This window comes from Mesoplodon bidens (assembly GCF_964165515.1).
Source record: "Mesoplodon bidens genome assembly, chromosome: 1".
Lineage (NCBI taxonomy): Eukaryota > Metazoa > Chordata > Mammalia > Artiodactyla > Ziphiidae > Mesoplodon > Mesoplodon bidens.
In genome coordinates, this window is record NC_138176.1 from 106,805,028 (window position 1) to 106,876,099 (window position 71,072).

The window sequence follows — 71,072 nt, forward strand, 5'->3', positions numbered from 1 at the left end:
GAGGCCCCAGGCCCCGCCCGGTGTCCCGCTGACCCCTGTGTGCCCTACCGGCAGCGGGTCGGTGGGGGCGGTGCTGCCCGCGGGGGAGGGGCGAGCTATGCGCAGGTGCCCGGAGAGCGAGGGGGCCGCGCCCGCAGTGTGGCCAGCCTCCCGAAGGGTCCGCGCCTGGAATAGCAGAGCAGGCGGTGGAGACCCTGCCTGTCTGTGCCCACGTCAGAGAACGTTTCACGACAGGATCTCCGCTCTCCCCCCGCCCCACGCCCCCCCACCCCGGAGAGCGGGGGTCCAGCCGGCATCGGGTTCTCAGGGCAGAAACCTTCACCCAGTCGCTTGGGGGTGGCTTTTCGGGGGTGTGCTTGATGGCGTCGCATTGGAGGCCGCTGGAAAGCGCGCTGATAAAATCAGGAGTTTCCTGGCCAAGTTCGGAGGCGGTCTCTGGCGAGGACCCCCTTCCTCTCCCGCAGCCCCGCCCCGCTCACCGTCCTCCTTGCGCCCCCAGCTCCGGAGACGCCGCTGGACTGCGAGGTGTCGCTGTGGTCGTCCTGGGGGCTGTGCGCAGGCCCGTGCGGGCGGCCCGGGGCCAAGAGCAGGACGCGCTACGTCCATGCGCGGCCCGCCAACCACGGGGAGCCCTGCCCGACGCTGGAGGAGGAGGCCCCGTGCGTCCCCGACAACTGCGTCTGACGCCGGGGCCTCCGAGTCCCCTGAGCCCGGCCGCCGGCGACCTCCGCGCAGAGACTGGCCCCGGCCCTGCGGCCGCGCTGCACGAGAGCCACACCCCGGCCGTGAAATACCTCAGACCTGGTCGCCAGGCAGCCGCCCGGGGCCGCTGGGTCACCGGCGCGAGACCAACACCTGCCTCGTCGCGTTCCCATCCCAGCTCTTGAATAAAGACCAGCGTCTCCTGACACCCGGTGCTGTTGTCTGTGTGTCCTGGGCGGGCGCCGGGTGAAGGCGGGGCCGGCAGATGGGCCACCAGACTTCCCTGAGGAGCAGGTGTCACCCAGCGGGGAGGAGCCGGTGGACCACCGCGCACACACACACACAGCACACACACACGGCGCACACGGCACATGGGGAACTCAGGATCATTAGTACCGCCCCCCCAGACCTCTGATCATCGAGGCCCCTGGCCTCGCAGGGGGGCCCTGAGGCCTCACTCCTGACCTGCCCTAACCCTTGTCTGAGGTCGGAGTTCACGACCTCGTCCTGCTGGCGTGGATCCCGGCTGGTCCCTCAGGGGACTGCCTGCTCCCTTGACGCCCCCAGACCGCTCTTTCTCCGGCTTGGCCTCCTTAGACGCAGAGCCCACGGCCGCCCACCGCCCAGCGCCACGCCCTCTGCCCGCCTCAGCCTGCTCCGGCCAATTCTCGATTCTCGGCTCTCGGGCCCTTTCTCTCCCACGTGGAGACCCACTCGCCCACCCTCTCCATTCCCTTAGGGTCACCTGTCCCCCTGAAGGTTGCTCTGGGCGGCCCCCTGGGCTCCCCACGGCCTCCGTCCTCGCTCGAGTCAGCACAGGTGACCCTCCCTCCGTGTCCTGTCCAAGCAGCTTGCTCAGGCCCTCCCCCAGCTCCACGCACCTGCCGCGAGGTCTCCGTCACCAGTCTCCCCTCTGTGCCCCCTGTCTCTCTGCCCCAGCAGACGTGCTCCCCCTTCCACCGGAGGCCACGGTTCTCTTGGGCCCGCCCCCGCCGGCTTGCAGACATGCCTGGAAAGGGCTCTCACGTTTCCCACCAGCGCCTACCCGTCCTCGCAGCTGCCCCACTCTCCCTGCTGTCCAGGGCCCTGTCTGCCCGTCCCTGAACATGGAAGCCCGTGACTTTGCTCCTGTTCCTTGCCCCGCATGTGCCCTTGACCCCCAGGCCCCCGCCCCAACCCCCCACTGGCCTCTCTGTCTCCTCTGATGGCGCCCCTCCCCTCCCTGACAGCCCTCCCCACGAGCTCGACCTCGGATCCCCCCCAACCCATCCTCTCCACAACAGATTTCTATCCCCCACGGTCACCTTGACCCTTGACCTCAGGGAGGAAGGAGTGAAAGCAGCCACCCCCAGTCAGGGGTTGGAAGCCCAGTGGAAGCCCTGCTCGACAGACGGCATGTGTGCTAGGAGGGAATTCGTGTGCCCGAGGTTCCCAGCAGACGTGCTCCGTGGACTTATGGGCACAGGGTCTTCGGGCACAGCACTCACCAATGGGGGTGCCAGCCCGCACTCCACCAGGCGCCACACCCGCATCCCGCATACCTGGCTCCCTGCATGTCACTGGAGCGCCACCCGGGCCAGATTCCTGGGAGTCCAGGGGCACAGATGTTCCTGCCCCCGGGCAGCAGCTGCCCCGCAGGCACCCAGCAAGTGGCCCTGGGGTGCAGGGCAGGGGCAGGGTGACTTTGAGTGATTGAGAAGCTTGATTTGCTTCATCTATTTGGCAGGAGTCCTGACACTGAGTACCAGACAGAGGAGTTGGCCTTGTTTTGCAGAGGGCGGCCACTGGTGAGCAGTGGTGCAGGAGCCAGACTCCACCCTGAACAGCCCCTCTGACCTCTGAACCCTCTGCCTGGTGTCTGAGGCGCTTGCAGCGGCAGCCCCAGCATGGGAGCCAGCACACAGCCGGCCCTGCGAGAGCACAGCCTCCGGCACAGGGCTCTGCACAGAGAACACGATTCCCAAGCGCACCCCGCCGCTCGCCGGGGCTTGCGGCCTGAGACCACAGCAAAGGTCTGAAAACCCCAATTAACATCCTGAGGCACTGAGAAGAAATAAGCATAGGTGCTCCCTGCAGACCCCACTGTGGACTCCGGACTCAAAATCACTACCTTGACATGAACTCAAATCAAACCCACCGAACACGGAAAAATGACACCTCTAAATTGGAGGAGACCTCAAGCTCCAAAATCAGACCACAAAGTCATTGACATTGGGATGATCACGTGTGAGATGCAGTGAAGCAGGTCGACTGTGTCATCCACACCTGAGCTCAAAACTCAAGTGTACCACTGAACAGAGCATGTAACACAATTACAGATTTAAACCTGAATCAACGGGCTAAACGCTCTAGTCAAATGAGAGACTGTAGGCTGGACTCACAAACCATGTGCCATTTATAGGACAGGGGACATCCTGTGAGAACACTGAAAGGCTGGGGAAAGATAGTGGGGGGCACCCCTGGGACACCCATGTCCACCTCCCCCTCCTTCTGGAGCACAGGCTTGGGTGGGGCCTTGGGAGGAGGGTGAGTGTCATCTTTGGGGCCAGAACATCTACTGCCCATGTGGGAGCACAAGTCAACATGGAGGTGCCTTTGCAGAAGCCTCCCGGGCCAGCACCCGGAGGGCAGTGCCCTGGAGAGTGCCCAGGACTTAGAGCGGATTCAGAAACGAGTTTGGTTTGTTCAGGAACGAGGTTTGAAGGAAGCACATGATGAAAGTAAACCTGTAAAGGAATCCTGCACTAGGTGATGCTCAGGCTCTGACGAAGAGGGGCTGGGACGCTGCTGCTGCTGGTGCTAGTGATGTGCGTGTGGGTGTGGTGGTGCTGGTAGTGGTGCTGATGCTGTTTGTGTTGGTGCTGATGGTGCTGGTGGTGCTGGTGGTGCTGGTGTTAGTGGTGGTGCTGGCGCTGATGCTGGTGGTGCTAGCGCTGATGCTGGTGGTGCTGGCGCTGATGCTGCTGGTGCTGCTTGTGTTGGTGGTGGTGCTGGCGCTGATGCTGCATGTGTTGGTGGTAGTGCTGGTGGTGTTAATGGTGGTGGTGATGGTGTTGGTACTGGTGGTGGTGGCGGAGGTGATGCTGATGGTACAAGATGCTCTTTCAGGAAGGTGGTTGGGGACGCCCTCCTGACAAGCCCCTCCAAGCAGAGCTCTGAAGGAGGGAGGGAAAGCCTTGCAGAGATATGGCAATGAGTGTCTGGGCAGAGGAACAGCGAGAGGCAGAGGACACAGCCAGGGGGCCTGTGTGGCCCGCACAGAGAGCGGGCGTGGCTCGGTAGGAGGCCAGGGCAGACGGGCTGTGAGCTTCTGCTCCTGGTGAGGTGAAGAGTGGATGGGACGTCACAGGAGGACTTTGAGTAGAGAAATCACTCATCAGTGCATGTTATAAATGGTCATCTGGTCATTTTGAGAGCAGAGTGTAGGGGGGCAAAGGCAGAAAAAGAGAGAGTTAGGGGCCACTGCACTAACCCAGAGAAGAGGGAGGTTTGGGCCGCAAGGATATGGTGGAAGTGGTTGGAAGTTAATGAATTCCAGGCTTACTTTGATGTAAAGGCAATAAAGGTACTCACAGACTGGAGGCTAACAGTACGTCCCCCAGTCGGCTACGTCGGCCCATCCTACCTCAGAGCACTAAGTTCAGGAAGGTCTTGGCCTGGCTGGGTCGGCCCGGGGATGGGGGGGACCAGTGCGGACAGGCTCCCTCCTGAGGCTCCTATGGGTTCTGCAATGCATCACATGTCAAATAGATGAGGGACACTGGGCCAAGCAAAGTGATCCTAGCATCTATGCTAATGCCTGAAGGCCCTTCACACGGGCTAGAATGCGTCTGCTGGGATTTCAGGGGGCTGCTGGTGGGGCCAGACACAGCCAGCAGCCCTCTGTGTGGGTGGCTGGACACAGAGCCAGCCCATTGCAAAGGAGGCAGAAGTGGTCAGAATGTCCACTGCTGGAGAAGGAAGGGGAGATCATGAGAAAGCAAGCAGGTAACGGGGATGGGGTGAGCAGTTGGTGGCACTGGGGGGAGGAAGGCAGAGGGTAGGACATTGAGAAGTGACAGAAGGGGTCTTCCTGGCAGAGATGGTGGGCTGAAAACTCACATCTAACTCTATTCCCACCCAAACCCCACTGTTTGGATGGCATAACCCAGATGCCTGCCTTGGGTGCTAGGTCTGCTCATACACCCTGAGGAGACTTCTTCCACCACCACTGTACAACTAGACCCCACACTCTGGATGGAAACACCACTTGAGACACTGCCCTTTTCATAAGAAGTAGGAGAGAACTGTTACCTCCTCGTCCACTTTTACAAATAAGCAAACAAAAAACTGAATGGGGCCTGGAGCAAAGAGAAGCTGGGGTTAAGCCACATTAAGTAAGCACATGAGCGGCGGGGTGAGGGCTCCCTGAGGGCTGTGGCTGAGCTTAGGTCAGCGGCAGGATGGGGGAGACAACAAGTCTCCTGCACCAAGTTCAGCCCTCAAGGTCAGCAGCAGCCCCTTGAATAAGGGAAGAGCAGAAATTAATCTCTCTGTAGAAAGCATTCCCAACTCCCACCAATCAAAACCAAGCAGTGAGTGCAACACAAAAATCACCAATTAAACAAGAAAACAAGTCACTAAAATTGAAGGTCAGCAGAAAAAGACCCAAGATCACAGGTAATGAAATTGTCAGAAATAAAATATAGAACAATGACAACAAAAAATGGCCAATCAACACGGGATAATTAGAAACAAACGTAAATCTGGAAAGGAAAAACTGTGCAGAATGACAAGTCCTTAGTGGGTTGAAGAGCTGAGCTAGGCATAGCTGGAGAAAGAATTAGTGAACTGGAAGATATATCACCCAGAATGCAGCACATAGAGACAAAGAGATGGAAATATTCAAAAAGATATGGGATATAAAGTTATAAAATGTTTTAAGTTAAACACTCTGAAGGATATAATAGGGATAATGGAGAAGAGATAATATTTAAAGAAAAAACAGTACAAAAGTTACAGAACTGGCTAAAATAAAAAACACCTTTTAGACCACATGCTTTCGTATTTAAGAACCAGTGCTATTCTGTCCAATGGACACAGGAACCAAGAGACGGGGAAGATGGCAGAGTAGGAGGCACCTGTGAGGTGAGACTCCATCTCCCACCCAGACAACAACTGCAGGGGCAGAACCCTCTGATGTAACCATCTGGGAACTGTGGAGTCTGCTGATGGCTTCCAGGGGAAGCCTTGGATGGTAAACTGCAGTTAATTTTGGTCAATTTCAGCTCTTAGCACTGTAGAAGCTACCCACCCCCCCTCCCCCAGACAGAAGGCCCGAGGCCAGGAGGCCATGCACCTGTTTCTGGAGCAGGCTGCTCACAGCCTGTAGGAACTGGTGGGGCAAAAAAGACCCTGTACAGATACTGGGGGCCTCTGCTCTGATCACTGATTGCTGCTTCTGATCACAGACGTGCAGATGAACAGGCCGGCAGCCATTGTTGTTGCACCTCCCCCATTGCAAGACCCTCCCCCTCGAGCTGAAGTGACTTCCAGAGGACTTAAAGGGTTGGCAACCTTCCCCACCCCTTCATTTTTTACTTTTTCTCCCTTTTGGGAACCAAACATTAAAGACAAGGGCATTAAAAAACAACTGCAAATGCAGGGAAAATTATTGATAGAAACTGACCATGCATGCCCAGAAATGACCTAAGAAGACCTTAGGTTTACACCTTAGGCTGATCCTCAGCACAGAGACAGACTACAACTACAAACAACAACAATAACACCAAACAGCAAACTCTGGGGAAGGGGGATAATCTGATTTCCAGAATTACTACATTATTAGATCCAACTGTCCAGTGTTCAACAAAAAAGAATAATCACAAGGCATACAAATAAATAGGAAAAGTATGGCCTACACAAAGGAAAAAAATAAATCAACAGAAACTGTTCCTGAAAAAAGATCTAATGGCAAACACACTGGATAAAGACTTTAAAACAACTGTCTTAAAGATGTTCAAAGAAGTAAAGGAAGATATGGAGAAAATCAAGAAAACAATGTGTAAACAAAATGGAAATACCAATAAAGAGATGGAAAACCCATAAAGAAACCAAAAAAGAAATTCTGGAGCTGAAAAGCGTAATAACTAAAATTTAAAATCCACCAGAGGGATTCAAAGGCAGATTTTAGCAGGTAGAAGAATCAGTAAACTTAAAGCTAAGACAATGGAAATTATCAAGTTTGAAAAACAGAATGAAAAAGATGAAAGAAGAGTGAACAGAGCCTAAGGGCTGTGCAGGACACCATCAAGCAGAGCAATATACACACTTGGAAGTCCCAGAAGGAGAAGAGAAAGGAAAGGGCAGAGAGAATGTCTGAACAAATAATGGCGGAAAACCTCTGAAATTTGATAAAAGACATCAATACAAAAATCCAAAAAGCTCAATGAATTCCAAGTAAAATGAACTCAAAGAGACCCCCACTAATACATATTATAATCAAACTTTCAAAAGACAAAGAATCTTGAGAGCAGCAAGAGAAGCAAATGGCCACATACAAGGGATCCTTAATAAGACTGTCACCGGACTTGCCCTCAGTGACTTTGGGGGCCAGAAGACCAATGTATTAAAAGTGCCAAAAGAAAAAAAAGAGCTATCGGGCTTCCCTGGTGGCGCAGCGGTTAAGAGTCCGCCTGCCGATGCAGGGGACACAGGTTCGTGCCCCGGTTCGGGAAGATCCCACATTCCGCGGAGTGGCTGGGCCCGTGAGCCACGGCCGCTGAGCCTGCACGTCCAGAGCCTGTGCTCCGCAACGGGAGAGGCCACAACAGTGAGAGGCCCGCGTAACTGCAAAAAAAAAAAAAAAAAATGCTATCAACCAAGAGTCCAGTATCTGGCAAAACTGTCCTTCAAAAGTGAGGGAGAAATTAAGACATTCCCAGAAAAACAAAAGCTGAGGGGGTTCATGACTACTAGACCTGCCCTGCAAGAAATATATCCTTCAGGTGAAATGAAAGGACATCAAAGCTGTATGGAGAAATAAAGATCCCAGTAAAGGTAAATACATGAGCAATTATAAAAGCTAGTATCATTATAACAATGGTTTGCAACTGCAATTTCGTTTTCTACATGATTTAAGAGACTAATACATTTAAAGAAAAAAATTATTAGTGTAAAATCTAGTAATACTATAACTTTGGTCTGTAACAACAAATCTTGTTTTCTACATAATAGAAATAAGAAACTAATGCATTTAAAATAATTATGAGTTTATGTTTTGGGGCATACAATGCATAAAAGTGTAATTTTGAGGGACTTCCCTGGCAGTCCAGTGGTTAAGACTCTGTGCTTCCACTGTAGGGGGCACAGGTTTGATCTCTGGTCAGGGAACTTAGATCCTGCATGCTGCATGGCATGGCCAAAAATAATAATATTAAAAATAAAATTTCAGGGGCTTCCCTGGTGGCGCAGTGGTTGAGAGTCCGCCTGCCGATGCAGGGGACACGGGTTCGTGCCCCGGTCTGGGAAGATCCCACATGCCGCGGAGCAGCTGGGCCCGTGAGCCATGGCCGCTGAGCCTGCGTGTCCGGAGCCTGTGCTCTGCAACGGGAGAGGCCACAGCAGTGAGAGGCCCGTGTACCGCAAAAAAATAAAATAAAATAAAATTTCAAAATGTAATTTTGTGACATCAAAAACTGAAAGGGATGGGAAGAGTGCTGTAAAGGAGCAGAGTTTTTGTATGTTTTTGAAGTTAAGCTGGTATAAATTCAAATTAAGAGTGTTATAACTTTAGGATTTAAATGTAATCCCTGTGATAACCACAAAGAAAATAGATATAAAATACACACAAAAAGAAATGAGAAAGGAATGTAAACATTCCTCTACAGAAAAATCAACTAAACACACAAAAAAGACAGTAATGTAGGAAATCAGGGCCAAAAAAACCCTCTAAGGCTTATAGAAAACAAACAGCAAAATGACAGTAGTCCCTCCCTATCAGTAATTACTTTACATTTAAATGAATTAATTTTTCTCATCGAAAGATGCAGATTGGCAGAATGGATAAAAACACATGATCCAACTTTATGCTGCCTGCAAGAGACCCACTTTAAATCCAAAGACACAAATAGAGTGAAACTGAAAGGATGGAAAAAGACATTCCTTGCAGAAGACATTCCTTCCTGATTTTCTGCATTACTGTCTTTTCTGTGTGTTTAGTTGATTTTTCTGTTGAGGAGTGTTTACATTCCTTTCTCATTTCTTTTTTTGTGTACTTTAAATCTATCTTCTTTGTGGTTATCACAGGGATTACATTTAAATCCTAAAGAGAGCAGGGGTGGCTATACTAATATATAAAGCAAATTTTAAATCAAAAATAGTTGTAAGAAACTAAGAAGGACATTATATATTAATAAAAATTTCAATACAACAAGAAAATATAGGGACTTCCCTGGTGGTCCAGTGGTTAAGACTCTGTGCTTCCACTGAAGGGGGAGTGGGTTCAATCACTGGTCAGGGAACTTAGATCCCGCATGCCACGCAGTGCAGCCAAAAAATCTTTTTTAAAAAAAAGAATAAAAAAAGGAAAATATAACAATTATAAACATCTACACACCTAATGACAGAATATCAAAATATATGAAGAAAAAACTGACAAAATTGAAGGGAGAAATAGACAGTTTTACAATAATAGTTGGAGACTTCAATACCCCACTCACAATAATGGATAGAACAACCAGACAGAAGATAAGTAAGGAAACAGAGGACTTAACCAATACCATAAACCAACTAGATCTAACAGACATGCACAGAACACTCTACCCAATGACAACAGTATACACAATCTTCTCAAGTGCACATAGGACACTTTACAGGATAGATCATATGTTAGGCCACATATTAAGTCTCAATGGATTTTAAAAGGTGATATCATATAAAATATCTTCCCCAACCACAACAGGATGAAGTTAGAAATCAACAGCAGAAGTAAAACTGGAACATTCACAACTTTCTGGAAATTAAACAACACACTCTTAAACCGATGGATTAAAGGGGAAATCACAAGGAAATTAGAAAATACTTAGAAAGGAATGAAAACAAAAACACAACATACCAAAACGTATGGGATGCAGTGAAAATAGTGTTGGGGGGTGGGGGGGTTATAGCTATAAACACATTAAAAAACAGGAAAGATCTCAAGTCATCAATCTACCTTTACAATCTAAGGAACTAGAAGAAGAAAAAAAAACTACACCCAAAGCTAGCAGAAGGAAGGAAATAATAAAGATTAGAGATAAACAAAATACAGAATAGAAAAACAACAGAGAAAAGTCAATGAAACCAAAAGCTTGTTCTTTGAAAATATCAAAAAAAATTGACAAACCTTTATCTATATGGACTAAGAAAAGAAGAGAGAAGACTCAACTTACTAAATCAGAAATGAAAGTAGGAACATTAAAATCAATACTACAGAATAAAAAGGATTACAAGAATACTATGAATAACTGTACACCAATAAATTAGACAATTTAGCTGAAATGGACAAATTCCTGGAAATACAAAACCTACCAGGACTGGATCATGGAGAAATAGAAAATCTGAATAAAACTATAACTAGTAAGGAGATTGAATCAGTTGTAATAATAATAATAATAATAATAAATCTCTTGAGAAAGAAACTGGACCTGATGGCTTCACTGGTGAGTTCTACCAAACATTTAATGAGGAACTAATACCAATCCTTCTCAAACTTTCCAAAAAAATTTAAGAGGAGGGGACACTTCCTAACTCATTCTTTGAGGCCATTATTACCCTGATCCAAAGCCAAACAAAGACACTACAAGAAAACTACAGACAAATATCCTTTATGAACACCGATGCAAAAACCGTCAATAAAATATTTGCAAACCAAATTCAGCAGCATATTAAAAGGATTACACACCACAACAAAGTGGGATTTATTCCTGGAATGCAAGGATGGTTGAACATATGGAAATCAATCTATGTATTGAATATTATGACACATCAATAGAATGAAGGCAAAAAAAAAAACAACACATGATCATCTCAAGTGATACAGAAAAACCATTTGACAAATTTCAAATTGATGCAGAAAAGCATCTGACAAAATTTCATGATAAAAACATTCAAAAAACTGGAAATAGAAGGAAATTACCTCAACATAGTAAAAGTCATTTATGAAAAACTCACCACAAGCATCATACTCAATGGTGAAAGAAAAAAGCATTTCCTCTAAGATCAGGAACAAAGCAAGGATGCCCACTTTCATCACTTCTATTCAACATAGTACTGGAAGTTCCAGCCAGAGCAATTAGATAAGAAAAAGAAATAAAAGGCAACTAAATTGGAAAGGAAGAAGTAAAATTGTCTCTGTTTGCATATGTTCTTAAATGTAGGAAATCCTAAAGATCCCACCAAAAATCTGTCAGACCTAATAAATGAATTCAGCAAAGTACCAGGGCACAAAGTCAACACACAAAAATCAGTTTCATTTCTATTCATGAACAATGAAAAGTCTGAAAAGAAACTTACAAAAACAATTACATTTATAGCAGCCTCAAAAAGAAGAAAATACTCAGGAATCAATTTAACCAAGGAGGTGAAAGACTTGTACAGTGAAAACTATAAAATATTGCCAAAAGAAATTAAAGAAGACATAAATAAATGGAAACACATTCTATGTTCATGGATTGAAAGACTTAAAGTTGTGAGAATGCCAAAACTACCCAAAGCAATCTAAAGATTCAATGCAATCCCTACCAAAATCTCAATGATGTTTTTTCAGAAATAGAAAAACCCATCCTAAAATTCATATGGAATCTCAAGGAGACTCAAATAGTCCAAACAATTTTGAAAAAGAAGACCCAAACTGGAGGACTTAAACTTCGGGATTTCAAAACTTACTACAAAGCTACAGTAATCAAAACAATTTGGTATTGGCATAAAGGCAGGGATATAGACCAATGGAATAGAATAGATGGCCCCAAAATAAACTCTCGCATATATGGTGAAATGATTTTGACAAGGGTGCCAAGACCATTCAATGGGGAAAGGACAGTCTTTTCAATTGGATATCCATATGTAAAAGAATGATGTTGGACCCTTATCTATACCATATACAAAAATTAACTCAAAATGTATCAAGAATCTAAATATAAGACCTGAAATAATAAAACTCTTAGATGAAAACATAGTAGAAAAGCTTCACGACATTGGATTTGGCAATGATCTCTTGAATATGATACCAAAGGCAGAGGCAACAACAACAAAAAATAGACAAATTGAACTTCATGAAAATTAAAAAATTTTATGCATCAAAAGACACTAGCAACAGAATAAAAAACCATATATCTGATAAGGGATTCATATCCTGAATATATAGAGAACTCCTAAAACTCAACAACAACAAAAACAAACAACACGATTCAAAAATGGGTAAATGACTTGAATAGACATTTCTACAAAGAAGATATCAAACGAACAATAAACACATGAAAAGATACTCAACATAACTAATTATTAGGGAAATGCAAATCAAAACTACAATGAGATACCACTTCACACCCAATAGGAGAGCTACTATCAAAAAACAGAAAAAAATGAGTGTTGGCCAGGATGTAGAGAAGTTGGGACCCTTGTGCATTGTTGGTGGGAATGTAAAATGGTACAGCCACTGTGGAAAACAGTATGGCAGTTCCTCGGAATGTTAAAAGTAGAACTACCCTATGATCCAGCAATTCCACTTCTGGGTATATACCCAAAAGAATTCAAAGCAGTCTCAAAGAGATATCTGTACACCCATGTTCATAGCAACATTATTCACAATAGCTAAGATGTGGAAGCAACCCAAGTGTCCATTGATGCAAGAATGGATTAACAAAATGTGCTACATCCATAAAACGGCTTAAGAAGGAAAGAAATTCTGCAGTATGCTACAACATGGATGAACCTCAAGGGCATCATGCTAAGTGAAATAAATCAGTCACAAAAAGACAAACACAGCATGATTCCTCTTATCTGAGCTACTCGTAGCAGTCAGAATCATAGAGACAGAAAGTAGAAGAGTGGTTGCTAGGGGCTGGGCAGAGGGGGGAAAGGAGAGTTACTGTTTAATAGGTTTCAGCTTCATGAGATGAAAAGGATTATGGAGATGCAAAGTGGTGATGGTTTCACAACAGTGTAAATGTATTTAATACCACTGAACTGTACATTTAATATTGGTTAAGAAAGTAAATTTTGTTATGTGTAATTTACCACACACACAATAAAAGGACATAGGAGCCAAACTGAAGGGACTGCCAATGGCCAAATGTGGGGTCATCTGAGCATCCAGAAGAATAACGACTGCAATATATGGGGAAAGCATTAAATATGTAACAACTCATGAGTTCATGATGATACATGACGGAAGCCCCATTGGTCACCACAGGAGGTTACTGAGGCACCGGTGTCTCACTTTGGAAGTTGATAATTACAGGGAAAGAGTCAAGCATGCAGCCTGCCTCTGCTGTGCAGACTGTACTTCAGGGTAACCAACTAGCTGATGAGGGAGCACTAAGGAGCTTGTCCGAGGTCACACAGAGGTACGCGCAGAGGAGGCATTCCAGACGGGCCTACGTCTAGGCTGTGAACACCACCCCATAGCGCTTCTCAAAGGGAAAGCATGGTGGTTGCTATGGTCTAAATGAGTCCCATCAAAATTCGTATGCTGGAACCCTAACACCCAACATGATGGTGTTAGGAGGTCAGCCCTGGGATGTGATTAGGTCACGGATGGGACCAGTGTCTCACAGGAGGCCCCACAGAGCCCCTTTGCCCATTCTGTCACATGAGGACACAGTGTGAGTGTGGCCCTCTGCAGCCCGGAAGCAGGCCCTCACCAGAACCCAACCAACCTCCAGAACTGTGAGAAACAAACATCTATTGTCTGTGCACTGTGCAGTCTGTGGTGTTTGGTTGTAGCAGCCCAAACAGACTACGCCAGTGGACAGGGAGGGACATGGTGTGGAGGACACAGGTCAACAGGAAGGGAAAGGCTGAAGCCCCCGATAGAGCAAGGTCCCTGACGACAAGGAGAAGGAGGGCTCCAGTGCCAGGAGGGCTGGGGGCACGGTCACAGGTGGAGACAGAGGACCTGTGCCTGGTGGCCACTGCCTCCCACGAGGAATGCACCCAGCAGCTCCCCCACCCAGTGCCAGAAAGGCCACCGCGCACATCTTGTACTGAAGGCCTACTGTGTGCCTGGCACAGAGCTAGGACCTCCTACTACCGGCCTCACCTAGGCCCAACCACATTGCTGTGAGGTCAGTGCTACCACTAGCTCCCTGCTTTACAGATGACAACCCTGGGGTCTGCTGGCCTGTCTGTGTTCTCACAGCTAAAAAGCAGGTCAGTGAAACAACTCAGCCATAGGAGCCTAATCTCTTAATCCAAAAGCAATGCTACATTTTCCCTGTTTTTCTACTTGTTTCAAGAGTGTTTATAATTACTTGCTGAAGCATTCTTTTGACAGCACACTCACATTTTAAAAAAATGAGTGTGTGCAAAAGCTGATGAAATCCATGTAAGGTCTGTAGTCTAGTTAACTGCACTCTGCCAATGTCAAAATCCTGGTTTCCTTGATGGCTGTGCAGTCCGTTGGTCATGTAAGATGTTACCCCTGCGGGGATCTGGGTGATGGGTACGATTTCTGCAACTTTTTGTGAGTCTGTAAATACTGCAAAATAAAAGGTTTAAAAAGAAAACATTGTTGCATGCCAGAGCTGAAAGAACATAATAAATCACACTGGGTGACTTTAACTGTTTTTTTTTTTTTAATGAGAAAACGGAGACTCAGAGAGTCGTTTGGGGTGAGGACTCTGTTAGACTCCGGCTCTCACCCCTTCCCAAGCCCGGCGGACTTGCGTTTCTCTCCCCCACGAAGCAGCCTTCACTCCCTCCTCCCCTCACCTCCCACCAAGCAGTGGAAGCGACCAGAGAATGGCCATTTGGGTTCGGTCACTCCCGCACAGCTCAGGCCATCTCTGGGCCTCTGCCGGGTGCGGCACTTCAGGGTGTCCATGGCTTGTCCCTTGGCCTCACTTTGTCTTTCATTCCATTGGAACATTTCAAAATCCTTAAAAGGAACCGATCCAAAGGAATTCTGATGTCATCACGCTTGGCAAGGTCCCAGGGTCCAGGCGTCTTTTATCTTGTTCTCTGGGACCTGCTGCAATCACCTGCCCAAGTGTAGCCACCATATGTCACTTCTCACAAAAATCAATTTACAAAGCTATCCAATGAAATGTAAGCACTCAGTAAGTAAGCAGTATCACCTGCAACTGATCCATTTCAAAAGAAGTAGAACCAGAAGTGGCAAAAGCAACAGAAATGCAAATGTTAACATTTCTTTTGAGTTTTTGTTTTTCACTTTCAGCTGCTTTTTATTTCCACGTGGGGGAAAGAGAGGAGAAATGCATAATAGAAGACATTCCAAGTGACACCTTGATAACAGGTGGGTTAGATGAACTCTGTTGAATGTTGAACTCAAGATGTCATCTTACGGTGGTGTCGTGCTAAGCTCTTTTGTTTCTAACATCTTTATTGGACGTGCTAACCTCTTGACGTGCATACTCTTTGGCAGAGAGCTTCACGCTGTGCGCTTTTCTCTTGAGACACGTTAGCAAATTATGCAGAACTGGCTTGAAAACAGCCTAAAGAGGGAATTGCATAATTCATAAAACAGGAAACCCAAACACAAGACCACAGGATCCAAGCTTGATTTGTTTTTCCAGTTGTCAGGTTACCTTAAGTAAAACAATCTCTGATGCCGTTAATCATGCTAATTGTGGTTGAATTCTCAAAAGACAAGCGAGGTCTCTAGACTCTGGTCCAGTAACACAAGACAAAACAGCAGAAGTCAGTGTGTCTTCTGAACTTCAGCTTCCAGAGGCTGATTTAATCATCAGCCTGCTACTTACATGTGCCAAATACTATAATAGCATACCCTCGATACAATTCTTAAGCATTTCCTTTAAAAGTCCTTTTTATAAGGGCTTCCCTGGTGGCGCAGTGGTTGAGGGTCCGCCTGCCGATGCAGGGGACGCGGGTTTGTGCCCCGGTCCGGGAAGATCCCACATGCCATGGAGCGGCTGGGCCCGTGAGCCATGGCTGCTGAGCCTGTGCGTCTGGAGCCTGTGCTCCGCGGCAGGAGAGGCCGCGACAGTGAGAGGCTCGCATACCGCAAAAAAAAAAAAGTCCTTTTTATAAAAAATGTCATTGCACATTTACTCTCTGCTTTTTGTTCACTGTGTGTTGCAAGCCCCTAAGTCTACAGCCAGGACCTTAGCTCAGCCCATCTGCTCTGAGAGTGAATACATTCCCGACCGCTGTGGGCTCTGCATGCTTAGGCTGCCTGCACCCCAAATAACTCTGTTTCCACTCCTGTCTCACTGAACTATCACTAAACCTTCGCTGCCTGTCAAATCCCTGACTTTAACTTAGTGATGCTTGATCATAAATGCATGTGTCAAACCCTGCCTGGTTAAGAAGTGTCAATCCAGAATATGCTATATTTAATGTTTAGATCACCATTAAAATGGAAAAACAAATGTTAAAATTTCTGTGGATCTGTGGGGACCTGAGACCATGCCTCGTGGCCCAAGTCCAGGAAGAGTACACGGCAGCTATGCCTTTTCTCTTCACATCTCTGAGTTCCTACGAAGTCCGATGAAACACACCATCTCGAACGTCCAAGAGAGATGACCTCAGAGCCAGTCATTTAGTCAAATCTACCTAAAAGCGTGTTTTTGCTCCTCTGGACTAAAAGTAGGCTGCCGCCTTCCCCAGGCGGAGGCCGCGCAGGGCACCGCAGGACAGAGGTGTGCCGGCCATCGCCGTCATCGCCAGCAGCTTGGTGACTTTGAGCTTCGTCCCCTATCCATGAGCTGGAGGCAGCACCTGCCTGGAGCACCTGGCAGCCCCGACCAGCTGCAGGTGTGCGTCCCACTTTCTCCCAGTCTCTTGGACTCTGTTTCCAACCTGTCAACTTGGCCTCCCAGGGTCTGTCCGAAGGTACCAGAGAAGCAGGTGTGGCCCTGATTCTGGCTCCAACCCCTCCCTGAAAGGAAGGAAATTCCTGAGAAGCAGAGGAGAGCCTGGAATCCCTCTGCTGGAGGCTGAAAGGGAGACAAACCCACCTGTGCACCTGTGAACCGTGCCAGTGCAGGGCACTGCAGCCAAGCGCAGGACTAGAAATCCTTGCTCTGTAAATTTGCTTGGAAACTTCAAAGTCAAATATATTGTGTACTTTTACACTGTTTCTCTTAGCTTCTCTTAGTAATGCTCTTTAATGATAAATTCCAGGTTGTTTTGAATGAACACAGGGGGCAAGGTTTTTAGGAGGAGAGGGAGGAGAGGGACGAGGGAGCTCTGGGGGGCTGTGGGGTAAGTGACCGCCGCCGGCCCGACGAGCTTTACAACCACCTACTTGCTGATCCTTGGAAACACTTTTTTAAAAAATAAATTTATTTATTTTTCATTTATTTATTTTTTGCTGCGTTGGGTCTTCATTGCTGTGCACAGGCTTTCTCTAGTTGTGGCGAGCGGGGGCTACTCTTTGTTGCAGTGTGCAGGCTTCTCATTACGGTGGCTCCTCTTGTTGCAGAACACTGGCTCTAGGCACATGGGCTTCAGTAGATGCAGCACGCGGGCTCAGTAGTTGTGGCTCGCGGGCTCTAGAGCACAAGCTCAGTAGTTGTGGTGCACGGGCTCAGTAGTTGTGGCTCGCGGGCTCTAGAGTGCAGGCTCAGTAGTTGTGGCACACGGGCTTAGTTGCTCCACGGCATGTGGGATCTTCCCAAACCAGGGCTCGACCTGTGTCCCCTGCATTGGCAGGCGGATTCTTAACCACTGCAGCACCAGGGAAATGCGGAGACACTTTTTAAACAAGGCTGTGAGTTCTTATAGAAAGCAGGCGCTGAGCGAAGGCGAGAAGTGCCGTGGAGCACAGTGATCACATGTGGGAGGCGGTTCATTAAAAGGAAAAGAATTAGAATTCAGAAGCAATGAAGTCTCGCTCCTGCTCGCTCCCTTTCAAAGCGTCCTTGGATATGACCCTTGCACTCAGCCGAAGTCTCCAGGGTTCTGTAGTTCTTTTTCTTCAGAGTGCAAACCTTCAGCAAGACCAGGAGATGGAGGAGGAAGAAGCAAAGCTGAACGAGGATCATCGCTCATCACCGCACCTCAGGGGGTCAAGGGCTGGGTGCCCCCCGAGCCAAGGAGTCAAGCACAAGTGATTCATTAAGGGGGCGTCCCCCAGGAGAAGGAGGCAGAGAGGCCAGGCGAGGGGAGCCTCTGGGTGAGGCTAGGCTCAGACTGAGCCCAGGGAGCTCGGGAACGTGAGCCAGCACTGCAGATGCCCACCCAGTGCCCCCACCACCGAGAGGACACCTGGGAGTGAGGCTGGGGACACAGACAGACCCTCAGACCCCTCGTTCAGGCAGCATCATTCACAACAGCCAAAGGAGGCAGCGACCCGTGTCCGTCAACAAACGGATGCATGAACAAAATGTGGTGCATGGCACAGTGGAATATTATTCAGTCATGAAAAGGAGTGAAATGAATAAAAATGAAATTCGGAACCCACTGTAGCATGCAACAGGACAGATGCTGTGTGGTTCCACTTGTATGAGGCCCCTAGAGGAGTCAGATTCAAAAATCAAAAAGTAGGAGTGATGTGACCAGGAGCTAGAGAGGGAGGGGAAAGGCAGCTATTGCTTAAACAGGTGCAGAGTTTCTGTTTGGTGGAGAAGTTCTGGAAACGGATGGTGATGGCTGCACAGCAACGTGAACATCCTTAATGCCATCGATTTGCACACTTTAAAATGCTTACAGTGTTAAATTTTGTTATATATGTTTTACCACAATTTTTAAAAATTAAAAATTAGTTGGCTAAGAAGCCCCCCAGAGTTTTCCCACCTCCCAGCAAAGGAGTTGGCGGCCGGGCTCCACCCCACACGCTGGCTCTGACGCTCTGGACCCCTCCCAGGCCCTGCTCCAGCCTCGGGGCGCACAAGCCACGAGAGTCACAGCCGCTCTTTCTGCCACCTCAGAGGCACCACCATCTCTGGGTGCCCCGCCTGCCCCAGGCCCTCCCTCTGCAGACACCCCGGATTCTATGGACACGGGTTCGGGAGATGTGTCTGCGTGTCCGGCCTCTCCTTGGTGACACAACTTTGACACCCAGAACGAGTGTGCAACTAAGATGCACACCTCTGCACGGAAGGGACCAGCGTGGAGGACCATCCATGGGAGGGAGACACGAGCTGAAGAGCAGCAGACACTTCACAGGAGGGGCAACCCAAACAGCCAGGAGCGGGTGGAAAGGCGCTTGACTCCGTGTCCACCAGGCAACACAAAGCCCATGAGATGCCGCCACGCATGAGAAAACCGAGTGTGCTGGTAGGTGTGCACCATCACCCCCGCTCCAGGCTGCAGACTTCACCCCCAAAATGGTGCCCCCCCGAAGATGAACACAGGCCCAGTCCACAGGCTGGGTAAATGCAGGACATGCCCAACAGAAATGCACACACGTGCTCAGCTGCACAAGAATCTTCAGAGAGGCACAACCCAAAATGGCCCAAACCAGGCCTGTCCAGTGCCCATCCACAGACAGATGGAAAATAAAGTCAACCGTTCACATAACGAGGCACTCAGCAGCAGCAACAAGGGACGGTCTCCACCTGCATGTGACACGGACAGATCCCCAACACACGCTGACGGTGTTCACAAGAGGACATGCACCATATAAAGTACAAAGACACAAAAATGCTGTGTCTTCACAAGCCAGAGGGCTGGTGGCCTCCAGGGATGGATGGTGAGGGGCACGGGGGTGCTTGGGATGTCAGCAATGTTTTGGCTGGTGAGTTGGTGGCAATTACTCATTGGCTGTACCCTGATGGCGTGTGTGGCGTAGGCAGTGTGTGCTCACGTCCGGTCAGTGACATGTCACCTCCTGCGCTCCCTCCACACAGGAAGAATCTCAGAAAGGCTCACAGGTCAGAGGGAAACCAAGGTGCTCGGGGAGCCTGGAGCATCTGGAAGAGGCCACTCTGTATTCACAGCGACTCTTGGAAGCAACTGCTTTCTATGCCCACGTTGCACCCGGGTCAACAGGACGAGCTGGCTTTGAACCCCCTCCTGCCAGGCGGCCGATCCCAGTTCCTTCTCTCGTTCCTCAGACACTGCATGGTCAGTTTGTCTGTAGAGCTCTGTGCTCAGCACTGGACAAATGACACTGGATCTTTCTTCAGCTCTCTGAATAGACCTCAATTAGGTTACAGAAGAACATTTAAGGACATAGAAACATGGTCACAAAAAAATTGGGTGGAAAAATCAAATCAGAGATGTACAGTATGATTTCATTTTTTAAATAAAATATACGATGTGTACTTACAGGGAAAAGGTTAGAAGGATAATACTGAATACCAAAGACTTCTGGAGGGGATTTTTACTTTCTAAAATTCCTACAAGAGATGCATTTTACTTTTCTAGTATCAACTCAGATGGCCCTCAGTTCCAGGCTCAAGGACTCACAGGCTGGAGCAGAAGACACAGCCACCTCAGGGGTTGCAGGACGAGCTGAGTGCCTGAACGGGGTGCACACAGGGTCCCAGGGAGGCAGGTGGCCTCCTGTGGCACGCGGCTCACGCCTGGCACCCAACAGCTCCCATGCAGGGTCACTGAGTGGAGCCTCCAGGAGGACGGGTCCCTGGGGAGCTAGGTCAGCGCATAAGTTCTGCCAGAACTACACCTGGGGTTTAACACGTGCGCCACACAGCCCGGGGCTGCGTGCAGAGCAGGGGTGGAGTTTGTGATGCGGGGCGAGCGCTGAGTTGGGAACCAAGCCTGCGGAGTTTTCATCCAGGCTCAGCCTTTTATTTTCTGGGTGGTGTTAGACAAGTCCCGTAGCCTCGTCTGTAAAGGTGGGTATTATTATACCGACTTTCCAGGGTTGTAGGCCCTAATGGGTGTTGACATCAAAAGCCCAATAATAACGTAAGGAATCATTCAAGTTCTTGCATAGTGCTTACAATGTGCTAAGTGCTGCATTAAGCCGTTTACAAATACTAACTGGGTCTTCACACCCCAAGTGGTATACACCGTTGTTATCCTGATGAGAAACACGTCAGGCAGCCTGGCCCGCTCTGGGTGCCCGTCACATGGACTGTCCTGTCCACGCTGGGAGGACCGCCAGGCCCATTCAACCGCGAGCAGTGCTACTCTTCTGCCACCTGGTGGTAGCCATAGGGCATAACACCTCCCTCTGGGCCAGGAAACCGGCGCTGTAACCAGGGGCCATGGGTGCGCATCCGTTCAAAATCCTTTATCGAACACGGACAAATCCTCAGCGAGCTCTGCCCTCGCTCAGTCCGGGCCCAGGAGGCCCACAGAGGAAGACGCCGCAAGTCCCCAGACTCCAGCCCCTCCCAGAATGCGGGGGGGCGGGGGCGGCACTGGGACAGTTGGCACGGGGACAAGAAGAGGGCGGATGGTGAGTGTGGGGAGAGTGACAAGAGCAGAGCCCTAGAGGACAGGGAGGGGGAGGCAGAGGTCGGTGAGCTGCCGGAGTGAGGGTGCTCGTGGTGAAAGACGGGGATGCTGAGTGGCAAGGCAAGCCCCGGACGGGCGAGGGGCTGGAAGAGGCTCCCGAGGAGACCCGTCGTCTCAGAGGACGGGAACCCACGCGGGCATTTCCAGGCGGCTGTCCGCCTGCCTGGCTGTGTGCTTTTCTCCAGGAACGTTCGGCGCTTCAGCAAAGGTGCCACATCAGGTTTAGGACTTTGTGGCCTAACTTGGTGAAAGTTCCACGTGCACTTGAAAAGAAATGTGTACCCTGTTGTTTGGGGGCCATCCCAAAAATGCCAAGCAGGCCCTGCTGGTGGATGGTGCGAGTCAGCTCTCCCACGTCCACTAGCCGTGTCCATGGCCGAGGAGCGCTGACAACCCATGGGGTGGACTCGTCCACGTCTCCTTTCAGCAGTTTTACTTCATGTGTTTTGAAACTGTTGATGCATTTAGGATGGTTATGTCTTCATATTGAATTGACCCCTTTATCATTACGTTAAGGCCCCTCTCTGTCCTTGGTAATTTCCTTTGCTGTGGAGTCTACTTTATCTGGTATTTATAGAGCCACGTGAGCTTTCTTTTGACTGTCATAATGATATGTCTTTTCTATCCTTTTAACTTACCTATAGCATTATATCCAAAGTGATTTTCTCAAAGACTGAATAGTTGGTTCATTTTTTTTAAAATCCATTCTGACAATCTTTGTCTTTTCTCCGTTTATACCATTTGCTTGTAATGTAATTATTGATACGTCAGGATTTAGGTCTGCTGTTTTATTATTTGTTTTCTTTTTGCTCCCTTTGGGTTTTGTTCCCATTTTCTATTTTGTACCTTCCTGTCGGTCACTTGAATGTTTTGTAATCCATTTTGTGTTATCCATAGTATTTTTCACTGTATCTCTTTGTATAGTTTTTATTAGTGGTTGCTCTAGGGATTACAATACACATACTTACCACAGTCTACAAAGATCAATATTTTACCATATCGAGAGGAATATAGAAACCGTATGACCATGTAAATCCCTCTGCCCCCTACTCTGTAGTATAGTTGTTGTAAATATTATGTCTACATACTTTGAGAACACCACCAGGCAATGTTGAATATTTTTTTACCTTCAACTGTCAAATAACTTTTTTTTAAAGGGGAAAAGAATACTCTATTGTGGTTTCCCCGGTGTTGACTTCCCCATTGTTCTCCCTTCATTCCTGCTATTCCAAGTTTCCGTCTTACCGTTTTCTTTCTGTCTGAAGAAGTTCCTTTAGCAGTTGTTTTACAGTAGGTGTTCTAGTGAAAAAATCCTTAGTTTTCCTTGACCTTAACAATATTTTGCCTTCACTCTGAAGGGTATTTTTGGTGGATATAGATTTGACAATTCTTTTTCTTTCAACACTTAGAAATGTGCCCCTTCCTTCTGGCCTCCATGTATCTGATGAGAAGTCTGCTGTTACTCAAATTGTTTTTCCCCATCAGTAATGCAGTGTTTCTCTCTGGCTATTTTTCATAGGTTCCCCCCCCTTTGGTTTTGAGAAATTTAATCATGATGTATCTGGTGGTAGATTTGGGGGAGTCTGCCCTTGTAGGGTTCACTTAGCTTCTTGAGTATGTAGGCTTATCTCTTTCACCCAGTTTGGAAAGTCTTTAGCTATCATTTCCTCCACTGTTTACTCAGCCTTACACTCTTTCTCCTTTCTTCTGGGACTCGCAAATTATAGACCTTTGATTATTGTCCCACAGGTTCGTAAGACTGTTGGAGGTTTTTTTTTTTTTAAATCTATTTTCTCTCCATTGACCAGATTTGATTACTTCTATAACCTATAGTTTTTTGTTAGTTTGTGGTTTTCTTTGTTGTTGTTGTTGTTTTGGCCATGCCATGCGGCATGTGGGATCTTAGTTCCCCGACCAGGAATGGAAACCACTCCCCCTGCAGTGGAAGCACGGAGTTTTTTTTTTTTTTTTTTTTTTTGCGGTACGCGGGCCTCTCACTACTGTGGCCTCTCCCGTTGCGGAGCACAGGCTCCGGACGCGCAGGCCCAGCGGCTGTGGCTCACAGGCCCAGCCGCTCCGCGGCATGTGGGATCTTCCCGGACCGGGGCACGAACCCGTGTCCCCTGCATCGGCAGGCGGACTCTCAACCACTGCGCCACCAGGGAAGCCCAAAGCACGGAGTCTTAATCACTGGACCACCAGGGAAGTCTCCATTGATCTAGTTTCAAGTTCACTGACTCTTTCCTCTGTCATCTCTATTCTTTTATTGAGTCCATTTGGTTATTTTTCAATTTCAAGTATTATATTTTTCCTGTTCTAATGTATCCATTTATTTCTTTTTATATCTCTATTCTTTTTCTGAGACTTTCTACTTTTCCATTTAAGGGTGTTCAAACTCCTTGTTGATGCATTTTTATGATGACTTTAAAATTCTTGTCAGATAATTTCAATGTCTATGTCATTTTGGTGTGTCTACCAGCTGTCTTTTCTCATTCAAGTTGAGGCTTTCTTGGTTCTTGACATGGTACGTAATTTTGTAACGTATCCTGGACATTTTGAGTATTATAACTCTGGTTCCTATTTAAATATTCTATTTTAACAAGTAGTCAACCCACTTAGTTTCAGATCACACTTCCTAACCTTATTTTTCTGAGACTCTGCACTACTATTCTGGCCTACCCTGCTTGCGTACTACCCAGAGGCCAATCTGAAACCTGGGTGTTTTCCACACCATGGTTGGATTCTCAGAGCTTTTGCTGTACTTATTCTGGTTGGTCTCATGTATAGGCTGCTTAGGGGTGTGCCCAGGACACCCCATACACAGATTTAAAGATCGCCTTCTCCAGCTCCCGCCTGTCATCCTCCCCATCTCTGCCTCTTTATTGTCCTTCACTAAGTGCAGGTCAGGCATCTCCACAGGTCTTCACCCCAATCTCCACGTGAAGCAGCCCGTGGAGAGGGTGCCGTTTCTTTCACAGGGTTCGTCTGGAGTAGGGCGGGTGTAGTCAGAGGGGTTCCATCCTGTTGGGTCACCTTATTCCAGATCCTTTTGCACGAGAGAGACTTCTCCTGAGCGGGTTTTCTTTCCTCCTCCCTGCCTCTCTTTCAGTTTGGTGGGGACTGCTGTTTGCTCCAGCACCCAGGCCAGGATATGGGGGTGGGGGACAAACAGGGAACTCACAGCTGAGTCACACTTTGAGTCCTTGGCAGTCACCTTCTTTTCTCCACCTTTCAGAGTCTTCTGATAGTTGCTTTAGACAAAAAGCCCAGGGTTTTTAGTTGTAATTAGCAGGAGAAATAGGGTGGAATGGGCTTACTCCATCTTTTCTGGTATCACCAATGAAACCTTTTTTAAAGATCCTCTTCAGCTGGAACATTCTAAACAGTCTATAATGTACACTATACAGAGTTAACAAACTTGTGGAGACAAGACAACCAGGACTGCTCAGTGAGGCCTAAACTGAAGTCACTCCAAAGTGTAGGCAGGGCTCAGGGGCATTGCTGCCCGACCGTCCCAGGAAACCCGTTCTCTCCCCAGGGCTGCCCATGCGGTCGTGTCCAGGGTGAGGTTCCCGTCAGGGATGTGTCTCCCTCTGCCTCCCGGGGAGTCAGTGTGGTTCTGAGCTTCGGGATCAAACCACCTCAGATCTAATTCTGCCCCTACAGCTTATTCACCGTGTGACCTTGGGCTGTGACTCTGACACTCAGTTTCCGCCTTGTAAAATAGGAACAATACAGAATCCAATACTTTTTACAACCTCTGCCACTAGCACCTGGTCCAAGCCACCTAGACTACGACAACAGCCTCCCTTCTTCCACTCCTGATCCTTCTTCATTCCTTACTCCATGCGAAAAAAATGTTTAAATGAAAGCCACATCATTTCACTCACCCGCCCAATTGCTTCCCTCCAATTTTTTCCTGGGGGGGGAATAGGGTCTTTTTTGTTTTGAATTTATTTATTTTTGTCTGTGTTGGGTCCTCGTTGCTGCGCACGGGCTTTCTCTAGTTGCGGTGAGCAGGGGCTACTCTTTGTTGCGGAGCACGGGCTTCTCATTGCGGTGGCTTCTTTTGTTGCAGAGCACAGGCTCTAGGCACACGAGCTTCCGTAGTTGTAGCACGCGGGCTCAGTAGTAGTGGCTCACAGGCTCTAGAGCAGAGGCTCAGTAGTTGTGGTGCACGGGCTTAGTTGCTCCACAGCATGTGGGATCTTCCCGGACCAGGGCTCAAACCCATGTCCCCTGCATTTGCAGGCAGATTCTTAACCACTGTACCACCAAGGAAGCCTTTCCCCAAAATTTTAAAAAAGGTTTGTAGACCATCCACGATCTGGCCCGTTACCCCTTCAGCCTCATCTCCTGTGATTTTCTTCCTGTTAACTTCACTCCAGCACTCTGCTGTTCCTTGAACACTCCAAGCATTCTCCTGCCCCAGGACCTTTGCATGTCCTCCTGCATGGAACGATCCTTCACCAGTGGAGGGAGCATCACGAGGTAGTAAGGAAAAAGGCACTACACTGCCTAGATTGAATCTTGACTCTGCTACTTGCTAGGTACGTGACCTTGGGCAAATTACTTTATGCTTCGGTGTCATCACATGTAAAATCGTCATAAAATGTTATCTACCTACATGGCGCTGTTGTCATGAAAATTCAGATTACATGTGTAAATTTCTTAGAACGGTGCTTGGCACACAATTAGCACCGAATGTGATGTATAGATAGATATGGATGTAATCTGCATATATGTGATAAACAAATATTATAAAAGCGGATATATTTTTACTCCCCTATCCTTTCAGGTCTTTGCTCAAATGTCAGAGCAGTCTTCCCTGACTTCCCCACATAATGCTTCCAAGTCCCCTACCACTCCCACCCTGTCTGTTGCTTCTTCTTGTAGCATATTTAACATCTTCAACATTATATATTTATTAGTTGTATGTTTCTCCATGGGAACGAAGACATTGTCTATTTTGTTCACTGTGTCCTCAGCTCCTAAAACAGTGCTATCCCCTTGGGAGGTGTTTGTTATACACCTGTCAAATGACCTGTCAACTGTAAAAATACAGTTGACCCTTGAACAAAACAGGTTTGAACTGCACAGGTCCACTTACACGTGGGATTTTTTTCTATAGTAAATACTACACTACTACGTGATTCACGGCTGCTTGAATCGGGGGATATGGAACCACAGATACGGAGGGCCACCTATAAGTTATACATGGATTTCCAACTGCTTGGAGGGTTGGTGCCCCATCCCCTGCGTTTTTCAAGAGTCCACGCTGCTATCCTCAGAGCACATTAAATAAGCTGATGCACACTAAGTGCTTAGGACAGTACCTGGCACATCAGGTACTGTTAGTTACTTTCAATAAATGTTAGCCCTTTTTTCATTCCCCACTTAACTTTCAAGGGCACAAGGGGGAAGTTAAGCCACGTGACACTTATCACATCCTAAAGGGATCAAGTGGGAGACTCTCCCAGTGATGCGAACTTTAGCAGGAACATCTGGATGCAGCAAAAGGAAGGATGCAATGTGAATACACCTGTTCTTTAGGAAGGAACTGTGCTAGAAGCAAGTAGGTTAAGCCACAGGAGGAAGAAGTGGAAGGCAGGAGATCTGTGGGGGAGATGCTGGAAAGGCCTCTCAGGCCCGACCCAGAGGAATTTTACATTCCAGGTGCAAAGCTTTCATAGGCTACTTTTTATTATTTTCAACAGTCCTCACAACTCTGAGGCTTAGGAGCGATGTGTATTATGCCCATTTTTCTGAATAGAATGCTGAGGCTTGGAGTGGTGAAGCGACTCATAAACAAGAGTGAGAACAGAACCAAGAACTCTATATTGCAGAATCTTCCTTCTCTGCTACATAAGCTAATCATCAAAATATAAGCTGTTCAGAATAACAGTATTTTGTGATTTGGGTAATTTGAAAAATTCATTTATCAGTAATCATATATAACTATTTCTTAACTTATTTTATAATAAATGTCTTAGGGACTTCGCCGGCAGTCCCGTGGTTAAGACTTTGCCTTCCAATGCAGGGGGTGTGGGTTCGATCCCTGGTCAGGGAGCTAAGATTCCCATATGCCTCATGGCCAAAAAACCAAAACATAAGACAGAAGCAATATTGTAACAAATTTAATAAAGACTTTTAAAAAATAAATAAAAATAAATGTCTTATTTTTGAAACAGGGACTTTCAAGATACAACAGTGGGACTTGGGCAGACACGATTTCCTTGAATCTGCTCCTGGTTTGGGAATGTTTGTGACTGTTACAACTTACAATGATGAGGTAAAACACACTTTTTGTCTTGCTACTGAAATTTTTTATTTTCTAAAAAGTCATGTGTCATGTACACCCACAAACTTTAAATCTCCACAGCGCTCACTATCCAGCATTTCATTTTTAACATGTGTAGCCCTGACAGAGGCACTGCACCAAGACACAGAAAGTGCCTGGGGCTTCCCTGGTGGTGCAGTGGTTGAGAGTCCGCTGCCGATGCAGGGGACACGGGTTCGTGCCCCGGTCTGGGAAGATACCACATGCCACGGAGTGGCTGGGCCCGTGAGCCATGGCTGCTGAGCCTGCGCATCCGGAGCCTGTGCTCTGCAACGGGAGAGGCCACAGCAGTGAGAGCCTTGCGTATCGCAAAAAAAAAAAGTGCCTGCCTTCAATGAGCCTACAGTCTAGCTGAGGAACAGAGACTCCTTAACACACAAGGTAGAAACAATACAAAGGGCAGGCCTCACACTCATCAACCTCAGGTTTTGTTGGTCTTGCTGGGCAGAGGGAACCCACAGGGCCAATGCATCCCTCTGGTCATGCAGGGCCAGGCTTCACCTGCTCTACAGGTGCCGCAGCCTCACCCAGACATGAGGGTCGAATAGGCCGCCTCTCCCTCCTCCTGTCTGGTGGGGTTTCTGTAGGAATGCTGCCTCTGGGTCTGTCTGGCCTCACAGGGCACCTCCTCACTGGGAGCTGCAGAGCAGAAAAGGCACCACGGTCAAAGGGAAAAAAATGTGGATCTTGGAGTCAGAGCCAGGTGTAAGTGTAGGTGGTCATCTACAAGCTGAACCTTGAGTGGTTACCTGACTGCTTTAACCCATTTTCTCCTCTGTCCAATGGTCGCAGCAGATGTTGTTCCCCACCGTGCCAGCTCAAGGTACTGTGACCTGCTCCGTACAATAATTCAAACGTGACTGCAGGAACTACTTCCCTTTGGACTTGCTGTCCTGGGGATGCGCTCATGACGCAGCCGGATGGTGGTGGAGCAGAGCCTCACAGAAAAGACAGGCATCTCTCCGGCTGGCAAGGGGAGGGTACTTGATGTAGACGGGCCCAATTTCCTGTCCTCATGAGGGCTGCACTCAAGCCAGACACTGTGACGCCCCCACTCACATGGAGACCAGGAGGCTCCATTCCAACTGGACCACTGGACACCTGATTCCTGCCCACTGTAGCAGCCTTCTCCTGGTACACCAGGCACCTCCGTGACAGCAGTTCCACTGGGGCCATTTTCCTAATTCTCGTACAGCTACCCTCTCCTCCTGACACCTCCTTCACTTCCTGCCTAGTTAAACCAATACAGAATTCTCTGCTGTCCTTCCCTGTAACCTTTCATGACTGATCTGGAAATGTCTCCATAGCTTGTTAAACCCAGAACCCAAATTTTAGTTGGACAAAATACCTTCACAGAAAAACCTGTTCACTGTTTTTAAGACAGAGCTGTTTCATTCTCCAAAAAACACATTTACTTGAAACAATACCCCCTTCTAGATGGGAGGAGAAGTGTTTTCATTCTGCAAACATCCAACAAATATTTGCCACAGGCCTAGGAGAGAGAGAAAATTCTCACCCCAAAGGCCTGATTTTCAGGAAGGCTCTCTCCCTTTGGAAGTAAGAGGACCAGACACAGCTCTGGTTTAACACTCCTAACAAGCTAAGATCCTCTTTGAAGATCCTGAACAGCACCCCGCCAAGGACTCGGACTGCTCCTACCCGGGTCGATGTGCCTGGATGCAGGGTACTCTCGGATGCTAACCTGAACACATGTCCCTTCCTACGGCAGGTGACTGGCAGGCCAAGGGGTAACATGGCTGGTAGGGTACGCAGGGCAGACAATGACAATATACATGCACCATTCAAACTATGCATTTTGTATTCCATTGTCTATTATTCCATGTCCAATATTCCTATTCCATTTTGTAGAAGAGAAAGCTGTGGTCCTGAGAGGTAAAATGACTTATACAAGATCACATCATCAGCAAGTGGAAACTCTGAGGTCTAAATTCAAGCATGTCTTTTTCCAACACACCAAACTAACAGGCATTGCTGACTAACATGTTTGCTGACTTGAATATTCACTGGAAGCAGACTATCTAGAACCCGGACACAACATTAAGGCTCAGAAATTGAATTTAACAGGTGATGAGTCATCACCGGATATTTTTCCAGGGAAGAGTACTCTGTTATTCATAAAAAATTAGAAATCAATTGCAAAATCTGATTCTTGAATGCAGTTTTATTTAACAAAGTTTCCCTATCAACACTGTGTTAAGTGAAATTAAGTACATGGCAAGATTCTTTAATTTTCTCCAAATCAAAATTGCAAGATTTAAAAAAAGAATCTTGGTTGCATTTTTCTATGTGTAATACATACCTGTTTTTAAAGTGATTTAATAGACTATCTTTTTGAGCAGTTTTAGGTTCACAGCAAAATTCTGCATAAAGTACAGAGTTCTCTTATGTCCTCTGCCCCCACGTGAACAGAGTCTCTTCCACTAGAACTGGAATGGCACAGCTGTTACAACTGATGACCTGCACTGACACTTCATAGTCATTCAAAGCCCATGGTTCACATTAGGATTCCTTCTTGGCATTGTACATTCTATGGATTTGACAAATGTGTAATGACATGTATCCATCATCACAGTATCAACACAGAGTAGTTTCACTCCCGTAAAAATCTTCTGGAACCCGTCTATTCATCCCTCCCCACTCCCTAACCTTTGGCAACCACTGATCCTTTTACTGTCTCCACAGTTTTGACTTATCCAAAATGGCATACAGCTGGAGTCGTACAGCAGGCAGCCTTTTCAGAGTGGCCTCTTTCACTTAGGAATGCACTTAAGTTTCCTCCATGTCTTTTCATGGCTTGATAACTCACTTCTTTTTAGCACTGAACAGTATTCCATTGTCAGGATGTATACCATGGTTTACTGATCCATTCACATGCAGTGGGACATCTTAGTAGCTTCCAAATTTTGGCTATTATAAATAAAGCTGCTGTAAACATTTGTGTGCAGGTTTTCATGTGGACATAAGTTTCCATCTTATTTGGGTAAATAAATAGTACGACTGCAGAACTGTACGTAAAAGTATGTTTAGTTTTGTAAGAAACCACCAAACTGTCTCCCAAAGTGGCTGCACCATTCTGCATTCCCACCAGCAGTGACAAGAGTTCCTGTTGCTCCATATCCTCGTCAGCATTTAGTGTTGTCAGTGTTTTGGATTTTTGCCATTCCCATAGGTGTGAAGTATCTCATTGTTGTTTTTAATCTGCAATTCCCTAATGACATACGATGGGAAGCATCTTTTCATGTGCTTATCTGCCATCTATATGTCTTCTTTGGTGAGTTGTCTGTTCAGATCTTTTGCCCATTTTTCAATTAATTTGTTCATTTTCTTGTTGTTTTCAGAATTCTTTGTATATTTTGGATAACAGTACTTTATCAGATATGTCTTTTACAAATAGTTTCTCCCAGTCTGTGGCTTGTCTTTTCATTCTCTTGACAGAGAGACAGACAGCTCTCTCTTCTGCAGAGCAGTTTTTAATTTTAATGAAATTCAACGTTTAATGTTAAACATTAATGTTAAATGTTTAATGAAGTTTAATTTTAATGAAGTCCAGCTTCTCAATTCTTTCTTTCATGGATCGTGCTCTTGGTGTTGTACCTAAAAAGTCATAACTAAATCCATGGTCTTCTAGACTTTCTATGTTACCTTCTAATAGTTTTATAGTTTTGCATTTTACATTTAGGCCTATGCTCCATTTTAAGTTAATTTTTGTAAAAGGTGTAAGGTCTGTGTCTACATTCATTTCTTTGCATATGGATGTCCAGTTGTTCCAGCACTATTTGTTGGAAAAACTACCTTTTTCCATGGTATTGCCTTTGCTCCTTTGTCAAAGATCAGTGGGTCTATATTTGCATGGGTCTGTTTCTGGGCTCTCTGATTCATTGATCTCTTTGTCTGTTCTTTCACCAATACCACACTATCTTGGTTACTGTAGCATTATAGTAAGTCTTTTTTTAAATTAATTTTTATTGGAGTATAGTTGCTTTACAGTGTTGTGTTAGTTTCTAATATACAGCAAAATGGATCGGATATACATACACATATAGCTCCTCTTTTTTGGATTTCCTCCCCATTTAGGTCACCACAGTGCATTAAGTAGAGTTCCCTCTGCTATACAGTTATAGTAAGTCTTGAAATCAGGAATGTCAGTCCCCTGACTTTATTCTTATCTTTCAATATTGTATTGGCTATTTTGTATCTTTTGCCTCTCCATAGAAACTTTAGAATCAGCCTGAAGATATTCACAAAATAACCTGCTGACACTCTCACTGGGATTGTGTCAAATCTATAGATTAAGTTGGGAGGAACTGACTTTTTCACAATATCGAGTCTTCCTGGCATGGACACAGAATATCTCTCTGTGTATTTTTCTTCTTTGATTTCTTTCATTACAGTTTTTTAGTTTTTCTCATATATCTCTTAAACATATTTTGTTTTATTTATACCTAAGTATTTCATTTGGGGGAGATGCTAATGTAAATGGTATTGTTTTTGATTTCACATTCCACTTGTTCACTGCTGATACAGAGAAATTGATTAACATATTAACCTTGTATCCTGCAACCCTGCTATAATCACTTATTAGTTCCAATAAGTTTTCTGTTTATTATTTTGAATTTTCTACATAGACAATCCTGTTATCTGTGAACAAACACAGCTTTATTTCTTCCTTCCCAACCTGTATACCATTTGTTTTCTTTTCTTCTCTTACTGCATTAGCTAGGAATTGAAGTATGATGTTGAAATGGAATAGTGAGGGACTTCCCTGGTGGTCCAGTGGTTAAGAATCCACCTTCCAATGCAGGGGACGTGGGTTCGGTTGGGGAACTAAGATCCCACATGCTGTGGGGCAACTAAGCCCGCGTGCCACAACTAGTGAGCCCGCATGCCACAACTAGAGCCCAGGCACCCTGGAGCCCGAGTGCCACAACTACTGAGCCCACACACTCTGAAGCCCGCATGCCACAACTAGACAGAAGGCCACATGCCGCAATGAAGATCCCACGTGCCACAACTAAGACCCCAAAACAGCCAAAAATAAAATAAATACATAATAAAAAAGAAAAGGAATAGTGAGAGAGGAAATCCTAGCCTTGTTTCTGATCTTAGTGGGAAAGCCTCTAGTTTTTCACTATGAAGTATGTTAGCTGTAAGGTTTTTATAGATTTTTAAAATCAAATCGACAAAGTTCCCCTATTCTCAGTTTGCTGAGAGTTTTTGCCATGAATGGATGGTGGATTTTGTCAAATGCCCTTTCTACGTCTATTGTTATGATCAAGTGATCTTCTTTAACCTGTTGATGTGATGAATTACATTGATTTTAAAATGTTGAACCAGCCTTGCATATCTAGAATAAATCTGACTTGGTCATGGTGCGTAATTCTTTTTATACATTGTTGGATTCCATTTGCTAATATTTTGTTGAGGATATTTGTATCTATGTCCATGAGAGATAATGGTCCATAGTTTTCTTGTGTCCTTCTCTGGTTTTGATATTAGGCTAATGTTGGCTTCAGACATGATTTAGAAAGTATTCGCTCTACTTCTGGAAGAGATTGTAGAGAATTGGCCTTATTTCCTACTTAAATCTTTGGTAGAATTCACCAGTGAACCCATCTTGGCCTGGTGCTTTCTGCTTGGAAAGTTATTATCAATTCAATTGCTTTACTAGATATCAGCCTATCCAGATTGTCTATTTATTTTTGTGTGAGTTTTCACAAATTGTGTGTTTCAAGGAATTGGTCTATTTCATCCAAGTTACCAAGTTTGTGAGCACAGAGTTGTTCATCGTATTCCTCTACTACCCTATTGATGTCCATGAGACCTGTAGTAAGACTCCTCTTTCATTTCTGATATTATTAACTTGGGTCTTCTTTTTTTCTTAGTTAGCCTACCTAGAGGTTTATTGATTTTATTGATTTTTTCAAAGAACCAGCTTTTTGTTTTATTGGTTTTCTCTACATATTTCCTGTTTTCATTGATTTCTGCATTACCTTTTATTAGGATGGATCTTATTTCTTTTCTTATGCTTATTTTGGATTTAGTTGCTCTTCTTTTTCTAGTTTCCTAGGCTTAGATGATTAATTTCAGATCTTTCTTTCTTTTTAATATATGCGTTCAATGTTATAAATTTCCCTGTAAATACCTATCTCACTGTATCCCCCAAGTTTTGATTAAGTTGTATTTTAATTCAGTTCAAAATATTTTTTGAGATTTTTAAATTGTGGTAAAATACACATGAAATTCATCTTAACCATTACTAAGTGCACAATTCAGTGGTATTAAATATATTCATAATGTTGTATAATCATCATCCTCATAACTCTAAATCTTGTAAAACTGAAACTCTATACTCATTAAACAATAACTCCCCTATGACTAACTACTCTAAATACCTCATATAAGTTGAATCATACAGTGTTTGTCTTTCTGTGATTGGTTTACTTCACTAAGCATAATTTCCACAACGTTCATCCATGTTGTAGCATGTGTCAGAATCTGCTTCCTTTTTAAGGCTGAATAATATTCCACTGTATGTATATACCACATTTTGCTTATTCATTAGTCAATGGACACTTGTGTTGCTTCCACATTTTAGCTTTTGTGAATAATGCTGCCATGAACATGGGTGTACAAATATCCTGATACCCTGCTTTGAATTCTTTTGGGTATGTATCCAGAAGTAGAATTACTGGATCATATGATAATTCTATTTTCATATTTTTGAAGAGCCACCATAATGTTTTCCACAGCAGCTGCACCATTTTACATTCCCACCAACAATGCACAAGGGTTGAAATTTTTCCACATACTTGCCAGTATGTTTTTTGTTTGTTGTATAACAGCCATTCTAATGTGTGTGAGGTAGTGCCTCACTGTAGCTTTGATTTGCATTTCCCTAATGATCAGTGAAGTTGAGCATCTTTTCATGTGCTTGTTGGCTTTTTCTGGTTGTTTGGGTTTTTTTAAGCACTTTGAATGTACCCACCCACTGCCTCTGGTCTCCAAAGTTTCTGATGAGAAATCTGCTGTTAATCTTATTGAGAATCCCTTCTATATGATGACATCAAAAATCCCTGACATTTGGAGGACAAGGTCTTTTTGCCTACCCTGGCTTCTAAAAGATGCATGCAAGCTGCTCCAGGAACACCTGTGCAGCTGCCTGCCATGTGGCTGGCAGGGGGGTGGAGGGGTGGGAGGTAGGTAGCTGCTACTGTTCTAAGAACTGATATTGACCAAAATTAACCACAATTTACCATCCAAGTCTTCCCCTGGAAGTTGCAAGCCTTCAGCAGACTCCAGAGTTCCAAAACAGTTCCATCAGACAGATTCTTCCAGTGTAATTGTTGCCTAGAGACAGATTCCTGGTGCTTCCTATTCCACTATCTTCCCAGAATTCTCATCCAATTCAAAATACTGTTAGTTTCTCTTGAGATTTCTTCCTGGACTCGTGTTATTTAGAGGTATGCTGTTTAATCTCTAAATATTTGGGGACTTTCCAGCTATCTTTTTGTTATTGATTTCTACTTTAATTCCATTATGGTCTAAGAGCATACATTGTATGGTTTCTATTATTTTAAATGTGCTAAGGTGTGTTTTATGGCCCAGAATGTGGTCTATCTTGGTGAGTGTTCCATGTGAGCTTGAAAAGAATGTGTATTCTGCTTTGTTGGATGAAGGAGTCTACAGATATTGATTATATCCAGTTGGTTGATGGTGCCATTGAGTTCAACCGTGTCCTTACTGATCTGCTGCTGGATCTGCCCACTTCTGATAGAGGAGTATCCAAGTCTCCAACTATAATACTAAATTCTATTTATCCTTGCAGTTCTATCAGTTTTTGCTTCATGTATTCTGACACTCTGTTATTAGATGCACACACATTAAGGTTTGTCTTCTTGGATAAATGACCTCCTTATTACTATGTAATGGTCCATTATGTAATTATCCCTGATAATTTTCCTTGTTTTGAAGTCTACTCTGTCTGAAGTTAATATAACTATTCCAGCTTTCTTTTGATTATGGTTAGCTGAAAGTTGACATATACATCTTTCTCCATCCCTTTTTTTTAATTAAAGATTTTTTTGATGTAGACCATTTTTAAAGTCTTTATTAAACCTGTTACAATATTGCTTATGTTTTGGATTTTTGGCCATGATGTGGGATCTTAGTTCCCCAACCAAGGGATCCAACCCACACCTCCTGCATTGGAAGGCAAAGTCTTAACCACTGGGCCACAAGGGAAGTCCCTCCATCCCTTAACTTTTAATATATATGTGTCTTTATATGTAAAGAGGGGTTCTTGTAGACAATACATAGTCAGGGTTTTTTTTTTTTTCTGGATCCACTCTGACAATCTGTTTTAATTGGTGCATTCAGACCACTGACATTCAAAGTGTTGATATAGCTGAGTTAATATTCATCATATTTATTATTTTCTAGTTATCATCCTTGTTATTCGTTCCTATTTTTGTTTTCCACTCTTTTTCTGTCTCTTGTGGTTTTAATTATTTTACGATTCCATTTTATCTCCTTCCATAGTTATCAATTATACTTCTTTTAACTTTTTGTTGGTGGTTGCCCTAGTGTTTGCAATATACATCTACAACTACTCCAAGTCCACTTTTGAATATCACCATGTCACTTCACAGGTAGTACAAGTACCTTATAATAACAAAGTAATCCTAATTCTTATCTCCCATCCCTTGCATCTTTGCTGTTGCTAATTTCATTTATATATAAACTATAATCATCAAATACATTGCTGCTATTATTTTGAAAGACGTATCTATTAACTCAGTTAATAAGAAAAATAAAAGTTTTAATTTTACCTTCACTTATTCCTTCTCTAATGCTTTCTAATCTTCACGTAGATACAAGTTTCTGACCAGTATCATTATCCTTCTCTCTGAATAACTTTTAACATTCCCTGTAAGACAGGTCTATCAGGGACAAATTCCCTCAACTTTTGTTTGAGAAAATCTTTCTCTTTTTTTTTTTTTTTTTTTTTTTTTTGTGTGGTACGTGGGCCTCTCACCGCTGTGGCCTCTCCCGTTGCGGAGCACAGGCTCCGGACGCGCAGGCTCAGCAGCCATGGCTCACGGGCCCAGCCGCTCCGCGGCATATGGGATCCTCCCGGACCGGGGCACGAACCCGCATCCCCTGCATCGGCAGGCGGACTCTCAACCACTGCACCACCAGGGAGGCCCTCTCTTTTACTTTTGAAGGAGAATTCTGCAGGATACAGAATTCTAGGTTGGTGAGTTTTTTTCTCTCAACACATTAAATGTTTACTCTCTCCTTGCTTGCGCGGTTTCTGAGGAGAAGTCGGGTGTAATTCTTATCTTTGCTCCTCTATAAATAAGGCTTCTTTCTAGATTTCCTCTTTATCTTTGATATTTGCAGTTTTAATATGATATGCCTAGGTGTAGTTTTATTGGTATTTATCCTGCTTGGTGTTCTCTGGGCTTCCCGGCTCTGTGGCTTGGTGTCTGACACTAATCTGAAATTCTTGGTCTTTATTTAAATATTTCTTCTGTTACTTTCTCTTTCTTCTCCTTCTGGTATTCTCATTATGTGTATGTTACACCTTTAATGGTTGTCCTGTAGTCCTTGGATATTGTTCCTTTTTTTCCCCAGTCTTTTTTTGCTTCGTAGTTTTGAAAGTTTCTGTTGACATATCCTCAAGCTCAGAGAGTCTTTCATCAGTCCTGTCCAGTCTACTAATGAGCCTATCAAAGGCACTCTTTATTTCTGCTTCAGTGTTTTTGATCTCTGGCATTTCTTTTTATTCGTTCACAGAATTTTGATCTTTCTACTCACACTACCCATTTGTTCTTGCATGTTGTCTACTTTTTCCATTAGAGACCACAGACTATTAATCATAGGTTTTCTAAATTCCTTATATGATCATTCCAATATCCCTGCCATAACTGAATCTGGTTTTGAGGCTTGTTTTGTCTCTTCAAACTGCGTTTTTTGCCTTTGAGTATGTCTTATTATTTTTCTGTTGTTGTTGAAAGTTGGACGTGATGTGCTGGGTAAAAGGAACCCATACTGGTTCCCACAGAGGTTTCTGCTCAGGTAAGTTGTGACTCTTTGTATTTGCTTGCCTCTCCAATTTTGGTGGCAGCAGTTTACCCTGTGACCTCAATTCTCTGACAGATCTAAGAACTGATTTTCTTTCTATGCAGCTTTTTACTTGTTAAGACAAAGGGACAACTTCCAAGCTCCTTATATGCCAGACTTGAAGTCCTATACCTGTTTTTAAAATGCCAAACAATATAGAAATGTACTAAGCAGAAAAGTCAAAGTTCCTCAACAAATATAACTGCCTAATAACTTGGTATATATTCTTTAGAATCTTCTTCTAAGCACGTGTAGTTTTACAAATGATACTTTCTTACAAAAATAGGATTCTATACAGACTATCCCTGAATACTGTGGACACCTTTAGTATAGATATGGGTGTAATAGTCTCTTTTACTGCTACCTAGCATTTCTTCATTTGCCTTTGCCTAAATTTAATCAATCCACACTAAAAGGTATTAGTTATTTCAAAACACAAATTTTTAAATAAATAACATCACACTGAATATCCTTTTACATATAACTGTCCATTTGGGCATTCCCATAGGATAAATTTCTATATGCAACACTACTGGGTGAATGGTTTTATACACTTGGCCAAAGCACTCTCTGAAACGGGTGTTCAATTTACATTCCCCAGTGTTTAGAGATAGTATTTCTCCATACTATCCCCGCCCCAGGTACTTTTAAGTCTTTGCCAATCTGAAAACCAACAAGGAATATCTTACTGTGGTTTGTATTTTTTTGATTACCAGCAAGACTGAATATTTTTCATGTTATTGGCCATTTGATTTCTTCTTTAAGAATTGCACAATTTTCACTAGATTACATGCGGCTGATTTTTTTTAATGGAAAGTAGAGAATAATAAACTTAAACTATGGAAATCCTCAATCCTAGGTATTACTGTCAAAGTTATATGGCCCACAAGGAACATTCTATTTCACTTCACATTCACCTGGCGAACACATCATTTGCTTAGAATCTAATTCTACAAGGCTTGTGTCATTTGGAGGGAGTAAGCTGGTAAGTATGTGCCTCCGTGTACTTGTTGATGAGCAGCGTCAGCACTATTCAGGCGTGACAGTGATATGCAGAACCATTATACCCAGATCTCAGCATAGCAACCAAAGAGGGAGCTGGAGAGCTTGGAAGGGGTTCAAAGGAGAGCCACGGAGTTGATTAAAGGGCTTGAAAAATGAGAACTGGGAGGGAAGCTTAAGAGAACTGTGATTATTCAGGCTTGAAAACAATTGAAGGCTGAAGGGTGAATTAATAATGGAATTCCAATAAATAAAACTCTTACATGGTAGATGGTGATTGGCTATTTTCTAAATGTGCTGAGAACAGATGAAGGGAATTTGTACTTCAGCATCAGAAATTTAGTTATATGTAAAGAACATTCTCCTGAGAGTAATCAAATTCTCTCAGGGCCAAAGGCTCTTGACTAAGTCTATAGTTAATATAAGTACTCTTTCAGGTGGGCAGGTACTATTTAATGCATTATTATTACAAAGAAAGACTACTGGGTATAACAGGGAATAGAGCGGCGGTGAAGAAAAATAGAGAGCTCGAGAACGAAGTAGTGTTTGCTCTCAAAAAGGGAGAGTGGAGAAAAAGGAAGGAATGGGAGGACACAAGGAGGGAAAAAGCAAAGAAAAAGAGTGAGCCATGTTAAAAACATGTTTCTTCCTTTTTACTGTTTGCACAGCGGATCCACTTAGATATTCGAGTTGGAGAACATGACCTTGATGCAGCCATTGCTCAAGCAAAGGACAAAGTTAATGAAGTTAGCTTCAAGCTTGAACATCTAATTGAGCAAATGGAGCAAATAGTCAAAGAACAAAACTATCAAAGGGTCAGTTTGCCTATTCAGCTTATGCTCCCTCTTCCTGCCCAGTACGTAATTCTCCACAAAGCCCCCGAACCAAGGGAAGAGTAAACTGCCTGTTCCCCGGGCTTTCTGAGCTAGGACTGCGTGGACATGCAGGGGATGGGAGGACAGTGCTCTTTCACTGTTCACTGGACCGTGAGCTCCTCTAGGAAGGGGACTGTGGCTCACTTGCCTCTGGGGTGTGAGCTTACAGAATGAATAAATAAGCATTTCCAAACACACCCCACCTAGCCGCAGAGCCTCAGTGTGCCCACTTTCTAAATCACTATTTTGTTCTTGTGACATTATGTGTTTCCTGGGTCACTGTGCTCACTGGACCCTGGTCAGACATGGGCTCAAATCTGCCCCCCCACTCACTAACCTTCTGTCATCTCTAAACTTCTGTTTCTTTATCTGGAAAATAAAATGAGCACAGTGCCCAGCTTAAAGTAAAGTAAGAACCTGAATGATGAACATCTGTCAATTAGGTAATGTTCACTTTGTTTGATGGTAACAAAACATATAAAGTAATAGATCAAATACCTGATATTTTACAACAAAACACAAAAGTGTGTTTTATAAGGTTGACTCTTCTTCCTTGTCTTTGACTAACAACACCCCTTGGCTTAGAAAATGATACTGCACTTTGGCATAAGAGATTACCTGGGTGACATTAAGTACCTTGAATGCATACAGCACCTTCCCCTCAAATTCATGCATGAAGTACCTTAAGAAACTTAACCTGACTATTTCTCTTCTGCGTAGGACCGTGAAGAAGAATTTCGAATGACCAGTGAAGACACAAACAGCAACGTTTTATGGTGGGCCTTTGCACAAACACTAATCTTTATCTCAGTTGGAATTTTCCAAATAAAGTACCTTAAAGACTTCTTCATAGCTAAGAAACTTGTTTAAAAATATTAATAAAGGCAAATAACTACCTTCTACCTTGCATGTTTGAGTTAATATCAAAATATATTCATAAGTGTGCATAACTTTTCTGATTCAAAGACATCAGAGGTTGGAATTGATGTTATATCATTGTAACACTGATAAAATGTCACTTTAACAATGTGGCTTCTGAGTTTGATAAAATAAATACATGATCCAGTTCTTATTTTAAACTTGGTATAGGTCAGCACTGTCCAACGGAAATAAAATGTGAGCTATATATGTAAATTTTAAGTTTTCTGGTTGCCACATTAAAAAAGATTTTTTAAGAGTAAAATTAACCCTAATGACCTATATTGAACCCAATAGATCAAATATATTATCATATTAACATGTGATCAATACATAATTATTAATGAGGTAGTTTACATTCCTTTCTTGATAGGAAGTCTTAGAAACCCAGGTGTATTTTGCAATCAAAGCACATCTCAATTTGGACCAGTCACATTTCAAACGCCAATGGCCACACGAGGTTCATGCCTACAGCACGGGACAGGGGGAGTACCTCGTTTCCCCACGGCGTTCCACTTAGAGTGGTCCTGAATCTCTGCATTTCTCTATTTCCCTGAAAGATGGCCACTTTTCTCCACACAAGTGAATGGCCCAGAGACTTTCTCTGAACCACGTTTTCTCAGTGGGACGCACTCTGATCCACCTCCACAGGCGGATGGAAACTGCTCTTTGGAGAGGATGGGGCATCCCGCGAGGAGCGTAATTATATGAAAAGCAACTTCCATTTATTTCCTCTAAATTTTAAAATAAGCATAAGCTCACTAGAAGTTGCAAAAAACAGTACAGAGAGTCCCTTCCACCAACTCCCCTATCCACCGTTTTTAAAAGCGAAATAACCTCCCCCAGGTCAAGCCTTTTCACATGTGCGTGTTAGAGGCAAGCAACGGCGCCTGGCCCGACCCGGCGACTCGACCATGGGGTCCAGCCAGTGGGCCCTGGGCCCCACTCACACCCCATCCTGATCCTGACCTCCGTCCTGGGCTACCAGGTCTCCTAATGCCCCAGCTCCAGAGCTTCCCATCCCCTACCTCCGACTGCCCAGACCCCCTTGCTGTTCCTCTGGTCCCTCCTGTCTCCCGGCCCTCATCCTCCGGGGCCCCAAGGACCCTATGCCTCCCACTTCCAGTATGGCGAGCACTGAGGGCCCCCCCCCGCATAATGGAGGGCACGAGGGGCCACCTGGTCCACCTAGCCGGTCCGCTCAGCGCACCGTGTCTCAAGGTCGATGCACATCCCGCCTCCATGCGATTACTTCCACCCAGCCCTCAGGAGCGGCCTCACCTGACCTTCTCGGGCCGCTGTCGGTTCGGGAGGTGCAGCGGCCTCCCACCGCTCTGCGCCGGCGCCGGCGTCCTGGCGCACACACCTCGGCGCCGCCCGGGGGCCCACGTAGGTCCTGGACTACAACGCGCTGCCCTCAGGAGAATCGCTGGAGATTGCAGCGTTGGAAGGAGCAAGGCCAGGCCCTCGCCTGTATGTTCCTCCTCCCCGACGTCCAGCCAAAACAACCCGCAGAGGGGAAAGTCTAATTCTAACCTCCCTCTCTTTCCGGGTTGGTACCTTCCAACACTTGAGTTTTGGCGGGATCAGCGCCGCACTCTGGTGCGCAGGCTGGAGTCGCAGCCCTCGGGCCACGCCCAGATCCCGCGTCCAGGTCTCGCGTGGGTCTTAGGACGGCTTCGGTTGGGCCTGGGCCTCGCGGTGGTGGCGGCGGCGGCGGCGGCAGCGGAAATCGCTGCGGAGCATGGCTTGCTGGGTGTTCTGTAATCGCTGTTTCCAGCCGCCCCAGGGGACGACGTGTTTCAGCCTGACTAACTGCGGCCACGTGTACTGCGATGTCTGCCTGCGCAAAGGTCAGGGCGGGGTTAGGGCGTTGAGGGCCCTCGGGCCAGGCCCACACCTGGACCCCTGGGCTGGTGGGGGGGCGGGGGCCTTCCAGGGGGTGGGGCTTCTGGGGGAGGGGCCCTGGGGGAAGAGAGTCAGCAGGCCTGGGGGGTGGGGAGAGGACCTCAGGAGCAGTGGGCCTTGGGGGAGGGCGGGGCGTGCGGGAGTGGGGGGGGCACAGGCCGAGAGGCTCCCGGTCACAACTCTTGGGCGCCTGCCTTTAGGCTGGGGTGGGGAGCAGGGCCTGTAGGGGCCACAGGGAGGGCAGGCAGCGCCCCGGCCGGCCGAGTGTCTCAGTTCTGGCACTGGCGCGCCTGCCACGTGGGGTCCGACCTCAGGTAGGTCCCTGTAAGGACAAGCGCAGCCGGAAGCGGGGGGTGGGGGGCGGGGGATGCAGAAGTGTCCCCAGCAGAGGGGTGGGAGGAAAGGGGAGGCCTGAGGCGGGAGAGGACTTCGAGGGAGGCCCCGGCCCCGCCTGTGGGCAGCGGGCAGTGACGTGGTCGACGTGTACTTTTTTTCTTGTGAAATGTTTTTATTGACGTATAGAGTTTATACAGGAAAAAAGCCTAAATGGAAACGCAGTGAATTCTCATAAAGTGACCTACCTGTGAAGCCAGCTCACAGGTTAAGACTCAGAACATCACACACACACACACCCCAGGCCTCCTCAAGGAAAACCACTGTCCTGACCCGCGTTGGTGTCCATCTCCTTGGACTGTTTAACGCCGGTGAGCGGGTGGTCCAGCGGGCAGCAGGCTCCCCCAACACACACCCGCCCCGGGTGGCCCCTGCCTGGGCCTCTCGCTGCGGGATCCTCGGTGCACACTTGCCCCTGGTGCCCCTTCCCTGCTGCTCGGGACCGACGCCGTGTCCTGGTGTATTTACCAGCTCGCAGCTGACCCTCGGGCTCTTCCAGGCTTTGGCTGTCACAGGTGGTGCTGCAGGCATGTTCATGGTGGGGTCTGGGGGCGAGCACCGTCGCATGCCCAGGGGTGGTCTGGCTGAGTCTTGGTCTGCGTGGCTGGGGGAAGTGGAACTTGGCGGGCGACAGGACTTGGGGAAGAAGCGGCGCCCTGCACAGGGGAGAGGTTTCAGAGGAGGACAGCTGCCCGCGGGGCTGGACAGAAGCAGCGGGCAGGTTGGGCAGACCTGGGTGCAGAAAGGCATCTCGGTTTCCAACGTGTGGAGCTCGCCGGGGTTGGCGGTGGGGTTCCCGTGGCCATCCAGGACGCTGCGGGGAGACAGCGGGTTTGAGGTGAGGCTCAGGACCTCACCTTTGGACACGGAGGTTCCAGGGAGAGCCATGCAGGGAGAGACCGAGGGGGGCTGTGAGGACACATGAGGGTCTAGGAGTCCGGGCAGCTGGAGCACAGCAGGGAGAGGTTAGTGCAGAGAGGAGAGTGGAGATGCTGGGGTGACGGGAGGACTGAAGGCACGGGATGCAGGAGCCTGTTCTCACCTGGGGAAAAGCATTTCCTAAAGAAGGTAGGTGGAGACGGGAGGTGGCTGTGAGGGGAAGAGAAAGCAGAAACGTCAAACCAGGCATCCCAGCGCAGTCAGCCAGCGCATCAGCATGTGGCCCTGGCCTTAGTGGGTGGGTGACCTGCGGGATGCTGTGGGGATGGTGGGGACAGGCTGGCCTGGCTCGGGGCTGGGAAGCGCCAGGGAGGGCTAGGGGCGGAGCTTAGTGGGAGGGCGTCTGAGCGAGGATGGGAGCCCTCAGGCTGTGGGAAGGAGAGGAGGTGAGCACAGGGTGGAGGGTTAGGCCTGGCCTGGGGGGCTGTGGCCACCGTGTGGTGCAGGGGGAGAGAGGTGCGCATGACGGGCCTCTTCCTCAGTAGACGACACGGGGGCTTGTTTGAGTACCCCCTACAGGGAACTGGGGGTAAATGACCCAGAAAAGCAGAGGGGTGCCCAGCAATGCTGCAGATTCCGCAGTGTTGGAATCCTGCTTCTCAGCCGCGTTGAACTGCGGGGTGAGGGGGAGGCAGCCCCGGGTTTGGGCTGCTGTGCTGCCTGGAAGGACCCGTGCCGGGTGGATGTGGACCTACAGCTGGTCTCCAAGCTGCCTAGTGGAGAAGCCAAGATCAGAGGCTGTGAGGACCAAGCAGCGTCGAACCAGGAGCTGGAAGCGAGGGGGACGGAGTAGGGGGAGCCCTAAGGGGTGCGGGGCCAGCCGGTGGGGGAGGAGCACGTGGAGGCGGGCATCCCACGGGGAGGAGGCCTAGCGAGGGAAGGTGGCGGCGAGGGGGACGTGACATCTCCATCCTCAGCCCCTCGCACTGCCTGGCCTGTCTCAGGAGCTCAGTAAATGCTCCTGACGCCCAGTGAGCTGTCCCAGTTGCCACAGGGGTGATGCCGAGGGGCAGAGCAGAACACTGTAGCTGCCAGGTGGGTGGGAGGGGCTTTTCATTTTGTAGAGTTTAAAATTTTAAGTTAAGTTATTCCTATAAAACCTGATTGTAAGAAATATCTGGGACTGATCTAAGTTTGTGTTGTTGATCTTTATGGACACCATTTTGGAGCATATTTGCAAAACAAGAAAAAAAAGATTGTTACTTATGTAAGTCTTTTCAGCTATGTGCACGCCCACAGGCTTGTCCACTGCAAGTGCTGTAATCCTGTGTACTTTTGCAAGAAGGTCTGCATTTATGTATATTTAAAAGCACTACTCACTATAATAGAATAAAATTTGCTTTCTATTATAGGTAAAAGGGATGAATGCTTGATTTGTAAAGTTCCATGTCGTACAGTTCTGCTTTCGAAACATGTAAGTTGAAATCTGTAGTATCTGAAAGTTAATCACAGTGTTTCTTTTTAAATGTGACATTCAATTTTTAGTCATTTGCGGTGTCTAAAACTTTTGTTTGTTTTGCTACGTGCAGTAGGAGATCTTACAAGCTTTCTGCATAAAGTCCAATAGCGTGGTTCTGAATACCTTGCACAACTTTCTCCTTAGCCAGAGCCTGGCCCCATTAGGAGGTGTGGTGCTCCTGGGAACCGAAGTCGGGTGCCTGTGTTTCTTCAGTACAACATCAGCTCCTCAGGAAGGTGGTGGAGTTTGGTTTTCCTGGGGTCATTTCCAATTAAGAGGGCTGAGGGAAAGTCGGTGAAGTTGATTCCTTCACATTTAGGGTCTAAGATGTGTATTTGATCTGATGTTTAATCTATAAAAATTGCTTTTCTGATTACAAATATAAAATTACACAAAGCTCAAACATAACAGAAAATCATAACAGAGAATGTGAAAGTCCCCCAGATCCTACTTCCCGAAGATGATGACAGCCAGGAGTGTGGCTCCTTTTCTGGGTGTTAGTGTGATTAATCTTTTATAGGGTGTTTCCCAGTTGACACTACATTTTCTAAAATGTACACACCCACATTCTCTAGAAGTGATTGCGTGGTATGACAGTATCTTCCTATTGGTAAGCCTTTGGGTTTTTTCAGTCTTTTTACTATTTCAAACAATCTTAACAGTGAACTTTTTTTTTTTTTTTTACCATAGTTCCACATACTTGTAAGGCTATTTCTAGAGCATAAATTCCTAGAAGTGGGAAAGCGAGGGCTTTCTGTTGGGGTCTCCATGCATGTGGAGTGCAATCACTCCCCCGCCTTCTGTCCCATTCGGGGACTCCGTCTGTAATTCCCCTCAGGAAGGCCCTGGGCCCTAACTACAATGAGGTATCACCTCACACTGGTCAGAATGGCCGTCATCAAAAAAATCTACAAACAGTAAACGCTGGAGAGGGTGTGGAGAAAAGGGAACCTTCCTACACTGTTGGTGGGACTGTAAATCGATACAGCCACTATGGAGAACAGTATGGAGTTCCTTAAAACACTAAAAATAGAACTACCGTGTGACCCAGTAATCCCACTATTGGGCATATACCCAGAGACAACCATAATTCAAAAAGACATATGTGGCTTCCCTGGTGGTGCAGTGGTTAAGAATCCACCTGCCAATGCAGGGGACACAGGTTTGAGCCCTGGTCCAGGAAAATCCCACATGCTGCAGAGTAACTAAGCCCGTGCACCACAACTACTGAGCCTGCGCTCTAGAACCCACAAGGCCACAACTGCTGAGCCTGCATGCTACAACTACTGAAGCCCACATGCCTAGAGCCCGTGCTCCACAACAAGAGAAGCCACTGCGATGAGAAGACTGTGCACCGCAACGAAGAGTAGCCCCTGCTCACTGCAACTGGAGAAAAGACCTCACGCAGCAACAGAGACCCAGTGCAGCAAAAACTAAATTAATTAATTTAAAAAAAGACACATGCACTCCAGTGTTCATAGCAGCACTATTTACAATAGCCAGGACATGGAAGCAACCTAAATGTCCATCGACAGAGGAATGGATAAAGAAGATGTGGTACATATATACAATGGAATATTACTCAGCCATAAAAAGGAATGAAATTGAGTCACTTGTAGAGATGTGGATGGAGCTAGAGACAGTCATACAGAGTGAAGTAAGTCAGAAAGAAAAATTTCGTATGTTAATGCATATATGTGGAATCTAGAAAAATGATATAAATGATCTTATTTGTAAAGCAAAAATAGAGACACAGACGTAGAGAACAAATGTATGGATACCAAGGGGGAAAGGGGTGGGGTGGGAGGAATTGGGAGATTGGGATTGACACATATATACTATTGTTACTATGTATAAAATAGACAACTGATGGGAACACACTGTATAGCACAGGGAACTCTACTTAATGCACTGTAGTGTCCTAAATGGTGGAGATACACGTATACATATGGCTGATTTATTTTGCTGTGCAGTAGAAGCTAATCCAACATTGTAAAGCAACTATACTCCAATAAAAATAAATTAAAAAAAAAAAAAGAAGGCCCTGGGCCCTGACAGGTCAGTGCTGACACCCTCACCTCCCTCCTGGCCCATGCAGGTCTTGGTGTAGGACCGGGTTCTCTGTGGGCGTCAGTCTGGTCTCCACTCACTGGGGCCCCTGCCCCTAGTGTGTAGGCCTCACCCAGGCCCTCAGGGGAGGTGTGGCTTCTGTCCTGTTTCCCTTGGAAGACGGGGCTCGAGGTGTTGGGTGCTGTCCAGGGTCTCGGGTAAAGGTCAAGCGCAGGGCTCACGTGCACGTGGAGCCCTTGCCATGGGCCCCTGCCCTCCTGGCGCCCTGCTCACCCCTCCTCTGAGCCGGCAGTGGATTCTGGAGCCGCTTCCCCTGCAGCCGCCCCTCCGCAGGGTCCTCCAGAAGCTCCTTGGGGGGCCTGGCCCTTCGAGTGCATTTCCTAGTTTCTAGCTCGGATCTCGCTTTCCCTAAGTGTGGTGTTACTGTCATTTCAGCGGAGATGGGGAGCGGCTGGGCCCATACACTTGGTACAGACTGGGAGGGGCGCAGGCTCCTGGTCTCGTTGGCCTGTGTGTGTCCTTGTCCCAGCCCTTCTGTGCCTCTCGTGCTGCTGTGGCCGGGTGGTGGGTGGGGGTGGGAGGCAGGTGTATCTGCACGAGGAGTGTACGTGGGCAGGTGCCAGTTCGTAAACCCTACTTTTTCATGTTTACTTTTTAAATAACACGGGGCTTTCCTGGTGGCGCAGTGGTTAAGAATCCTCCTGCCAATGCAGGGGACATGGGTTCGAGCCCTGGTCCGGGAAGATCCCACATGCCGTGGAGCAACTAAGCCCATGTGCCACAACTACCGATCCTGCACTCTAGAGCCCGCGAGCCACAACTCCTGAGCCCGTGTGCCACAACTACTGAGCCTGTGCTCTAGAGCCTGTGAGCCACAACTACTGAGCCCGCATGCTATAACTACTGAAGCCCGCACACCTAGAGCCCACGTGCCACGGCGACTGAGCCTGTGAACCACAACTACTGAGCCCGTGCGCCACAACTACCAAGCCTGCGCTCTAGAGCCCGTGAGCCACAACTACTGAGCCTGCGAGCCGCAAGTACTGAAGCCCCCACGCCTAGAGCCTGCGTGCCACAGCTGCTGAGCCCATGTGCCAAAACTGCCGAGCCTGTGCTCCGCAATTAGAGAAAGCCCATGCACCAACAATGAAGACCCAACGCGGCCAAACATAAATATTAAATTTATTTTTAAAAATAAAATAAATAACACATACTTGTGAGCAGTTTGAAGTCGTGCCCATCGCTCTTCCCACTTCTGATTTCACTGTTTCCTTTGTATGCGGCTCCCCCCAGCAGCCTGGAGCCCCTCAGTACTGCCCTTGGTCCTCGAGGAGGTGGCACCGTCCCTCACCCGCGCCGTGGAGTACTCGGTGCCCCTTGGACGCAGCCGTGACGTCCTTGTGGCTGAGTCTGGGCCCTGAAGCACATAGAGCCCTGGCCAGTGGAGGCAGTGGCGATGGAAGCAGCCTTTTCTCTTTCAGACGGACTCCGACATCCAGTCACTCTTCATGGGCATAGACGGCCTGTGCAGGAAGTACGCAAGGGAGACCTCCCAGGTGAGTCCTAGGCTTTGCCCTGAGCCCTTGGAGACTTGGTGTTGTGGAGACCAGTCCACTCTGGACACATGGTCGGCGAGTGTCTCCCACCCGCACTGTGACGAAGCCGTGCTCTCTGTCCTGTGGTCTCTGTGCCTTTGCTGGGCGTCAGGACACAGTGGTCCCTTGATCAGGACGCCCTACTGAGCCTCATGATTCGAGGGACGGACCTTAGATCTGGGGTTTGGAAGGTGGGGCTGGGGCTGTCTGGACTCCGGACAGTGGGCTGCTTTGTGACGCTGTCCTCTCCTGAGGGTCACTTGTGCAGCCCTTGCCCACCCTGTGGCCCCTGTGGCATCTGTGCCTGCCCGACCCTCCTCCTCCTCACTGTGCACGTCCCCCCTTTGCTGCTTCACACACTCGCCCCTGTGCCCAGCCTCTAATGCTGTGCATGCGTGCCCTCCTCACGTTCCTCCCTGGACGTCACTGGACAGCCTGTGGTCCCCCCAGCTGTCCTTCTGTTAAAGGCGGAGCCCCCACTGTTGGCCGCCTGCCACCTGCCCTCGGAGGCCGTGTGGAGGAGCGGCCGGAGCCACCTGAGGCCGAGGCCCTTCCCTGGGGCAGCGCCGCTTGCCCGACTGTTCTTGCCCTTTGGCCTGCATGTCTGGAGGCCATGGTCAGCCAGCCTGCCGAGACCATCCCCTCCCCTGGGAGGCTGCTCTCTGGCTCCGACGTGGCCAGAAGCACCGGTGGGGCCATGGCTGTCCCCCATCATCCTGGGACTGCTCCAGGGGGACGCAGGGGTGCCCCAAGCCTCAGCATCAGCACAAGGTGAGTGCTGGGGTCGGCGGTTGGGGACTGCCCGCATTGCCCCTTTTGCAGTGGGACCCTCTTTCCGGCCAGGTCCCCGGGGCCAGAGCTGCCTGTGTTGGAAGGTACACAGGTAGCCCCGCGCCTGGAGGAGTCTCACCAAGGACAGCCCAGCACGGGGCCTGGGGCCGCCCCTCCATCTCAGGCCACACGCCCCCAGCGTGGAGGGAGGACCGTGGTGGGGGCAGCCCAGCGGCCTTGGGTCCGCCATCTGGTGGTTACGTGCCCGTCTCAAGTGCAGAGCGGCCGCACGACAGAGGACGTTGCAGCTCGCTCTACGTGCTGGCCTGTTGGGTTTGCTGTTACTTTAAATGAATTTAATAAACATCTTAAATTTCTCTCAAGATTAGTTTCTTGCAGGGTAAACGTTGGCAGGTAAGACCCACATAACAGCCTCTGTGGGTCCTCGGCGACCCGAGGAATGTGTGGCCGGCCTGGGACCGAGGCTGTGAGCGCATGGGCGTGGGCCCTGGGTGTGCCAGAACCAGGCCAGTTCCTGCACCGGGACTGCCCACTGACCCTCCCGATCTTGTTCTGCCCCTGAAGCCTCCTTCCTCTGACGCCTCTCCCCCACCAGCCTCTCCCCTGAGACCGGAGGTGGGACGCAGGCCAGCGTACTGGGCAGCGCCTCCTGAGCGCTCGGCACGGACGCCCGCAGCCTGTGCTGCTCCCAGGCCCACGACCCCACCTGAGGGCCCTGTGCTCCTCCTCCGGCCCCGGTCCTCCTGCCGCCCGCTGGGCACCAGCACAGAGGGGCTGTGTGAGTCAGCCGCTCCTTGGTTTCTGAGCAGAGCTGGAACGGCTGCCGTCTGGCGCGGCCTCTAGGCTTCGTGCAGTCTCATCAGGCCTCGCCTGTGTCTCAACCCAGATGAGGACTCGAGCCCTTTTTCATTTTGTTTTGTTGGAACCATCTGACCCCTGCCGAGGCCACAGCGCTCAGCCTCGGGCACCCCAGCCAGTGCAGATGGCGTGTGGCTGCAGGGTCCGGGCTGCCCTGAGCCCGCATGAGCCTTGCACTCTCAGTGGGGCTGCTCTCGCCTGCCGCTCAGGCACCCCACCGGCCGGCCCCTCTCCCAGGGCCAGCTTTGCCTGTGGCCCCGCCCCTGCTGTGGCCTCACCTGTCCTGTTGCGTCTGTATCAGCCACAGAGGGCCTGCATGCTTGTCCTCACCAAGGTCCTCATTCAAAAATGGCCTGTCAGAGTCGAGATAGCCACTGGCCTGTCCACAGGCCTTGCTGAGCCCCAGTGCCTGTGAGGCGGGGTCCCATGTGCCAGCTGGAGCGTGGCCTGCTCCCAGCTGCTCCAGAACGGCCCAGGGCTGCTCCCAGAGGCGGTGCTGTCTGTTTCTCAGTTTGGTCCCTGCACCAAGACACGAGGTCAGGGGTCAGCGCAGGACATTAGTCTCTCGCTGCAGGCGTAGGACACACGGAAGAGTGAGCTGTGGAGACAGGTGACTGTCACTGTGTCTTGCTGAAGGTGATTGGGGAAGGCGGCTTGAGAAGTGTCTGTACAAAACCCCTCCCAGCTGTGCATGGCCGCCCCTCAGTTGGGAACCTGACGGCCCTGCCTCAATGCCCTGCACGCTGTGAGGAAAAGGCACCCGGTCACGGGCTGATGGGGGCTTCACCTCGCCCGGAGTGAGGACCCAAGGGTCTGCCTGCTGAGGCCGGGGGGCAGCAGGACTTGAGAACCGTTGGTGTGGTCCAGAGCCTTTCTGGGACAGGGCCTCGCGAATCACGAGGACTTGTGCAGCGGCGGCATTGGGGTCCCCTTGGGGCACCCCTTCCACAGGCTGACGCTCTGGGCAGAGCCTGTGTCCGTCGACCCTCCTCTGGGTGGAGATACGTGTCCCTGGTCTCATGGAGGGGGTGGGCTCGCTGGAGCACTGTGGAGCATGTCCCCTGCCCCAAGGGCTCTGAATCCCTCAGGATGTAGGAGCCAGGAGGTCAGGAGACTCTGAAGAGGGTTTGTCCCTCCTGACCACAGCTCCGCCCTCTGGAGGTGGGCTGGGCCAGCCTCCTTTCCACAGAGGGATTTTTCTCCCTCAGTTTGGACCAGACCAGTGAGCCCCAGGGAAAAGGCCACCGTCCCTGGATGTTTGCACGCATGTTGGCAGATTCCTGGGGAGGTGGTGAAGTGGGTGATGCGTTTATACAATGTGGACTTCAAATCCCAGTTTTCCCAGCACCCGGTTCTGCTGTGTGTCAGCTGTGCACTGACGGCAACAAGAATTAGGTTTAAGCAATTCAGTTTAGTGTTTTGAGAGAGTGGGTGTCGTTGTCTGAAACTCCAGTGGTGAAAATAGCTTTCTTTCCTTGAGGAAATCACAGTCGCCATTTTCTAATGTATGTGGGCCCTCTCAGGGACCGGCCCAGGCTCTAGGCACCACAGACATGGAGGTTGGGGCTCATATAAATGGAGGACCAGGGAGGGTGCTGGTTCCAGGCGCTGCTGGCCCTGGATGTCCAGTCAAGGTCACTGGGCTCCTGGAATGGCATGGCCCTGCGTGTCTGCCTGGTGGCGTTCTTGCCCGATGCAGGCCCAGTCGGGGTGGCAGGTCAGGGGGTTCCTGGTTGGTCTGTCTGGTCAGGAGGCCATCTGTGATCCAGTTGCTGTTGCCTGAGGGACAGCACACGGTGACCGGCCCTTGTGGAATGTGTCCCATTCCATGGCCTGGGCCCCAAGGGCCACTGAAGCCACACGGAAGGGAGGCACAGCAGCCCTCTTGCCCACGCGATCCTCACGTGGAACCTGTGGCCCTCGCTGCCTCTGGGTGGCGTGCGCCTGGCCGTGACCATCCACTCAGCCTGGGCTCTGCCGGCATCTGCTCTGGCTGCCAGGCAACAGCGGGGCCACGTCTTGGGAAGAGCTGGCGGCTTCAGGAAGTCCCCACCAGCCTCTGCGGCAGCCACTATGCACACATCAGCAGCTGACACGTGTTGTCTTTGCAGGTTTCAGAATTTCAAGAAAAGCACAGGAGGAGACTGTTAGCCTTCTACAGAGAAAAGGTAAGTCCAGTTGACTGGCAGCGAGGAGAACAGCGGTCGCGTCACCCAGCGCTTATTTCCTACACACGTGATGACCTGGACCTGGTGCACGTTCACTCATAAATAGCGTGAGGGGCGCTGCCACATAACTCACGTTCTGATTTGTGGTTTAAGAAATTGAGGATCAACGTGTTCCGTCTAAACCGTCACTTGGTGTAGTGCGTGTGGTAACTGGAAGTCGTTCAATTGTGTTTAGATTTCTCATTTGGAAGAGTCCCTCAGGAAGTCAGCGCTGAGGATGGAGCAGCTGCAGAGGTGAGTCCCCGGGGCACGAGGGCGGCAGTGGGCCTTCTGTGGTGACTGGTCGTCTGTCTCAGCCCTGTCATAACCAAGGGTGCAGAGGAAAGAGCACTTCCGTTGGCCAGGAACTTCTGTCAAAGCAAAAATGCAGGAAACTAGAGGGGAGGAAAGGGAGACAAAAAAGAAGAATTTAAAAAAACATGAGTGGTTCCCCTTGGGGGGCCCCCTAGTGATTCCTGGGGTGACGGGAGGGAGCCTGGGGGGAAAGTGAACCCCGCCTGCAGTTCCCCAGAGAGCACATGCAGCACACCCATCCCCTGGTCCGGGTCCTGTGGCAGCCCTGGGCCCATTGGCCCCCGGGGGTCAGTACGGCACCACCCGTGTTCAGCCACGTTCTCGGTTTTATGAGACACGGTATGAACGCAATGAACGTTCAGAAGTCCCAACTTGGGGGCCACAGGTTAACCTGCGGGGTTGCTGTCTGCCCAGCGATGACCCCCCTGCCCCAGTGCGTGGACTCCCGCCTCCTTGCTGCATTGGGCAGCTGAGGGCAGTATGGGCGCCCAGGGACCACCAACCAGAGTCAGAGCTGGGCGCCTGCCAGTGTGGACTCAGCCTCGTCTGGGGTGAAAAGGCCTCCACCCACCCGCCTTCATGATGGGGCATGAGCTGCCGGTGCCGCCTGTGAAGGCGTGTTTGGGGTCTGCGAGCTGCAGGCCAGCGCAGCGGCAGAGGAGGCCTCTCCCTACCCTGAAGGACTGCGGGGAAACAGCGCAGCCGAGACCTCCTGTGGCGGGCGAGGCCTGACCCTGACACAGGGACAAGAGGCCCCCGGGCTAGTCCCTGGGATCTGTCCTCCTCGGTGTGCAGTTTGCTTTCTTTCTGTGGAATCATGTCTTTCCTTAATTCTGGAAAATTTCCAGCCCTTACCTTTCCCATTCTCCCTCTGTGGCTCTGTCCCCACCTGGTGTCTGCACGTGGCGACCTGCTCCTTCAGACCCCGGTACCTGCAGCGCCCGCTCAGCCCCACTGTGCACGCCTTCTCCCCGCGTCTGTCCGGCTGCTCTGTCTCGCCCTTCCAGCCCATCCCTGTGGCCAGTTGTGGTGCCGTATTCTCGCTCTGCCTCACAGGCACTTTGTTTCCCACCTGGTGTCTTCAGGGTTCAAATCTGCCTGTTTCCCTCGGGCTCCAGGTGGAGCGTTCCTGGCGCGGTGGGTTCTGTGCCAGGCCCACCCGCTGACCACTCTGCATGCACCACATGGCCTGCGTCTCCCTCTTGGGGGAGCCTGTGCCCCCCACGCGGCACCCTTGCCCCAGACCATGCCTGCCCGGGTCTGCCCCGCCAAGCACGGCGTGGTGTCACCGCTGCTGACCCTGTCACAGGGCCTGTCTCGGGGGGGCCTTGGACACTCGCCCTCTCCACACGCCCAGCGTGGCACCCAGTTTGTTCCACTGAGTCACTTGGAAGCAGGAGTGAGTGCCCTTCAGGGAGCTGGGCCCCAGCACGGCCAGTCCCCCTGCCGGTCGGTGGGCTGCTCAGCAGGCCTTTATTGAATGCCTGCTGTGTTCTCAGCACTGTTTTGGGCTCTGGCGAGTCAGAGGGAGCTCCCTCCATCCCTGTGGGATGCAGCCAGGCATGTGCAGTTAACAGGCTGTGGAGGGCGCCAGGGGGCAGCGCCATGGAGAACAGAGGCTGTTTCTGTTTTCTTTACCTTCAGGTTGGAAGGAACTACTTGGAAGTAAACGTTTATGGCTCAATTAATGCCTTTTCTCCATCTATTTAGTGTGAGATTGTCACAACAAACGGCTTTCAGCACAATAAAAAATCCAGTTTCAAGTAAGTAAAGTGATGCCTGGCAGGGGAGGGTTGTGACGAGGTGCGGAGTGGACCTGATTGGCTCCAGCACCAGGTTTCTCGCCACAGCTCCTTCGACAAAGCCCAACGGGCCTCTCTTCCTGCCGCCTGACTCGTCAGCCTCTGAAAGGTGTGCACCCCCAGCCCCCAACCCCCGAACGTCAGCGGGCAGTGTTTCAGACGCAGGGGTATGTAGCACAGGCGCTGACAGCTTGCGCCTGCCTCCGTTTCTATCCCTGTGGCCTCAGGGATCGGTGGGGGGTGGTCACGTGACCCGGGCTGGACAGCTGGGTGTTGTCCCCAGGACCCTCCTCTGACGCTGGGACAAGAGGGACGTGGAGGAAACAGGACGAGAGAGGGGTGGGTGTTTCTCTTGGGAGGTTGGAGTCGAGCCCACGGGTAACAGGTGTGATGAGGGCGCCCGAGGCCCTGTCAGCCTGGCCGCCCCCGCCCCAAGCTCGTTCAGGAAGTAGGGAGCAGGCCCTCTTCCCGCCTCCTTGTGCTCCTGCGGGGACGCCGGCCACGTCCCACGCCAGCCTTTGGGCTGATTCATTAGGGAACTGCCGTGGGTCGAGTCCTACCTGCATGAAACGTGGGGCCAGGCAGTAGGGTGGTCGGAAGTAGTGCTCCTGCTTCCGGGAAGCCCAGCAGGAAGCGGAGGAGCCCAGTGACAGCGGCCGGAGGGGGGCAGCCAGCCAGGAGGCGGCCACGCAGGGGCCTTCTGGGGGAGGCGGTGGGAGGGCAGACAGGAGGGCTCGTTCAGGCCAGACAGCGGGGGCTTCCATGTCCTTGGGTGGGTGCGCGGTGGTTTACAGGCCTCGCTGACCACGGCGGGGCTGTGATCACCAGGCTCCCCTGGTGCTCAGCAGCTACAGGAAGGAAAGCCGCCCGCGGGGCCTCGTGTGTTTTTGTTACTTGGTCATAACCAGGCCCGTGACTGTGTTTCACTGTCTGTAACAGGGTGGAGTCCATGGAAGTTGACCTCAGGCCCTCCCCAAGGAGAAAGGTAAGTGCACCTGCCCTCCGCGTGCCTGGTTCTCACATGCTTCGCGTGGATGGTTTTCTCGTCACTGATGACCTTGGAGCACGCCAGCTCCACAGACTCTGGGTGGCCAATCTCCAGGCGGCTCCCAGGAGGGACCTGGGAGGGAGGCTGGGGTGCGGCCGTGGGGCCACTGGGCTCTCGGGGCTGGGGGGGGTGCCCTCCTCCCACCGCTGGCGTCTGAACTCAGTCCTGCCTGGAGGCCTCGCGCCGCTGTGGTCACTGAGTACACACGACCTGCGAGGTGAATGCCAGCATGTGGGCTGGTTGGCGAGAAGCGGTGCTCATTCCCAGGGAGCCATCCTAGAAGCAGATGTGGAGGAACCCGGGCTGCAGGACTAGGCCATCAGGGGCGGGTGGGCAGCAGAGCCACTCCGGGCTCCGGTGGGGAGACGCTTCCCACCCACTACCCCTCGTCAGCCGTCTCCCATCGCCAGAAGGGGGTGTGGGTGCACCTCCGCCCTGCCCCAGACCTCAGCCGCTCATGAGGCAGTCCCCCCAACCTGGAGCTCACAGGTCCCTGCCAGCTCGCCTTTGCCCCAGGAGCTGGACCGCGAGCCTCGCCCCACATGTGGCCCCATTCTGGAGGTTAAAGTTTCCGGAGGTTAAACGTTCCAGAGATTAAGGCTGACGGCTCAGCGATGGTGTGTTCCTGGGCAGCACATGGGAAATTGTGCCTTGGGACCAGAACGCCACACACTGATTTGAGATTCCAAAGTGAGGTTCTAGACCAACATCTACGTGGGCTTGGGTGGACCCTTGTGGACCCATGTCCCCATCTCAGCACTCACCCCTCGCGGTGTGGAGCAAACAGGCACGGCCACGTTCCAGGAAAACCATCAGTCACAGGCTGTAGCTGCCAGAATGGGACGTGCGTTTTCAGGGAAAACTTGTCCCCCCAGTGACCCACCTCCCGGACACCCCGTCAGCCCTGGGGTGGGTGTGCGCACACCTCTCTGGTGGGGCTGCCCTGAGACCCCGAGCGGGGCAGTGAGGTGTCTCCTGGAAACCCCAAGACCCCCCAGGAGGTCCCACAGGCGGCATGGCTGGGCCCACCCTGTGGCCATGGAACAGAGGGCAGCGCCCGCGCTCCCTGAGGTGACCCCGAAAGGAGTCTGGTGGTCTTGGCGAGGGAGGTCCTGGAGGAGGAGAGCGGGATCCTGCCCCCCCCTCCCACCCCCCTGCACCGGGCCTGGGTCCTAGGAGGGAGGGAGAGGCAGAGCCTGCCACCTGCCCTCAGCCGCGCCTGCGAGCAGAGAGGGACCTACCGGTGAGGTTCCGCGTGGGGACTTGGACCGTGGATGCTCGAGGGCTAGCTCGGCAGGTGCTGGTTCCCCGGAGGGGGTGACCCACGTGTACAGTGAGGGCGTGCTTGAGCCCGTGGACCGTGGGGAGGCGGTGCTGCGGGCAGTAGGCAGGGGCCTCCCAGTCGTCCCGTCCAGGATGTGGCCTCCAGTGAGGACGTGGACCCGCAGAACCCCGAGGGGCTGCACACACGCACGGCCCCACCACGCCTTCCTGGCACGGGGCCTGGGCCTCTCCAGAACGCCCATCCTCTGGTGGCAGGAGCTCTCCGCAGAGTGAGGTGTGTGGAGGAGGCCATGAAACAGCGTGTCAGTCACGTCCCACAAGCCAGCCCAGTTGCATTACGAGGACTTGGTGGCTGATGGGCCAGTGGAGGGCGGGGGACCCACCCCAGAATGCAGCCCAAGGTTGGGCCCGTCCCTGGCCCTGGCTGCCCGGATTGGGTGTGGTCCCGCTCTGCCACATCAGCCCAACCACCTGGCCGTCCACGCGGAGATGTGCTCGCAGCTGAGCCCGGGGTGACCGTTGAAATCCTGAGGGCAGCCGAGTACAGCTGCCAACAACCCAAATCCTCGACAGCAGCTCCCAGGCGTGCTCGAAGAAGCGGGTCCTGTGGGGGCCTGTCTCAGCACCTCCACTTCCTGGAGCTGCTGCGTCCACTCCCTCCCCCGGTCTGGGCCAGGGCCAGCGCTCACCTGCGTCACAGCCACCATCCTGGACGTTCCGCATCTTTTAACTCTTTCTGTTTTGCCTGTTACTGGAGCCTCCCCCAGATAGGTGCTAACCCGACAGGAGCGATTTCGTCTCCGTTCTTTGATAACTTTTCAGAGTTGGCCTGTGCTGGACACTCGTGGCCTGACATGTGGGACGTGCCGGAGGTGGGAGAAGGGGCAGGGGCCGGTGCACAGGCGGCCGCAGAGGGGCCAGGGAGGGTGGCCGAGCTGGAGGGAGACTCTGAATGCAGCCAAGAAACAGCAGCAGCAGGAAGGGCTGTGAGGTCAGGCCCTGCTCACCACGAGCCACGTTAAAGCTATGGCAGCAGTGGGACGAGGGCACCCTGAGCAGTGAGCGTCCCCAAGCCAGCCCTGCCATTCTCGCGGACCCTGGAGAGGCCCTCGCCTTGGGCACGAGCCTGGAGTGGGTGGGCCGGGGAGGGAGGCCAGAGGGAGGGGAAGCTGCTCTGGTGGGTGGGCACCAGCCTGCCAGGCAGTGTGACAAAGCGTTCGAGGGTGGGGGCCTGTCCCTCCAAGGTCAGAGTCTTGCCAGCAGGCGTGAGCCGGAGGCAGGGCCGGGGTGGGGACGTTTGCAGAGAGTGCCCTGAAACGAGGCCACCGCTGAGCTGGCGGGGAGGCTGCTTGACAGGAGCAAAGGACCGTCGTGGGCGCGGGAGCTGGGAAGGTGGGCCCGAGGTCGCAGCAGGGGCACAGGTGGGGCGGTGGCCGAGTCTAGGGCCCCAGGAAGGGCCAGGACGGGCTATGGAGATGAAAAGACGGGCACAGAAGCAGGGCCAGGCCTGGGTTCCTGGCAGCGGCTGTGTGCCCCACCCCAGGTCCCACCGTGCAGTTACAGTGAGGAGGGCGGCTCCGGGGGCAGAGCGGGTGGGGTGGGGCGCCGCCTGGCGGACGCTACCGTGTGCATGGCGTGGAGCAGGCCTGGCGCCGGGCACTGCCCGCCAGCCCTAGCCACACCCGTCAGCATCTGGATTTCAAGGTGACAACACGTTCCCCAAATGAGGATTTACTCAGGACTTTGAAATTCCTAATGTCGGCCAAGAAGTTGGGTTACTTTTCCGTTTCTGAGACTCTTAAAAGTACTCAGTGGATCCTTCGTCCACTCACCGCCGTGGGCCCTGCCCACTCAGCCACGTTCCCACACAGAACGAGGTCAGACGGGAGTTTGTTTCTCAGGCAGATGAGACTGAGGAGCTGTGTTCTTAGCAGATGAGCAGATTCTTTCCTCCTGAGTGGCAGCGCTGGAACATTAACAATTGTTTTCTTCTTACAACCTAGTGTGAGGTCGCCACTGGCCTGACTAGGATCTCTCTGCTCAGTCCACCTCGGGATGGACGCATGGGTAAGTGGAGACCCGCCACCTTACCCCAGTCCACACGTGCTGAAGGACTTACCCGGTGGGTGCGGGTCCATGTGGAGGCATGTTTCCCCCAGAACGGGCCCCTCCTGGGTCCATCCAGGGCACCTATGGGGCCCCACCTGACCCAGCACAGGGGAGGCGGGCCCTTGTGGCCTGTCTCCTAGGCTTTGAACAGGAATCCTAGGACCTGCTGTGCTTACTGGTGCTTGCTGGAGTGGCTGCTGGGTGAGCACACGGCCCCTTCCCCGGGGGGTCAGCGTGAGCCTGCCCGCCTGCCCAAAGCACTAGGCTCTGGTGCACACCCCATCTCCACCCCAAGTCCCTCCCTCACCAAACTCGGGCCAAGTCCCTGGAAGTTTCCTCGGTGTCATCATGGAAATGTTTACATTTGAGATGAATGCTTATTCATTCTTAATCATCAGCTCCTCTGTTTTCTTTCTTGCCATTGCTTCTTGCATCTCCGTCCTTAGATTCATTTTTTTTTCTTGCTGAAGTGGAGATTCTGATAGTTGCCTCTGAGGTGTAGGTTTTCTGAGCCGCATCTGTCTAGGGCCTCTTGGTGCCGCCCTTGCACCTGAGCACCTGGCTGGGGCTTGATTTGCTTCTGCACTTTGGAATCGCTGCTGCACCTGCCCCTTCCTCCCTTCCCCTCCCCTCCTCTCCCCTTCGTGGACACTGTGCTCCCAGCCTCAGCTCACAGGTAAGGCCTGTGTCTTCCTGTCTCCCTTGCCTGCCCTGCCCTGGAATCCCAGGCCGTCTGTCACTCCAGGGCCCTTTCCTCGCATGCTTCCTGCCTCTATCCTTCTGTGCAGCTGGAGTGTCTGCCCATCAGGGTTCCCTTGGTTTTGGAGGTGGCGTTTCCCCTGGGCGCTGGGGTGTCCTGTGGGCGTCAACGTCCTCTCCACCCTCGTGCCTGGCCCATGTCCCCGCCTTGTGCCCCCACCGTCATGCTGCTGTGCGGGTGTGGGTTTCAGGTCAATGTCTGCAGGCCGGCCTGTGGTCAGAGCCCGGCGCTGGGAGCATCTTTCCCTCAGGAAATGGGGGTCTGGCAGATAATGAATGTAGTTCCCTGTACTGTTACAGTAGGACCTTGTTGTTTATCCATTCTATCAATATCTTGTAACAACCTAAAATGGAAAAGCATCTGAAAAAGAATATATATATGTGTGTGTAACTGAATCACACAGCTGTACACTTGAAACTAGCACAGCATTGTAAATTAATTATACTTCAGTTTTTTAAAAAACAAAAATGCAGTTTAAAAGAGGAATTGAAATAATTACATTGAAAAGCATTTAGAAGGCGACACGGGCAGACTAACAGAAAAGAGAATGAGGTGCAGACAGTAAATAGCAGGACGGCAGGTGCAGGTGTGCGTCAGCCACCCAGTACCCATGAGCAACTGGCCACACCAGTGAAGAGATGCCCCGCATGCTCCCCACAAGAGATGTGCTTGAACTACAGCAGCACAGACACGTTACAAGTGAAAGGACACCGTGCGTGTGGCAGCCAGTTGAGGGCTGGGGTGCGGCATGAGCATCAGAGAAACAGACTAGGACAAGGACTGTTCGGGAGACCAGGAGCAGAAGGAACACCCCGTGGTAACAGGGTGTCACACAACAGTTACAAATGTTTATACACCTGACAGCAGAGCAGGTACGCAGAGCAAAAGCTGCCCATGGAAAGAAGAGCCGACCATCCAGTCTGGGGAGCTCGGTGTTCTCCCTTCAGAGGCGGAAAGCTGTGAGGGAAGCAGGAATGAAAAAGACACAAGACATGTAGGGAACAAAGAGCAAAGTGGACACACTAATGTCAGCCACGGACAGCATCGGGTATGAGTGTGTGGCAGATGCACACATCATCTGATGCAGACATCAGACTGCTGCACACTGTCTGCAAGGGACACATCTCGGACCCAGAGGCACAAATAGGCTGAGACAAGATGACGTACAGGGTGCATCAAGCAAGCCAGCCAGTACAGAGCTGGAGCAGCTGTCTTCACATCACACACACAGGTCATAAGATAGGAAACGTCTCTAGAGACGGAGGGGCATTTCATGATGATTAAAGGTCAATTTATCAGGAAGACGTAACCGTTAGTGCAAACACGCCACAAAAGAAAGTCCCCAAATGCATGAGGCCAGAGTTAAAAAGAGAATTAATTCAACACATGATTTGAGCATTTCAGTAGCCCACTATAAATAGTTGGTGGGACAACTAGACAAGTGATCAGAAAGAAGATAAGAGACTGCTTATCTGACAAATGTGATACCACCAGCAACAGCAGAGTGTACAGTCTTTCCAAGTGCAAATGGGACATTCTCCAGAAAAGATCACACAGTGGGACATAAAACAGGTCCTGATACTTAGGACTGTTCATATGGAGTGTATTTTGGGGCCACAATGGAATTAAATTGGAAATCAACAGAAAAAAAATTCTGAGAATAAAACAAATATTTGGAAATTAAACAATGCAATTATAACTAGCTTATGGACCAAAGAAAAAATGTCACCAGTAATATCAGAAAGTATCTTGAACTGAGTGGAAGAAAATACAGTGTACCAAATTTATAGGATGCAGGTAAAGTGGAGCTTAGAGGGAAATGTATAACTTTAAATGCTTATATTAGGAAGGAGATCTAAAATCAGTAATCTAAGCTTCCACCTTAAGAAGCTACAAGAGAATAGAGTAGAAATCTACAAAATAGGAAACAAAAACAACAGAGAAAACCAATGGAACCTAAAGTTTATCCTTTGAAAAAATTAGCAAACTCTTGCCTAGACCAAGAAAAAAAGAGAACACAAATTACTAGTATAAGAAATGAAAGAAGGAACATCATTACACATCCTACAGATAATAAAAGAATTATAAGGAATATTATGAACAACTCTGCCAACAAAGTAGATGACTTACATGCAATGGACAAATTCCTAGAAAATATCAAAACTACCTCAAGAGGAAATAGTAAGTCTGGGTAGACCTCTATCAAATAAAGAAGCTGAATTAGTAATTTTAAAATCTTTCCACAGAGAAAAGCCTAATTCTCACTGGCTTCATGGGTGAATTCTTTGAAACATTTAAAGAAGAACTAATACCAGGCCTACATAAACTCTTTCAGAAGGTAGGAGAGGATCAAAGACTTCCCAATTCATTTTATGTCAGTGGTATCTTAATAACACAGCCAAAGATAACATGAGGAAAAAACTGAACAATAATTTTCATGAATATTGGTGCAGAATTCTTTAAAAATATACGAGACAGGGCTTCCCTGGTGGTGCAGTGGTTGAGAGTCCGCCTGCCGATGCAGGGGACACGGGTTCGTGCCCCGGTCCGGGAAGATCCCACATGCCACGGAGCGGCTGGGCCTGTGAGCCATGGCCACTGAGCCTGCACGTCTGGAGCCTGTGCTCCGCAACGGGAGAGGCCACAACAGTGAGAGGCCCACGTATCGCAAAAAAATGTATATATATATATGAGGCAATCAAATCTAGCAACATATAAAAAGATTTATATACCATCACCAAGTGGGGTTTATCTCAGGAATTCAAGGTTATTGACATCTGAAGACCAATTAACTATATTAGTAGAATGAAATACCTAAAAAACAAGATCTTTACAACAGAAAAAGAATTTGACAAAATTCTGCAACCATTCGTGATAGAAACTCTTAGGAGACACGTACTAGAAGGGCACTTCCTCAGTCTGATACAGAGCAGCCAAGACCCTAGAGGTGGAACCTTTTCCCTGGAGACCAGGAACAGGGCAAGGATGCCCACAGCCGTCACGTCTGCTTGCCTTGTCCTGGAGGCGCTAGCGGAGCAGAAATTAAGGCGCATAGGTTGGAAAGGAGGAGGTGTAACTACTTTGTAGACAGCTGATCTTGCTGTAGAAGATCCCAAGGGGTCTGTAAGAATACTGTCAAGAATTATAAATGAGCTTGGGAAGGCTACAGGGTGCAAGATCTATATGCAAAACTCCATTGTAATTCTGTATACTGACAACCAACAGTCCAAAATTGAATGTAGCTGATAGATCATAACTGTCAAGGTTTCCTTCTGGACTTCCTGTTCTGTCAATGAGTATATTCCATCCCTCCTTTCATAAATGCCACATTGTTATGATTACTTGTGCTTTACGGTTAAGTTTTGAGATCAGACACTTTGTTCTTAATTTACCAAAGTAATCTTGACTCTTCTAAGGGCTTTGCATTTCCATATGAATCTTAAGATCCACTTGTCACATTCTACCAAAAAAAGCCTGCTGGGGTTTGATCGGAGCTCATCGGTTTCGGGGGAGTTGCTCTCTCAACACTCCTGCATCTTCCAGTCCATAGACCTGACGTGTCTGCCTCTCCGCTTACCGGCCCCTGATTGACCTGAGGAATCATCGTTTTCAGTGTATGGGTCTTAGGCGTTATCCATAAACTGGTACCCGAGTAGTGAGTTATCTTGATAGTGGAATTTTCTTTAATTTCAGATTGGGTACAGTTTACATGGGGCATCTTTTCGTTCCTTGCTTTCACCTGATTGTCTTTGAACCCAAAGTGTGCATCTTGTGGACAATGTGTGGTTGGATCCTGCTTGTAATCTCTGCCTCTGACTGGAGTGTTTATGTTTAGTCCATTGAGTCAGCATAGTTACTAATAGGTTTGGATTGATGTCTGCGTCTTTGCCATGTGTTTTTGGGATTTTTTGTTTATCTGTATCTCCTTAACTGCCTTCTTTGGCATTAACTATTTTTAGTGCCCCGTGTCCCCTCAGAGCTGTGACTGCATTCGGAGTTGGGGGTCTCTAGGAGGTCAGCGCCGTCCTGAGGGTGGGACCTAATCTGATAGGATTCGTGTCCTCACAAGAGACGGCACACGCAGGAAGAGGTCACATGTGGACACAGCAGGAAGGCACCGTCTGCAGGCAGGAAGCGGGATCCCCTGGAACACCAGGAGTCAGGTCTGCCGGCGCCTTGATCTTGGACTCCAGCCTCGGGGACTGTGAGAAATAAACGTGTGTTGAAGCCCCAGCCTGCACTGGTGGCGTGGCAGCCAGAGCGGACTGGGAGACGCGACCTTCCGTTGATATTTATGCTGTCTCGTTGTTTTCTTGCCTCAGGGGTAGCCTTGTGCCTCTCATCGGCCACCCAGCTGGATCCTGGTCAAATGCAGCAGCTTTGCCCGTGCAGTCCGTTTACCCGCTGCTTTGTGATGCTTTGTTTATGTGTAGTCACTTGGGTTACATAGAACCCCAGCGATAGGCCTGTAATGACTTCCCTTACAGAAACTCCCGTGTCCTAAAGATCAGGAGAGGAAGCAAAAGTACACGCGCCCCTCGCGCTTGTCAGGTTTCTGGGCCCACTTCCTTCCTGTGGAACCAAATGCTTGTCGGTGGGTATTCCTTTCAGACCCAAGTACCGTTTTATTGTGGGGCCGTTTGGCTAGCTGTGAATTCTCCCAGTTTTTGTCACCTTTGAATGACGATGTCTTCATTTTGAGGATAGTCTCACTGGGCAGGGAATTCTCAGACGCCTGTTCTTAGCACTTCGCAGAGGCATCCTGCTGCCTCTGGCCCCTCCTGTGTTTCTGGTGAGGAGTTGCCACCCTCAGCCGTGTCCTCGTGTCCTGTGTGTGATGAGTCGCTTTTCCCCTTTGATCTGAAGACTATCTCTGCCCTTTGCTCACTGTGGCTTTGGAGGACTTTTCGAATTCGTCAAGTGTGAGTCCTTTGACCTCGCCCTGCTCTTCCAGGGTGACCGTGGCTGCTCTGCAGGTCTGTGCGAGCTGGCGCCCAGGCATCTCTCAGGCAGGGCAGCCTCTCTGTGCTCAGTCTCTGCTCCGCACGCGGCAAAGCTGTGCCCTCCCAGTTCCTGCAGGGTCACACCCGGCCGTGCCCTTTCCTCCTGCTCTCAACCCCCGACACAAAGGCGCAGGTGCACAGGGGCCCGCTCACGGCCCAGGCAAGGAAGCCCCCTTCCCAGGCAGGCGGCAGTGGGTGTCCGAGCACAGACGCTGTTGTCTGTCTTAGACAGTGTCCTAAAATGGTTCCGTCTCATGCTCGGTCTTGGGGAGGGGCTTCTCGGATTTCAGCTCCATCCAGCTGGAGGTCCCTTCTCGGCAAACACTGCCTGGGTGAGTTGACGAGCCGCGGGTGCCTCAGCCTTGCTCCCCTGCCGGTCTGTCCCACGAGCTTGTGCACGAGGCCAACCCGTTCCCACGTCTCGGGCCGCCCACCCGTCAGTGCCCAGGTCTCGTCCACAGGACGCAGCCTGTCCACCTGGCAGCACAGGGACACGAGCGTCCCCACATTGCCGACCTGGATGGAAACTTACCCTCTTTAAATGTCAACATGTTTTCCATTTAAATTTTTCAATGGAAATCTTTCCAAATGCATTGAATCACACTGCTTTCCTGAACAGAAACTCGGCCCTGACTTGGATGTGTCCTGTTGGCCGTGGAGCCTCATCCGGTCATTGGCTTTCAGTCAGGCTGTAGCACCGGCCCTGGGGGCGGCTCCTTGGTGCTGCCCGGGCCTCCTGTGACGCCTGGGGTCACCGCCCTCAGGACCAAGACCTGCCATGGCCCATGGTTCTCAGGCAGGACCCGAAAGACCCCCTACTGAGGGCCTGGCACCCGCTGTTCCTGTGGTCAGAGCACTGCCCACACGACCCATGAGTTGTTGACTTCCTGAGGCCTCGGTAGCCTCAGCTGTGTTGATAACCGTTGTCCCCATGAAGTCCTGTAAAGCATACGTGAGAAACTGCTGCTGCTGCTGGCCATCGTGGGGTCGAGCATGTAATCACTGAATAGACAATTGTACCCGGGACCCGTCAGGTGTGTGAAGCCAACAGATCAGGAGCCACTGCCGTGCAGGAGGAAGGTGGACTCACGGTCCCTGGAAGCAGGCAGCATGGCTGCCAGGAAGGGTGAGGTGGAGGCCTGGGCCAGAGCCTTGGCCGCGGTTTTCAAGGGAGGAATGGCAGGGCCGCGGGAGAGGCTGGCAGGCTTGAGGTTGGCTGGCTTGAGCAGTCTCTGTGGTTGCAGGTGTTGGGGCCGTCCCGCTTGTCTGAGGTCCAGCCAGGCTGAGGGCCGAGTGGGGCAGCAGATGGAGGGGGGGTTCAGAGCTGGTTCTGGATTGGCCGCTCTTCATATCAGAGGCATGCTGCGCTCGCTCACAGGCAGACCGGTACCACCTCTGGGAGTCAGCCCGCCCTGGGAGGGGCAGTCCCTCCGGGGTCAGCAAGGCCCCCAGACGCCAGACCCTCATAAAGTACAGAAAACAACAAACACGATGAACGTAACTGCCGAGATGGTTTATCCTCCTGGTTCTCAGCTGTTCTCTGGGGCTTCCTGAGGGTCACCTGCAGTGGGCAGTGTCCTCACAGTCCACACAGCCCAAGACAAAGAGATGAGACCCCCATTGCCCACTTCGTGCTGTGCAGCCTTGGGAAAGGCACTCAACCTCTCTGGTCCAGGTTCTTTGGTTATGAAAGGGGTACCATGAAAGGACACAGAGGGAGCCTAACCTAAATGCTGTCTACCCTTCTTTCCCTGGCTTCCTTCTGTTGAAACTCTCCAAAATTTAGATGCAGAGGAATTCAGGTATTGAGGAAGAGCAGTCTTTTCATGTCTGCTCCCTGGTGTGACTAAAGCATATCAGGGATCATTTACATCTTTAAAAGAAGCTTCTTATTAGCCCAGAAGCTGTCAACAGGCAGAAGTCGAGCTGTGTAAAACTCCTGTGGTCTGGGGTGGAGGTGACACGGCGGTCCTGGCGCCAGGGATCGCCCGCAGCCTCACGCCCTCCCTCTTGTCCCTGGAGTGGTTGTCAGAGTGACAGGAGCCAAGGCTTAGAGCGCAGGTGTCCAGACATTTATTGAGCGCCTGCCGCATACCAAGGGCGGCCCCCAGCGGAGTCCGCGGGCAGTGTGGGTGTGGGCCACCAGCCAGCGCACATGGGTGAGAAGATGGGGAAGAGGGTGGGGTCCGCACCCTCCCGGGGCGGGGGCAGGGCTCCACCTGCGGCAGGGATGGGGAAGCAGCTCATTCACTTCTCACCCGCCCCCAGGCAGCGTTGCCCACTGCCCTCAGCACCTCGGCCTGACACCGCATCACCCCAGCAAGCCCCAGGCGCTCAGGTAGGTCCCGCTCGCTCGCGGCTCCTGGGGGGCGACAGGGTTAGGTGGGGGCGGGAGGGACCCGCCCGTCCTGGCGCCGTCTGCGGGCCCCGAGTGAGGCGGTGCCCAGTAGACCACGTCATGTTCTTGAAGCTAAAACGTAACTTAAGCAGGTGCCCTGTCGCGAAAAGCCCTGGAAGAGCCATTACGGCTGCAGGGCGTTTTACTCCAGGACAGCCCGGGGTCAGCAGGGTTTCCTGAAGGGCAGGTGGCCACTCCGGCCGGTGCTGCCCCCTCTGCCTGGCCAGGTCCCAGCGCCACCGTGTGCACAGGAGCAGCTGTGCCCTTCCTGGATGCAGGGCTGCCTCCACGCAGGGCTCTCTCCTCAGCGCTGGGCGCTCAGGTGGTGTCTCCAAAGGTGGACCCTCCCCTGACCCCTCTCCAAAGCCTGTCCACGCTTTGACGCTCGGCACAGTCCAGCCACTGGTCTCCAGACTGTGTGCCCGCCGCCCCTCGACTCACAGAGCCACCCACCTACCTCCCTGACTGCAGGCTGCGCCTGTGACCTCTGTGAGGCTGCCTGCACCCCACTCCACGGCAGGAGCCGGCCCCAGCTCCGTGCCCTCTGACTGTAACTTGACTCTTTCAGCGTCAGCACAGAGGGACCCTGTGGGAGGGTCCAACGATACAGGTCCTGGGCCCTGGTAACGGGCAGCAGTTCTCGGAGGCCCTGCCACGGTCACCACGGCCCAGAGAAGCCCTCCTGCGGGGCTACCTGCCGTGCACTGCGCGTGAGCTGCTCCCGCTCTACCAGCGGCCCCAGGCTGGCCACGCCACCTTGAAAACCAAGAAACAGTCCACGCTTGAATGACCTCGTTGCCAAAGGCGCTGGTGATTTTGTCTGTTGAATTTACCACTAGGATCCCAGCCCTGCAGATGCCCTGTGAGTGGCCCAGCCAGAGCCCTGCGCCCCAGGCTGCAGGCAGAGCCGGAAGAGGGGCGGCACCCTGGCAGCCCCTCAGCATCTCGGGGCTGCTGCAGAGGCAGCATTTAGGTAAGTGCCGTGAGGAAAGGCAAACGCTCTGTGAGGAGCCGACACAGAGCTTGGGGTGTCCCCGAGAGCTGTGTTTCTGAGCCTTTGGTAATGGTCCAGAACCCAGCAGTGCTCACCTGTGCGTTCCCTGGGGCTTATGACTCTGCCGCTTCCCGCAGGGTCTGCCGGCCTCGGGGGGCTCATGCACAAGCAATGAGCAAGCTCCCGCCCGTCTGGACCTCGGCTCTGCGCCCGCCCGCAGCATGTGCACGTATCCAGTGTCCTGATTCTGCGTTTTCCTGATGGGGTGACTCAGTGATACGAGTGAATAAAGTGTTTTTCGGACTCTCTTGGGACAGCAGTGTATGATGTGTTTGCAATTAGTACCTTAGAACTTCCTTAGGGGCGAGCATCCCCTGCCTTAGCTTCCAGCCTCGGCTCCTGGGTAGGCGAGGGGGGGTCTGGGCGCTGACCACCGAGGCCTGCCTGCAGGTGGCCACGTGGGTCAGACCCGCCCCAGGGCGGGGGGTGCCTCTCTTTGCCCAGGTGGGCCCATCACGTGAGGCTCATCTGTCTCCAGGCGTGGGCTTCGTGTGTGACTTCTTCCTGCAGGCCGATTGCGCCCTCCTCACCCCAGGGTCGCTCTGGACAAGGCCAGCTGGAAAGACGGTTAATTATGACTCTTCCTGTTTCTGTTACCTGAGACTTGCCCCTGCACTCCCGGGTCCTCTCACCTGGCTCAGGCCCACAGCCTAAGGGCGGGAAGCAGATGCCACCCGCTGCGCACTTGGGAAGCCGAGGCTGGGCAGATTGCGTTTTGTAGCTTTGTAGCCCGGCAGGGCAGGGAGGATCCCTGCTTCCCCAGGGCTCTCGGTGTGCAGCCATCCCTGCTGCGAGATAGCAAAAGCCGTGGAGCGTCAGAAAATGCTCCCATGTTGTAAAATCCCTGGCCCCATTGTGTCCCCTGTGTGCATTCAAGTACGGTGAGCATGATGACCTCAAACGGGAAAATGTAGGTACGTGTGCAGAGCAGAGTTCACCTGTTTACCACTCGGCAGCAGGTGATGAGGGGGAGGGGCTCCGAGAGGGGACGGGGTGGCCACCTCAGAGGAGCCCCACGTGGTGCTGCCCCCGGGCTTCCTGCAGATGGAGCCCTGGCTCCGCAGGTTTGGGGCCTGCTCGTCGGTCCGAGGTTCTGAAACCCTACTCTTCCATCACCTCACCTCGCTTTTAAGACAAAAACTTTGATGCCACATTTTTAGCATTTTCTGTTCTTTATCTTTGCTGTTTTTCACATTTGAGCTTCAGTCCCATGGGCATCTGTCTGGTCAGCACTTGTGCCACCTGCCCTTTCAGCTCAGTTGACCACTAACATCAGCACATCCACTTTCCTTTTTCAATTCTCATCGGAGAGGCAGAATTAAATAAAACATCCAAATAATAGCGCACGCCCTGCTGTAGACAAAGGCGACGTCGCAGTCCAGCACCTGGTGTCACACCAGCTCAGACCCTCTGTCTGTGGACGCACAGATGTCCCAATTCAGCCTGGACATTGACCGATAAAGGGGAGTGTGAGCCGCAGGAAAACAGGTGGCGGGGAAGCCCAGGGCCAGCAGCAGGGTGGAGGGTCGTCGTGAGGTGGCACGAGGGGCGGGTCACAGCCAGGGCCTGGGGATGGGGAGGGGGGGGCGCCGGCCCTGCACGGTCCGTGTCAGGACCTCAGTGTCTCGTCTGCGACGAAATTAAGTTGAGACTGTCCCGCCCCACGTGTCACACAAGGACAGCGGCGGGCGTCTCGACACCTGTAGCCTGGGGGTCGTGTGACCGCCAGATTCACCACCCGGGCCTTTCTGTTCCTGCAGCTGCCGCGCAGACGCGTGGGCCCCGTTCTCGGGAAAGGGGGCCTCTGCCGGGGCTGCCAGGTGAGTCTGTGAGAGCTTTAGGCCAGAAAGAAGAAGGAAAACCAAAACCACACAGACAACGACGTGGTCGATGTGGCTATGCCCCGAGGCTCGGTCTGCAGAGTGAGGACCACGGAGCAGGCTGGCGGGATGTGCCCCCGAGGCGAGGGGTGGGCAGAGCGGCCACAGCAGCAAGGCGCCCGCACAGCCTGGTTCAGTCTCGGGACCAAGAGTCCCGTGCAGAGTGCAGATGTGAAGTCACGGGCCTGACCGCGAGCTCGGGGCGGGGGTAGCACCTTGTTTTCCTTTCCATAACGTGTTCTATTCAGAGGTGCCTTGCTGTTATTTGCATCTTATACCTGATCCATTTAGATACGGTGCACTCAGTGGGTGCTGACTAAATACTTGACAGTGTATCTGCCACTGTGGTTTTATCTTGTTTCTCATCTTTTAATTACAAGGTGATACCTATTCATTCAGCCCCAGGACTGAGTGAGCGGAAGCGAGTCCCCTCAGGCGGGCCCCACAGGCACCTGGACAGGGCACGGCTCGTGGTGCATCCGGCTGCCCTGCCCAGGCAGCACAGCGTCTTCCAGACACGTCCCATCTCTCAGAACCCGGCTCAGTGGGTGGGGTCGTTGGCTGTGGTTTTAATAAAAAATGGGATCCCGCTACGGGGCCCGTGGGGCCGCTGGGCTGTGAGC

At 50.2% G+C, this 71,072-nt stretch overlaps 3 protein-coding genes across 4 annotated transcripts in view; all 3 read left to right on the plus strand.

Annotated features, from left to right (window-relative positions):
• The window catches only part of SPON2 (spondin 2), a 4,585-nt gene extending 3,675 nt beyond the window's left edge, over positions 1–910 (plus strand). For both annotated transcript variants that reach the window (XM_081225580.1, XM_081225579.1), the window contains exon 6: positions 500–910. In XM_081225580.1, coding sequence (XP_081081706.1) covers positions 500–684 — 185 coding nt within the window. In that variant the 3' untranslated portion in view covers positions 685–910. The remainder of the gene's footprint in view (positions 1–499) is intronic.
• Positions 911–14,942: 14,032 nt separating this feature from the next.
• LOC308617848 (transmembrane emp24 domain-containing protein 11) lies at positions 14,943–40,527 on the plus strand (the record flags this gene model as incomplete). The annotated part of the gene is made up of 5 exons (XM_081235260.1): positions 14,943–15,196; positions 27,486–27,586; positions 38,640–38,765; positions 39,451–39,597; positions 40,378–40,527. Exons 1-5 carry the CDS (start codon positions 15,073–15,075, stop codon positions 40,525–40,527), a joined length of 648 nt encoding a protein of 215 aa, XP_081091386.1. The 5' UTR covers positions 14,943–15,072.
• A 1,792-nt stretch (positions 40,528–42,319) lies between these two features.
• On the plus strand, positions 42,320–59,494 carry RNF212 (ring finger protein 212; the record flags this gene model as incomplete). Its single annotated transcript, XM_081252034.1, has 9 exons — positions 42,320–42,428; positions 45,168–45,229; positions 48,826–48,900; positions 52,701–52,757; positions 52,993–53,051; positions 54,822–54,874; positions 54,962–55,022; positions 55,853–55,898; positions 59,249–59,494. The coding sequence occupies 9 exons, from the start codon at positions 42,320–42,322 to the stop codon at positions 59,492–59,494; spliced, it is 768 nt and encodes a 255-aa protein (XP_081108160.1).
• Positions 59,495–71,072: the final 11,578 nt, after the last annotated feature.